Here is a 66,656-nt window from a genome sequence, read left to right on the forward strand (position 1 = left end):
ACAGTCTTAAATCCTCAGCTTAAGTCATTTAAACGACATTTCTGACTTGTAACGTGTGGGGGGGAATTCTTGGTTAATCACATAGAGAAAAGAAAGGAAAGTCCCCCCCCCATCCAGTCCCGTTGCCCAACATACCGAGCCTTGGTGTGTCTTCTCATGATTTATTCCTGTTCCTCCGGCCCGTCTTGTTTCTCGGAGATCTCTTCGGCTAGCAGTCTTTACTCCCCATTCTTCCTTGAAATATATGCATTAGCTTCCTCTTAATTGTTTCTTTTGAAGTTGCTGCAGCTAGAGGCGCGAATCAGAGACAGCGTCCAGGAGCGCCGAAGTCCGCACAAGGGCTTTCTGCCTAGTGCCCCCACCCCCTCATATTCGGGGGTGGTATAGGGCACAGCAGGCAAGGGCAGTCCCCCCACATGCTGGGGGGGGCGGGAGGCTGTTTACTCCCATCACAGCCTCTTAATTACCTCGTGTGGGTTGGAGAGATGTTATTGTCAGCCATCTTCCGATGCGCCCCTAGTAGCCCCCCCAGGCTGTCATATCTCCTCTCAGTCTCCTCGTTTCCAGGCTAAACATACCCAGCTCCTTCAAGCACTCCTCATAAGGCTTGCTTTCCAGACCCTTGATCATCTTGGTTGCCCTCCTCTGCACACCTTCTAGCTTGTCAATGTCCTTCTTAAATTGTGGCGCCCAGAACTGGACACACAATTCCAGGTGTGGTCTGACCAAGGCAGAGTAGAGTGGTACTTGATCTAGAGACTAGACTTCTTTTGCTGCAGCTTCACATTGTTGACTCATATTGTGGTCTACTAAGACTCCTAGATCTGTTAACGTATACTGCTGGTAAACCAAGTGATCCCCATCTTGGTGCAGCTGGTTATTCTTGCCTAAGTGTAGAACCTTTCAGGCTGAAAGGGACTAGTGGGACTTAGAAGAACAGAAAGGGAAATCCCTTCTGATGGGTTCCAGGGCCACTTGCTGCAATTTGGGGATTTCTTAAAACATGGAATTTTGTAAAGCACTTATCTAGATTAGGGAAGGTTTAAGAAGGCAGTCCTCATCTGACCACACCATCCATAGGCACCAACTCCCTATGGCTGAGGAGACCCCAGACCATCCCACCCCCTGCAAAACTGGGATGGGGCTAATGTTGGGAAACTGCCAGGGAGATATAGTCCATCATGGCCCAAGCCGGCTGCCGGACGTCCATCGATCTCCCGTAGACAGGCAGATCCAGCAGTTAGCGACACGAAGCCTCAGAGATAGATAGGCTCGTGTACACTCCTCTTTATCAGCAGAAACACAGGCAGAAAGCTTGCACCGTAGAAGAGCATATTTTACAGACTTTATTTAGCATTGAACAGAACAAAGAAAAACATGACCGTTCTGTGTCAGCGTCTCTGACCAACTGAAATCGAAAGGAATAGCAAACATAAACATCCTGTGACTAGGACATGCGCAGACTCTGTGACTTACAAAGCCTGCTCCCTTTTAAGGTGGAACGGAAATATCCTAACATCCTCCCCCTTTCCGTGTAACCTGTAGTACCTGTGGTTCACCCAATTGCAACCTTTGTACATAAACCTTATGTTGTTCTCTGTTAACAACCTTAGACAACAGATCAGCAGGAATTTCATTTCCTGCCATGTAGGACACCCGAATCAGTCCTTTCTGAATACACTCTCTTGCACGATGTAGCTTAATCTGCAAGTACTTGGTTCTCTGCTTGCAACTCTCTGAGTTCAGCAAAGCCAAACACGATCTATTGTCTTGATACACTTGTATAGGACATTTCACAGAAACCCCGATGTCCTTAAACAGTTGCATCAACCATTCACAATCCATGAGTGAAAATGACAGAGCATTGAGTTCTGCTTCACAGGAACTTAGGCTCACTGTTGTTTGCTTCCTGCACAACCAGTCAAACAGGCAGTGGTTGTACATGTAGCATACTCCAGAAGTGCTTGTACCATCCGTGGTGTCACTTCCAAAACTTGCATCTGCAAAGATTTCAAGACCTCCAGTCTTCTGACTGGTGAACCTCAGCCTGTAGTGCATAGTCCCTTTCAAATAGCAGGCTATGCGCTTCAGAGCTTTCCAATCCTGAACCGTAGGATTGTTGGCATGTCTGCTAAGCAGATTACAGCTTACAGCTATGTCAGGTCTTGAACATCTGGCAATGAAATTCAGCTTGCCTAGAACGCATCTGTATAGCGTTGTGTCAGAAAACGCTTCAGCAGTACTGTCTACCTGGTAACCTGTCACCATCGGTGTGTCTGCTGGGTTTGCATCAACCAAATTCAACCTGGTTAATACATCAGCAATTTTCTGTGTTTGGTGTACCAGAAAATTACCTGCTTGGTCCTTCTCCACCTGCAGAGAAAGATAGTTGGATACTTCACCAAGATCCTTCATGTCAAAGTGCTCCTTCAGTTGAGCTAGGGTGCTTTGGTAGAAAGCCTGATTCTTCCAAAACATCAGAAGATCATCAACAAAACATAAACAATACAGTTTGTTTTGCCCCTCCTCCTTGACAAACACACAAGGATCAGCTTTGCCCTGGTGAAAACCTAGAGAAAGCAATGTCTCAGTGAGTTTTGTGTTCCAACACCTGGCACTCTGCTTGAGACCATATAAGGATTTCCGCAGTTTACAGAGCATTCCCTTCTGTATCTCCATCCCATCAGGTGGAAGCATAAACAGCTGTTCATTCAAAATCCCGTACAAAAAAGCTGTATTAATGTCGTGGTGGGAAACATGCAGTTTCTCCTCTGCAGCGACCTTGAGCATCAGCCGAATGCTCTCATATTTGACTGTGGGTGAGTAGGTCTCGTGGTAATCCTGTCCTGGTACCTGTGAAAAACCTCTGGCAACCAATCTGGCTTTGTGTCTGACTACCTTGCCATTCTGGTCTGTCTTGGCCTTGAAGACCCATTTGCTGCCAACCAGTCTCATTCCTGGGACTACCGGTACCAGTTCCCAAGTTTGGTTCCTGTTCAAGGAATCAACTTCAGCCTTCATGGCATTTAGCCAAGGCTCAGCATCTTTAGAGGTTAACTCCTGAACCTCTTTGAAGCTTGAAGGTTCCCATACCTTCTCTGAGCTACTAAGAACAGCAGTTGCTGTCTTAGCAAACTCATCAGCATACCTCTTTGGAGGTCTGCCTTTGGTCGCCCTTTCAGACCTACGTACTAGACGAAAGTCTTCTGGACTCATCTCCTCTTTCTTAGGAGAAAAGTGACCAATGGTGAACAGTGGTTCTTCCAGTTCATTGTCAGACGCATCAGATGGTCTGACTGAGGCCTTTGCGCTCTTGTAGTCTGCTGTGTCATCACTGTCACTGACACCAGCAGCAGCACCACCCACTGAACTGGAATCCGAACTCTGATCATCATCATCATCATCCTCATCATCCTCATCATCCTCAGCAGCTTCCTCAGCTTTAGCTGCTTGCTTGACATCACCTTCATCCTCCTCTGGGTAACTGGAAAATTCCCACATTTTCCCCCCACTTGGGATTGTACTCAACACTCCTTGTGAACTTAATGGACTTAGAGTTAGTCATCCATACCCTGTATGCACCTTTTTCGTACCCCATGAACAAACCATGTGCCCCACGCTTCCCAAGCTTGTTGGTTTGTAGGGAGTGTACCCACATGTCAGAACCGAAGATTCTCATGTGTTTGGTGTTGGGTTTCTTGCCAAACATCTTCTCATAGGGGGTACAGCCAATGGGTGATGACAATCTGTGATTAAAGGAGTAAACCAAATTCCCCAAAGCTTCTCCCCAAAACTTATCAGGGAGATTGGCATCATGCAACAAGGTTTTGATCCCTTGCAGCAATGTCTGATTTGCTCTCTCCGCAAGACCATTCATCCATGGCGATCTGGGCGTTGACATGTCATGCTGGATTCCCTTCTCAGTCAGGAAAGCTTCAAACTGCTGAGAAGTAAACTCCCCGCCCCGATCAGTAAACAAAGAGGAAATACGTTTACCGTGCACATTCTCCAACCAAGCACAGAATGCCTTAAACTTCGGAAACGCTTGCGATTTCTGTTCGAGCAAAAACACATGAATGTACCTAGAAAAAGAATCAATTATAATCATGAAGTACCTTGCTCCTCCTAAAGAGGGTGCAAGTGGCCCAACCAGGTCTGCATGCACTAGCTGGTAGGGTTTGGAAGCCTGCCTGCTAGACTCCTTGCCTTTTGGAGCAACCTTCACCTTGTTCTCTGCACAAGATACACATTTCATGTGAAATTTACAGGGTTTGATGTTCAAACCCTCAACCACCTCTGGCATCTTGGCCAGTGCCTTCCAAGAGAGGTGACCAAACCTTCGATGCGCATCGTGAATGCAACCTGCATGAAGAACTTTGTTAGTTTGTGCAACACAACAAGAATCAGCATAGATACAACAGCAGTGTCCTCATAAGTTATATGGAACAAACCATCCATAAACTTTGCATGCAAATAGTCCTCTTTGCCTTTACTGATGACACAGACGCTCCTCTTGAAGGAAATCTGAAAACCACGCCCAGTAAGCTGCGGGACACTCAGCAAATTGCTTGCAGCGCCTGGAACATAAAGTACACCGCTGATAGTTGTGTGCAAACTTGCAAGTTTCACAGTCCCTTCTCCTGCGATTTGCAACGTCTTTCCGTCAGCCAGGTGGATCTCACCTTCCTGAGGCTTGAAGGAGATAAACAGGTGCCGATCCTTCGTGACGTGGCGGGTCGCACCTGAATCGACAATAAATCTGCCTTTGGCTGTTGGAGCAGTCTTTACAGCAAGCAAACCCTTGTTTTCCACTAGCGTGGGCTTTTGCAGCTTGCCCCCCTGCTGCTCCTGGCCAGCAGACGTGCCTTTAGCCTTTGGTGAAGCTGTGCCAGCAAACATAGCCTTGTTTTTCCCTGGCGCGGGCTTTCCACCCCCCTTCTGCTTCGGGCCACCTGCAGGCTTTTTCTTTTGTTTATTTCCAGTCTTTGGACAAAACTTCTGAGTATGACCTTGGTTCCCACAGTTCCAGCACTTCACAGCTGCCAACGCTTTGGCTCCCCCTGGAGGCTGGAATGCTGTCCCACATTGCTCCCCCTGAAGCGCACAAGCCAACTCAGCTGCATTCCTTCTATCGTATTCATTTTGCAAAGTTGCCAAGACCTTTGTAGCAGTGAGGTCTTGCGCAGGGAGGGTCGCCAGCTGACTTGCCACGGCATGATAGCTTTCATCCAGGGAGTCCAGGATGAGAATTGCAAACAGTGACTCAGGCATATTAAAACCTCTCTGAGTCAATTCCTGTCTGAGATGCTGCAAATGTAAAACGTGGGCTCTAAGGTCTTCCCCTGGCTCCAAACGCTTCCTGTGCAGTTTTCTGAAATAAAGCAACACAGACCCAGCCTCTTGTCGGAGATGACAGGCTTTAAGCCCGTCCCACATCTCACGGGCAGTTGCCTTGCCAGCCAAGGTGATTAACTCTTCAGGAGCTACTGAGAGCAAAATTATTCCCATGGCTCTCGAATCCTGCGCTTTCCACTCATCTGTCACAGTGGCTGGGGGGGTTCTCAGAAATGGTATTCCACACTCCAAGCCTTCTCATCTGGCCCTCACAGTACCTTGCCCAGGTCTAATAGTTGTGGCCATTTAGCTTCGGTGGACACGGAGCTGCTTCTGAGGATTGTAAAAGATCCATCTCAGGTCTTTACGTGAGCCCAAGTCTCTATGCCTTCAAAGACTTATTATCTCGGCAGCCCATTAATCATGAACTCTCTGGCTCGGCTCCCAGGCCAATTAAGCCTTCCGGAGTTCAAAGGCTCCTTGTTGAGGTAAACAGAAAAGCCAAAAGCCTCCCTCTTTTCTTCCGCTTTTCCCACGTACCTCAAACGCAGTCTGTTGCAGCATTTACTCTCCTGTAGGTGCTGTGAATCTGGGCCCGAAACCTTGTTGTTGGGAAACTGCCAGGGAGATATAGTCCATCATGGCCCAAGCCGGCTGCCGGACGTCCATCGATCTCCCGTAGACAGGCAGATCCAGCAGTTAGCGACACGAAGCCTCAGAGATAGATAGGCTCGTGTACACTCCTCTTTATCAGCAGAAACACAGGCAGAAAGCTTGCACCGCAGAAGAGCATATTTTACAGACTTTATTTAGCATTGAACAGAACAAAGAAAAACATGACCGTTCTGTGTCAGCGTCTCTGACCAACTGAAATCGAAAGGAATAGCAAACATAAACATCCTGTGACTAGGACATGCGCAGACTCTGTGACTTACAAAGCCTGCTCCCTTTTAAGGTGGAACGGAAATATCCTAACAGCTAAGCCCACCCACAGGGGCCAGACCTCGCTGTGGCGGGCCTCGCCGGTCCTTCCCAAGCCTGCGATGAGCCCCATTGGACTTTCCCATGCCTGCAGCAGGCTGCGAAAAGGCCCAATGGGGCTTGTTGCGGGCACAGAGGGGCACCTATGACACCACCTAAATCAACTGTACTTGAGCACTGTACTTATGGCTGTTCACAGAAGCAGCATGCAGGTATGAGAGATTACATCCTCCTTATTGCTCCTGCTTTGGGTGCTTTTGCTGGGCAGGAATAGGTGCTTGAGCTCTGTCTGTGGCTGAAGCAAGAGAAACAAAGAACATGATGAGGCATTAAGTAAAGCAAAGAAGAGGTGGCGTCTGAGGTGACAGGAACTGAGTTCTTTCCCACCCCTTAGGAGTGGGGGGAGAAGGGAAGGACAGTTGGAGGGGACAGTTGGGAAACTGCCAGGGAGATAACGTCCATCATGGCCCCCAAGCCGAAGTTCGGAGATTCCATCGGCCTCCCGTAGTCACGCAGATCCAACAGTTAGGGGCACAAAGCCTTAGAAATTCCTAGCCGCATTCCTAGGCTGGTGCACCCTCTTTATCAGCAGAAACACAGCCGAAAGCTTGCATCACAGAAGAGCAGAAGAGCATAATTTACAGACTTTATTAGCGTTTTACAGAACAAAAGAAAACACGTCCATTCTGTCAGCGTCTCTGAGCCGACTGGAAAAACGAAAGGAAACAACAAGCAGAACATAAACATCCTGTGAATCAGGACATGCGCAGACTCTGTGTCTCCCAAAGCCTGCTCCCTTTTAAGGTGGAACGGAAATATCCTAACATCCTCCCCCTTTCCGTGTAACCTGTAGTACCTGTGGTTCACTCAATTGCAACTTTTGTACATAAACCTTAAGTTGTTCTTTGTTAACAACCTTAGACAACAGATCAGCAGGAATTTCATTTCCTGCCATGTAGGACACCTGAATCAGTCCTTTCTGAATACACTCTCTTGCACGATGTAGCTTAATCTGCAAGTACTTGGTTCTCTGCTTGCAACTCTCGGAGTTCAGCAAAGCCAAACACGATCTATTGTCTTGATACACTTGTATAGGACATTTCACAGACACTCTGATGTCCTTAAACAGTTGCATCAACCATTCACAATCCATGAGTGAAAATGACAGAGCATTGAGTTCTGCTTCACAGGAACTTAGGCTCACTGTTGTCTGCTTCTTGCACAACCAGTCAAACAGGCAGTGGTTGTACATGACATGTAGCACACACCAGAAGTGCTTGTACCATCCGTGGTGTCACTTCCAAAACTTGCATCAGCAAAGATTTCAAGACCTCCAGTCTTTTGACTGGTGAACCTCAGCCTGTAGTGCATAGTCCCTTTCAAATAGCGAGCTATGCGCTTCAGAGCTTTCCAATCCTGAACTGTAGGATTGTTGGCATGTCTGCTAAGCAGATTACAGCTTACAGCTATGTCAGGTCTTGAACATCTGGCAACGAAATTCAGCTTGCCTAGAATGCATCTGTATAGCGTTGTGTCAGAAAACGCTTCAGCAGAACTGTCTACCTGGTAACCTGTTACCATCGGTGTGTCTGCTGGGTTTGCATCAACCAAATTCAACCTGGTTAACACATCAGCAATTTTCTGTGTTTGGTGTACCAGAAAATTACCTGCTTGGTCCTTCTCCACCTGCAGAGAAAGATAGTTGGATACCTCACCAAGATCCTTCATGTCAAAGTGCTCCTTCAGTTGAGCTAGGGTGCTTTGGTAAAAAGCCTGATTCTTCCAAAACATCAGAAGATCATCAACAAAACATAAACAATACAGTTTGTTTTGCCCCTCCTCCTTGATAAACACACATGGATCAGCTTTGCCCTGGTGAAAACCTAGAGAAAGCAATGTCTCAGTGAGTTTTGTGTTCCAACACCTGGCACTCTGCTTAAGACCATATAAGGATTTCCGCAGTTTACAGACCATTCCCTTCTGTATCTGCATCCCATCAGGTGGAAGCATGAACAGCTCCTCCCCCAAAATCCCGTACAAAAAAGCTGTATTAATGTCATGGTGGGAAACATGCAGTTTCTCCTCCGCAGCGACCTTGAGCATCAGCTGAATGCTCTCATATTTGACTGTGGGAGAGTAGGTCTCGTGGTAATCCTGCCCTGGTACCTGTGAAAAACCTCTGGCAACCAATCTGGCTTTGTGTCTGACTACCTTGCCATTCTGGTCTGTCTTGGCCTTGAAGACCCATTTGCTGCCAACCAGTCTCATTCCTGGGACTACCGGCACCAGTTCCCAAGTTTGGTTCCTGTTCAAGGAATCAACTTCAGCCTTCATGGCATTAAGCCAAGGCTCAGCATCTTTAGAGGTTAACTCCTGAACCTCTTTGAAGCTTGAAGGTTCCCATACCTTCTCTGAGCTACTAAGAACAGCAGTTGCTGTCTTAGCAAACTCATCAGCATACCTCTTTGGAGGTCTGCCTTTGGTCACCCTTTCAGATCTGCGTACTAGACGCAAGTCTTCTGGACTCATCTCCTCTTTCTTAGGAGAAAAGTGACCAATGGTGAACAGTGGTTCTTCCAGTTCATTGTCAGACGCATCAGATGGTCTGACTGAGGCCTTTGCGCTCTGGTAGTCTGCTGTGTCATCACTTTCACTGACATCAGCAGCAGCGCCGCCCACTGAACTGGAATCCGAACTCTGATCATCATCATCATCATCATCCTCATCATCAGCAGCTTTCTCATCTTTAGCTGCTTGCTTGACACCACCTTCATCCTCCTCTGGGTAACTCTGGAAAATTCCCACATTTTCCCCCCACTTGGGATTGTACTCAACACTCCTTGTGAACTTTATGGATTTAGAGTCAGTCATCCATACCCTGTATGCACCCTTTTCGTACCCCATGAACAAACCATGTGCCCCACGCTTCCCAAGCTTGTTGGTTTGTTGTGTGCGTATCCACATGTCAGAACCAAAAATTCTCATGTGTTTGGTGTTGGGTTTCTTACCAAACATCTTCTCATAGGGGGTACAACCAATGGGTGATGACAATCTGCGATTAACGGTGTAAACCAAATTCCCCAGAGCCTCCCCCCAAAACTTATCAGGGAGATTGGCATCATGCAACAAGGTTTTGATTCCTTGCAGCAATGTTTGATTTGCTCTCTCCGCAAGACCATTCATCCATGGCGATCTGGGCGTTGACATGTCATGCTGGATTCCCTTCTCAGTCAGGAAAGCTTCAAACTGCTGAGAAGTAAACTCCCCGCCCCGATCAGTAAATAAACAAGAAATACGTTTACTGTGCACATTCTCCAATCAAGCACAGAATTCCTTAAACTTCGGAAACGCTTGCGATTTCTGTTCGAGCAAATACACATGAATGTACCTGGAAAAAGAATCAATCAGAATCATGAAGTACCTTGCTCCTCCTAAAGAGGGCGCAAGTGGCCCAACCAGGTCCGCATGCACTAGCTGGTAGGGTTTGGAAGCCTGCCTGCTAGACTCCTTGCCCTTTGGAGCAACCTTCACCTTGTTCTCTGCACAAGATACACATTTCATGTGAAATTTACAGGGTTTGATGTTCAAACCCTCAACCACCTCTGGCATCTTGGCCAGTGCCTTCCAAGAGAGGTGACAAAATCTTCGATGCGCATCGTGAATGCAACCTGCATGAAGAACTTTGTTAGTTTGTGCAACACAACAAGAATCAGCCTTAGATACAACAGCAGTGTCATCATAAGTTATATGGAACAAACCATCCATAAACTTTGCATGCAAATAGTCCTCTTTGCCTTTACTGATGACACAGACGCTCCTCTTGAAGGAAATCTGAAAACCACGCCCAGTAAGCTGCGGAACGCTCAGCAAGTTGCTCGCAGCTCCTGGAACATACAGTACACCGCTGATGGTTGTGTGCAAACTTGCAAGTTTCACAGTCCCTTCTCCTGCAATTTGCAACGTCCTTCCATCAGCCAGGTGGATCTCACCTTCCTGAGGCTTGAAGGAGATAAAGCGATGCCGATCCTTTGAAATGTGGCGCGTACAGCCTGAATCCACAACAAAGCTCCCTTTGGCTGTTGGAGCAGTCCTTACAGCAAGCAAACCCTTGTTTTGCAGCTTGCCCCCCTGCTGCTCCTGGCCAGCAGACGTGCCTTTAGCCTTTGGTGAAGCTGTGCCAGCTAACAACGCTTTGCTTTTCCCTTGCGCGGGCTCTTCACCCTCCCTCTGCTCCTGGCCATCTGCAGATGTCTGCCTGTGGCTCTGTTTACCTTTGCCTTTCCGGCCTCTGCAAAGGCGATGGCCTTGGTTCCCATGAGAAACAGAGCTCTCAGCTGCCGACTCCTTGGCTCCCCCTGGAGGCTGGAATGCTGCCTGGGATGACGTGACGGTCAGCCCCCCCCTGCAGCTTGCAACCGGTGCCCTCAGCATCCCTGCACTCAATCACATTCTGGGAAACAGCTAGGACCTCCGATGCAGTCAAACTCTGGGCTGGGATTATTGGCTTGTGAGCTTTTTTTAAAGCAGACCACATTCCACGTGCAGTGGTGTTGCCAGCCAGCGTCTTAATTTCCTCAAGAGATACGGATAGGACTATTACGTCAATCGCTTTCGAATCATGCGATTTCCATCTCTCTGTCAGAGGAACTGGGGGAGGTTCAGAAACAACTTGCCACACCCCAAACTGACGCAACAAAGATTCACACCATTTTGCCCAGGTTTCATAATTCTGCCCATCCAACTTAGGGCACTGAGTGGCCTCTGAAGCTTCAAAAGCGTGGAAATACTCCATTCCAGCTTTTTATTTGAGCCGTGAGCCCTATGCCTTCAAAGACTCCTTATCTTGGCAGCTCATTAATCACGAAGCCTTTCTGGCTCGGCTCCCAGGCCAATTAATCTGCCGAAGATCAAAGACTCCTTGCGAGGTAAACAGAAAAGCGTCCCTTTGCTTTCGCTTTTCCCCCCTTCATACCTCTCAAACGCAGTCTGTTGCAGCTTTACTCTCCTGTAGGTGCCGTGAATCTGGGCCCGAAACCTTGTTGTTGGGAAACTGCCAGGGAGATAACGTCCATCATGGCCCCCAAGCCGAAGTTCGGAGATTCCATCGGCCTCCCGTAGTCACGCAGATCCAACAGTTAGGGGCACAAAGCCTTAGAAATTCCTAGCCGCATTCCTAGGCTGGTGCACCCTCTTTATCAGCAGAAACACAGCCGAAAGCTTGCATCACAGAAGAGCAGAAGAGCATAATTTACAGACTTTATTAGCGTTTTACAGAACAAAAGAAAACACGTCTATTCTGTCAGCGTCTCTGAGCCGACTGGAAAAACGAAAGGAAACAACAAGCAGAACATAAACATCCTGTGAATCAGGACATGCGCAGACTCTGTGTCTCCCAAAGCCTGCTCCCTTTTAAGGTGGAACGGAAATATCCTAACAAGATGAGGGGTGGACCGTGGCCTATCGACAGGACTCCCGCATGAGGACCAGCAAGAGGGGCAGCAAACTCAGTGACCGTGCCGGGCAGCAAAAACCTTATATACACCACTGATGTAAGTATCTAATTTTCCTTCTTTTAATAAATTCAATGGGGGGCGGGGTTGACAATAAATTTTCCGCACTGGTGAATTCACCTGACCTTCTTACGCCACTGGCTAATGGCAGGCCGAGGTTTGGGTGCCTGTAGCAGGTCACCATTGCATTGCAACCATCGTGTCCTAGCTGAAAGTAGCCCTAGGGAACTAATAATAATAATAATAAATTTTATTTATATCCCGCCCTCCCCAGCCGAAGCCGGGCTCAGGGCGGCTAACAACACTAAAATAGTGCAACATTATAAAAACATCATAAGAATTAATTAAAATCAAAATTGATGGAAACCATAAACTAAAGTACAGTATTGTAAAGATTGCCAAAGGAGGGAGTCAGGCTGCGCCCTGACCAAAGGCTACATTTACCAGGCTCCCTGCTACTGCAGATGTTGCTGTTCATGGGCAGTAGGTAGAGGCTCGAGAGAGAGCCGAAGCAAGACAAAGTCAGACATTGTTGCTGTTGCTGCATGCTGCTCCTGTCCCACCAGAAAAAAATGACGTAGAAGTGCCTCCTCCTGCTGCCTTTTCTCACTGGAAGACACCTCTGTTGTCATAGTTAATGCAGAATCATGTCTGGTGAACCTGCTTTATACTATTGTTATGTTGTTGTTTGCAAACCGAAACGCCCACAAAACGGATTAAAGTATTTTAATTTTTTTTTAAGAGAATTGCTAATGGAAGTGATTCATTTTTATGACTAAGAAGATGTTCAGCTAAGACAAGTTATTCAGAGACCTGAGTTTTTTCTTCCATTTGCTTCCATCTTTTATCAGCTTCCCTTCTGCCCTAGATGGAGCTCTAACTGGGTGGTTGAAGATATCCTTGTGGCATTCACTTTAGTCTCGCAACTGTGGGGTTTTTTATTTTTAATTTGAAAGACTCCCACTTCATATAGCTGCATCCTATGTGGTTCTAGCAACAGATGAGCTGAGGAAATTAACATGGAGGACAGGCCTCCTGTGTAGTTTTTGTATCGGAGCCACTGACCCTCATTTTTATGTGAGGACTACGGGAAGATTTCCACGTAGCCTGTTCCTGCCACATAATTTTAAATTCTGAAAATCTATCCCCACAAGCATTTCTGAAGCTGGATCAGTTTATGAGTCCTGTTGCTATTAGGAGTCACTGGGACGGAACTTGAACTCTTCCAACTGTCACCCTGTGGAACCCAAGATAAAAGCAAACAGTTGGCTGGCTCTCTTGGAAGTCGCAAAGATGGCTCGGCAAAACTGACACAGCCTCGGCAAAGAAGGCATGTGAGAACCTTCCCTGAAGCAAGGACAGTTGAAATTCTTTCCCTTTTAGAGTTAGAGCAGCCATTATCTAAACAAGGGTGGGGGGTGGAGTAGCAGGGATTGTAAAGCCTCATATATTTTGTTCTGTTTGCATGGAGAGCTTTCTGTGGATTTTTTTGAGAAAAACAGAGGGATTGGGCATCTTTAAATTTGTCATTTACTGGCCTTCTAATCAAATCATATAAAACTGGAAATGGGTGACCTCTCCAAAGTTTGTGCTGGTGATATGAACCCTACCATAAGCTTTGGGTCACCCCAAATCATACACTATCATCTTCAGGAGACTGCCTTCTACAAGACAGCATGCAGTTACAATTGGCCCAATGATTTTGTTTTGCTGGATTTTTCTTTTGCTGCATTCCATTGGGGAGTATTACTGTATTTGCATGTATCTGACTCTCATTTGTAATGTTTTACCTGGATTTTTAGTAATGCTCTATTTAAGACAGAAAAACTACTTAGAGATTACTTTTAAAATATGAAGTGGTATAGAAATGGTTTAAAGAAAGAAAGACATGTTTAATTTGGGCACAAGATAATGCCATGTATGGCACCCCCATGCCAATAATAGGCAATGTAGCAATTCATTATTCTGCTGAAGAAAGTATTCACACTTTCTGTTTAATGATAATAATTATATCATTATTTACTTATATTATATTATATTATATTATATTATATTATATTATATTATATTATATTATATTATATTATATTATATTAATGATATAATTATAATTACAAGTTGCCAATATGGTGTAGTGGTTAGAATGCTTTATAATATTATTAACATTGTAGGAAGGACAAAGAGACTCTTTTGCATATATTGGGAGTATTAAATAGATCTTTGGTATTACTTTGGTTTTATCATTATGCTTGAGGCTTTCAAATGAGTTTTTTTCTTAATGTGAATACCCACATTTAGCTTTCTGTTGTTCTACCATATATCTCTGTTGAAAAAACAGGAGTAATGGGGGTATCTATGATTGAGTATTATTGTTTCCTGCTCATAAGAAATAATTTGATCCTGCACATACCAGTTGCTTATAGTCTGCATCTGGGGTGGGAACTAAATCTTCTTTCTGCCATAGGTGAACCCAGTGTTTGGAACAGGGAGCAGGTTTCAGCTTGCAGTTTCCATAGCACCTAAGGGGACTCTTTGATGACCAAGCATGTTGCTCTTATCTGCATCCTTGTTGTCTTCCTTGGTCACTGTGCATATTATGTGACTACTGGGGGACCAGCTTTATATATAGCTTTGAATTAAATGCACATTTATATTATTTTTACAATTACAGATGGCGCTGTTGCAGCTTTATCTTGTGCTTGCAGCTGTTCTACAACTTTCATCAGGACTTAGCTACAATGTAAATGGTAGGTTGTGTTTTACTTTATTTCACTTTCCTATTCTTGCATATGGGTTGGTTGGTTGGTTGTGCACTGAACCATGCAGCCATGCATTTGCATGTGCTGTGATTTGCAAAGGACTCCATAAAGATCAGAACTTTATTTTCTCCGAGTGATGTATCACTATAGGGCCCACCTTTAAAAGGGAAATGTGTGCACACAGTTTGGGGAACTGAATCCAATATTTTTATATATATATATATATATATATATATATATATATATATATATATATATATATATCAGGTTCAAGAAGCTTCTTTAAAAAAACCCACCTTATTAGAGAGCAAGAGATATTTGCTAATGATGTTGAATGTGTGTTGTCTAGGAGTCAAATGAGCCACAGTGAGAGCTTGGGAAGATACTGACTGAAGCACAAAGGTTAATTTGGTTGTCCAAACCCATGCGGTCTTGCCTTGGTTTAAAGATTGCCATAAACATATTATTTATTTTCTTATTGCCCACCCTAAACCCCATGTCTCCCAGTAAAAGTTCCTTCCTGAGACTGCTAATAATATCAAATGTTGTTGATGTGATTATTACTACTGTATTTTTTTATTTATAACTCACAAAAGCCAATGCAATCTATTTCAGTCCCCAATTTCATTTTTGATTTGAGTTTCAGGATATTCTAGTTCTGTAATATCATCTTTGAATATATTAGTGTTCAATATATCTTTTTTCCTCACTCAGTGATGGCCAATTCGAGTTTTTCTTGCTACACAGGAGATGAGCGGAATATGTCATCTAAGGCAATTAAACTGTTTCTTTCAGATAAAAGTTTGGTAAGTCTCCAGCAATGTATTTCCAGTTGCAATAGAATGGGGAGTAGCTCAGCAAATAATGCATTTGTATTATGGCAGTGGGGAATAACCTGCCGATACACCATTCTTTGGCTCAGCAGAATTAGCTAATCAATTCTTTTAGCTATTTCCCTCCCCCCCCTCCAAATTTAGGGAAAGGGAAGGGAAGGAGAAAGTAATTAAAATAAGGGCATGGTACTATTTTATAAATGAATACCAACAACAGTAAGAAAGAACTCATCGTCAGTTCATATTATGGATACCGATAACCATTGGTGCATAAATCATAGAAGTTCATTTAAGTTCTCCTAAAGTCCAGATAGATATCCACACAAAGTTGATATCTAGATGACATACCATATTTTTTCGTCTATAAGACGCCCCTGTCTATTTTGGGGGCCTCAAAATTTAGAAGATAGGTGGGATTGAGCTTTTGGGGAGGATTATTTGGGGGGAATGCCAAAAATCGCTCACCTGCCAAAACGCAGCACACAACCGAGTGACGCAAACGGAAACCACCTATCAGCTCCCCGATTTCCGCCAGCGGTCACCAATCATGCTCCCGCTTGCTGCGACAAGAGCAGCTGTCTATTAGCTGCCGCAGCGGAAATCAGGAGGGCTAACGGTGGCGATCAGGCAGCTGTGATGCAAGCGGTTGTGTGCTGTGTTCCGGCGGGTGAGCGATTTTTGGGATCCCCCCCCCCCACAATCAAGCAGCCAATGCCGAAAATTGCTCAGCTGCCACAATAAAGTGCAAGCCCGAGTTTTTAAGTGGCGATTGGCCACTTGATTGTTGGGGGGGGGGAGGAGATGCCAAAAATGGCTCACCTGTCGGAACGAAGTGTGAGCCTGAGATTGTAAGTAGCAATTGTAAGTGACACGAGCGGTTGTGTGCTGCGTTCAGGCGGGTGAGCGATTTCCGGCATCCCGCCCCCCAACAATCAAGCAGCCAATCGCCTCTTGCAATCTTGGGCTTGCACCAGAAAACCTTTCGCCCGTCCCTTCTCAGCATTACCTGTGTATAAGACAAGCCTAAATTTTGAACCTCATTTTTGGGTCAGAAAAGCTCGTCTTGTACACAGAAAAATGTGGTTTGTTTAAATGGATTGTTAGCTCTCATCACTAACTTAATCGGAAGCGGTTAGACTCAGAAGCTTAGCTAAATGGAGTGAAATATTATTGGTTATTCAGACTCCCTTTGGATCTAACAACACCATATGCGATTTAAAGAACTTTTATTTATTTATTGGCATCATAACAAAACATGGTATTGCAGTTTGTTTAAATAAACAATAAAAGGGTGTTCTAGCTTCTGAACTTGCTGCAGCTATGAATATAGCCAGGTAATTTCTTTTACATGCTGCAGTGCTAATGAGTCTGGAATCAGGATTCTCCCTTTCTTCCCTCCTGCCATATGGACAGCATTGAACTTCATGGAGCTACATCAGGGGTTGCCAACCTTTTGGAGGGGGGGGTAGTGGGCACATTTTGAATTTGAAGGAAGTGCTGTGAGTGCCAGTCACAAAATGGCTGCCATGGGGAGTGTGGCATAACACATCCTGGCTGCTGTGCGGGGCATGGAAAAAACACAAAATTAGACACAGTACCGCCATTGCTGCTGCTCCCGCCCGCTTCCTGAACAGCCTCCCCATGGTTGGCAAGCAAATAGGATGGACCAACAGGCAAGAAGGGAAACCATCCCTGCCAGTTTTTGCCCTGTGCAAATCCTTCAAAACCAACCAGATTCTGAGGGGGCATTTTTTCTCTTTTGAGATAAAACTTAAAATAAAAAGCCAGGGACCACCAGACCCTTGAAGAAAGACCCCTGTAGATGCTGGGTTAGCAGTTCCTGAGGTAACTGCAAAGAAAGACACCTAGAACAGGCGCCGGCTCCGCATTTATAGATCTATGCCTATGAAATAGACACAGTGGCCAAAACTGCCTCAGGATACTGTAATTTTCGCAGGAAGGGGCCTTGGGGTGCAACAGAAGATAAACTTAAACATTTTAGGCCTTGCCTGAAATAGTCTCTCCCCTCACAGGTCTTCCTCAAGGCACAGCTCCCTTATGAGGAGTCCCAGGGCTGGAGGGTAGGGCAGGGCAGGTAGAAGAAGGCCTGGCCTGGTGAAGTCTCTCCTCTCACAGGTCTTCCTCCAGGCATTGCTCCCTTATGAGGACCCCCAGGGCAGGAGGGTGGGGCAAGGCAGGTGGAAGGAGGCCTGGCCTGATGAAGAAAGCCTTGCCAACACTGCCTCAGGATGTTGGAGAAAGGAAGAGGAAGGATGGCAGGAAGGGGCCTTGGGGTGCAACAGAAGGACAAACTTAAACATTTTAGGCGTTTTGGCTCATTAAACCATCTATGGCCTTTTAAATGTGTCGGGGGGGGGGTCTATTGTGAGATTTTTTGCTATTATATTACGGTACATATTTTGTGCTTCTATATTGTAAACTGCCCTGTGATATTCAGGTATATTAATTTGTTAGATAATGATCATTTTCTCTACTTTAACCCTAAACTGCCTAATTCTCAGTGGCACTTGCCCATGCCAGCCAAAAGCAGGCAAAATCACCTGAGAGAGGGGGAGGGCAAGTTGTCCCTCCACAAAATGAGGATTTCTACCTTCCTTTCCTTTCTGGCTCCTTAAAGCCTTATTTATTGCAGCTTCCGCTTTTGAAATCAACAGTCCAGTTTGTTAGGTTGCCATTTAAAGTTTTAATAATTCCAGATGCTGTGGATATGTGCTTCGTATGTTAATCCTGGGTTTTTTCCCCCTTGTTAAAGATAGTCCGCTGTCATTTGTATAATATCAATAAGCCTGACACCCTGGAGAACAGACGGAAGAATCTAGTTCTTTTTACTTCAGCTGGTCTTGCTCCCAGCATCCAGATCTTCAACAGTACCTACTCCAAAGTCTTCTACTTCAAAATGACTCTGGTAAAGCATTGCGGAAGGGCTCATAGCACATCATTTACATGCAGAAGGTCCCAGGTTCACTCCCTGGCTATTTCCAGTTAAAAGGGATCAGGTAGCAGGTGGTCACCTCTGCCTGAACTCAGGACAGCCACTGTCATCGGATACTTATTAAACAATGCCATAACATTCGGCTGGAAACTTACAGTGGTCCAATGTGTAGCCCAAGGACTGCATGCAGTCCTCAAGACCTTTTTTGTTGGCCCTCAGCAACATTTGACGCCCTCTCAGCCCTCACACTGCCTTCCCAAAGCCAGCTAAGTGAGGTGCTGGGTTTGGGAAAGGAGGCGCAAAGGCTCTGCCAAGGTCCTAGAACCCTATTACCTCCTTCCTGAAGCTAGGAAAGCACTAACCGCATCAAGGCAGTGTGTGGCCCACAGATTACATGGTCAGAGTACTCTTGCAGCCCAGTTGGTATAAAAGTTGGGCCGGCCTGAGCTAGATGGACAAGCAATCTGACTTGGTTTAAGGAAGGTTCCTGGGGTGGATCTATACTCATGGTTTTAAATGTTATTTGTAAGGGCTACCTGCAAAATTTCATGTTTGGATCTCAATGTTTTGTATATACATGTCTGCCATATTGGATTTTATTTAGGATAAATGGGTCTTTTGGGAGCAAAATGTAACGGGAACAAACAAGACTTCAAACTATAATATCAGTTAGTCCAAGCATTTCTTTAGAACATGGGTAGGCAAACTAAGGCCTGGGGGCCAGATCTGGCCCAATTACGTTCTAAATCCGGCCCGCAGACGGTCGAGGAATCAGCATCTTTTTACATGAGTAGAATGTGCCCTTTTATTTAAAATGCATCTCTGGGTTATTTGTGGGACCTGCCTGGTGTTTTTACATGAGTAGAATGTGTGCTTTTATTTAAAATGCATCTCTGAGTTATTTTTGGGGCATAGGAATTTGTTCATTTTTTTTCTTCAAAACATACCGTGTATTCTCAAATATAAGCCAACTTTTTCAGCACATTTTTTATGCTGAAAAAGCCTCCCTTGGCTTATACTCAAGTGAGGCGGGCGGTGGCAGAGAGATGAGCCTTTTCTCGCCACTTGTCCCTCTGCCACCGCCCGTAAGCTATGAGACTATCAGCTACGAAAATTCATAATTGGAAAATCAGTCCGCACTTAAATGTATGTGACTCTTCAAGCATTTAAGACTAAAAATCTTGGGTTACCATCCTTTTTTTAAACAAAAGGGAGAAGGTGTGGATTCGTGGAGTATTAAAATCAACCGAGAAGAGTTAACATATAATACAGGTGAGAGATTTATAATTTCCATTTATTTATCCTCACTGGCTATTGATGCTTCCTTGTGTTGTTGCTGCTGTTTTTCTCCTCACGTAAGGTGGTGCCATGTTTTTCATTTCAAAAGAAAATTTTTGCACAAAATCCTGCTAGCAGGGGAGAAATTTGACAACTTGGTAGTGAGCATTTGGCACAATCTCAAATGGTGCATAAGTAGTATACCAACTTCAGTGGAGAGAAAGCAAGTTTTGGGATAATGTATATTTGCACTTATTTTTGTAACTCACTCTATTTGGTGAAGGGTGTGTTCTAAGCCTGAATAGAAAAAAAGAGAAAAATAAATTGGCCAGAAAAAATATGCAGGAATGTTCATTACTAAGAATTCAGTTGAAGAGCAGTGCACCATCGTAGGCAACATTTGAGAAGAGCATGTAGTCATCATCAACTTTGGCGATCTCTCGTAGCCGAGTAATATTGACGTAAGCATACAGCAATATCCACTTGTGTCTATCTGCAAGTGGAATGGGTTTCCACTTGTGCAACAAGTCTTGCCCCCTGTGGACCCCTGAAATTTGCTCCAGAGGGTTTGGTCGTGGGGATTGCAAGAGGGAGGAGAAAAGGAAACCATGTTGTGTGAGCAAAGGCCTGTTTGCTTGACGTTGGATATCACCCATAATACTTGCGTACTTATATGACTAATCTGTCTCTGTCTTTCTTGTACATGCCGCTGAAACAGATGTTAATCCAATTGAGGAATGGTTTGTAAAATTTAATATGCATCATGGTTTAAATATGTTCACTACTACGGGAACCTTGTTGGATATCGTACGAGGTACGTCATAGCTCATAGGGAGTGTTTGCGGTTTTGTAAGTAATTCTGGTCTATTGGAAATTAGCATGGACACTAAGTATAAAGTTTTCTGAATTTATTCATATGATATGGAAAGTTATATTTATATTCCGCTTTTTTGGCCCAAAGTCTCCAAAGCAGTAAACAACATTGATACATATGAATACAAAAGAATTGAATGATAAAACTGCAATACATCATCATCACAATAATAATAATTTATTATTAAAACCCCACCCATCTGTCTGGATTTCCCCAGCCACTCTGGGTGGCTCCCAACAGAATATTAAGAATACAATAAAACATAATGTGTCACACATTAAAAACTTCCCTGAAACAGGGCTGCCTTCAGATGTTTTCTAAATGTCAGGTAGTTGTTTATCTCTTTGACATATGATGGGAGGGCCTTCCACAGGGAGGGCGCCACTACTGAAAGGCCCTCTGCCTGGTTCCATGTAACTTTGCTTCTCGCAGTGAGGGAACCACCAGAAGGCCCTCAGAGCTGGACCTTAGTGTCCAGGCTGAAAGATGGGGGTGGAGACACTACTTCAGGTATACTGGGCCGAGGCCATTTAGGGCTTTAAAGGTCAGCACCAACACTTTGAATTGTGCTTGGAAACATACTGGGAGCCAATGTAGGTCTTTCCGGACCGGCATTATATGGTCTCAGCGGCCACTCCGAGTTGCCAGTCTAGCTGCAACATTCTGGATTAGTTGTAGTTTCTGGGTCACCTTCAAAGGTAGCTCCATGTAGAGCGCATTGCAGTAGTCCAAGCGGGAGATAACCAGAGCATGCATTACTCTGGCAAATGAGTCCATGGGCAGATAGGGTCTCAGCCTAGGTACCAGATGGAGCAGGTAGAAAGCTGCCCTGGACACAGAATTAACCTGCACCTCCATGGACATCTGTGAGTCCAAAATGACTCCCAGGCTGTGCCCCTGGTCCTTCAAGGGCACAGTTACCCCATTCAAAACCAGGGAGCCCTCCACACCTGCCCGTCCCCCCGAAACAGTAATTCTGTCTTGTCAGTTGAAACAAAATATCATACTGGCAGGATTTCCAATGGCCACCATCATGAAAAAAGAGAGTATCCCGTGTGTGTGTGTGTGTGTGTGTATTTTACTAAGAACAGGTCTAAGGAAGGTATTCGTTACTTGAAGTGGTCTCCTAGTACTCTTCAATTCCAGCAGACTTAGACAACCTCGTCTCTTCTGTATGCCTTCACCCACTTCTGTATTTCCCCCTACCTTCCACCACAGTGATGGCAGTCCCATTCCCACTCCACCTCCCACCCCAACCCTGGACCAGACTGATAACATCCCTTACTCACCTCCAAGGGTGTTCCCACAAATTTCAGAGATAGTCACATATTTCCTTCACTCAACTGTATTTTCTTTTTAAGTAAAAAGCAGAAAGAATTTTTGCTTTCTTAAATATTAGTGCTCTTTTGCAGATCCTCTTCTTCAGTGGTTTTGGTCCCTTGGTGAAAACGTGGAAGTTAATGATACATTGTCTAAAGTAGCCAATATCAAAATAGCAAAAACTCCTTGTGCAAGTGATGTAGCAATAATTGGTCTGATTTATACAACAAGAAAAATAGGTAAGTGTCTTGCATTTTTACATAATTAGCTGATCCACCAGCTTCATTTTCCAACTGGGTACAGTGGGATGTAAAAGTTTAAATAAAATAAGTGTACTTGTTTACTCAGAAGTAAGTCCCACTGTGTTGGCTAGGGCTTAATCCTATACCTGCTTGGGAATAAGTCTCATCAAATGCAGTTGGTTTTGCTTGTGAATGCATTTGTTACACTTCTACTACACATGAGTGTTCTGCAACTAGCTGTTAACCTGTGAAATGCTGGCTCCGTGTGCATATGTGTCCCCTTGCTTCTAAAGAGGACTTGCCTGATTTAATCTGAATAGATCACCACCTGGATCAAATCATGAGTCCACTTTAGAATTCACATTCCAGCAAATTCCTTTATGAAATAGTCTGAGGGTTCAGCACTGCCTCTGTTCCTATTTACCTTTTTCCCCTTCTAAAATGTTCCATTCTCTAGTAGGGTTGCCATATGTCCATAATTTAACTGGTGAAAATAGTGTCCAGGAGGGGATTTCGGAAAATTGGCTAAATGTCCAGAATTTTGAGCTCAACAACTTTGAGTTTCATTCTTTTCTAAAATAATGTCTGCTCAATAGCTTTGAGTTTCCCCCAGAAAGCTCAGCCATTTTTACTTCTAGAAATATAGCAACCCTAGGCAGCAGGGAAAGGCCTTCTTGCTGCCATGTGCTTTGAAAAGAGTAGAGGAGCAAGTTCCCCTTGAAGCAACAGGACTGAGGACATTCTGTTGTTCTCAGAGGGCCTGGTGCAGCTTTCATGGACAATTGCCTCTCACAGCAATGGAAAAGACTTTGTTGTTGTTGTTTACAAAAAGATCATTTGCAGTTTTGCAAACCTTGTGCATCGCTGGCACTATTTTAGCTCGGCAAGCAATGACACTTGCATACTGATCATTCAAAATAGATGGAATAAATGGTAGGTATGCATTTTTTGAAATGGTATCCCCCCCAAAAAAAACCCAATTAATTTGAATTATTTGCTCACTGGTTTGTTTGTTTTTAGTCAAATATGCGTGTGATGGTGAAAAGCATGACTACTAGAGCATTTTCCTGAGAATCTCAGGTGGAAAGGAGAGGACAGGACACAACCACTACACCGCAGCGTATTCTACAATAACCACAGGAATACGCCAGGGATATGTTTGCAACTGTCCCCCACCCCACCCCATACCGAACCACCTGCTTGTGCTTATCAACTTAGATATGTGGTACTAGTAAAGCAGGCAGACATGCTTTCTTTCAGTGTGTGCAAGTAGGTTTGAGCTGAGTATTTAAGGTCTGTAACTACATCTGTGGATACAGGGGTGCTTATTTGTGGATTTTGCTGCTGTTGGGGTGATAAGTTGTGCTTCTACCCAGGCTCAGCATATATTTGTAAATAAACTCAAATATCACAGAGAAACCTCCAGTCATCTCTTCATCAAAAGCAAACCAAACCAGCTACACTGCTGAAATTTCTGGGAAATATGAAGCTGTATAACAGTGTCATAAATACTGGTAGCCTGGCTTTATACTGTGATTCACTTTCCATGTAATGCATTGTTTTCTTTTGTATTTGTAGGACTAATTGTAGGATTGACTGACACTGGATTTATGGATGGGGATACGGAATGGTTTAACTTAACTGCTACCATTTGTGCCATCTTGGAAAACGGTAATTCTTATTTTCAGTTGTTTAATTGACCCATATGCACTTCCTTTTTATTTGTAGCCTGTCTTACCCCCAGGCCTTAGGACATGTTGCACTTTCATAGAATGTACGGCATTGGTCCGAATACAGACTACACCTCTAAAATGAGATCTGTCAAAACATAGCTTCTCTATTTATAAGAGTGTCACTATAGACTGCACTCAGCTTTTATGTGAGCCAGATTTGGTGGGGGGGGGGGAGTGTGGCCTATATTCATTTTTTTTAAAATGATATTTATTGAAATTTTACAGACAATAAAAAGTTACAAAATTAAAAATAGGAAATAGAAAAAGAGTAACAATAATAAAAGGGAAAAAATACAAAAATACAAAGACAAAATACATAAAAAGCAAAAAAAGTTAAAAAGAAATCAATATTTTCATGTCTTATATTTCATTTACTTGTTTCCTGACCTCCTCACACCCCCCTTTTTGTATTCCAGTTCACATGGTTAATTCAGCAAATCCTTACCCTCTATCATTTATCTTTACTTAATATCTTAACCTATTATAACTATATATTTCCAACCATTGTCAATCCGTATTTACATATTCCTATTAATCTTTTTACCAAAACCGCTTATTTTCAATCCAACATCCCTTTAACATTCATTAATTTTACAGTATTTCTGCAAGTAGTCTTTAAATTTCTTCCAGTCTTCTTCCACCACCTCTTCTCCCTGATCTCGGATTCTGCCAGTCATTTCTGCCAGTTCCATGTAGTCCATCACCTTCATCTGCCATTCTTCCAGTGTGGGTAAATCTTGTGTCTTCCAATACTTTGCAATCAATATTCTTGCATACATTAAAAAAGTTATGTCCTTCTTTGGCACCAATTGGCCGACTATGCCCAAGAGGGAGGCCTCTGGTTTCTTCAGGAAGGTATATTTAAATACCTTTTTCATTTCATTATAAATCATCTCCCAGAAAGCCTTAATCTTTGGGCACGTCCACCAAAGGTGAAAGAATGTACCTTCAGTTTCTTTACATTTCCAACATTTATTATTGGGCAAATGATAGATTTTTGCAAGCTTGACTGGGGTCATGTACCACCTATAAATCATTTTCATAATATTCTCTCTTAGGGCATTACATGCCGTAAATTTTATACCTGTGGAAGTGTGGCCTATATTCAGACCAATACAGTAATTGTAGGTCTCAAAGTGAAGGTTGTAGTGTGATGTGGTGTGGTTCAAAACCCTAGGATCTGGAGAGCCCTCCCTCATCCCTTTTCTTTGGACAGTGATAAGAAAGAATCTCTGCCTCCTTGGGTCCCAAATTTCAGCTTCTTGGATATGGGAACCCTCATCCCTCAGCATTTAGGGTCTTCTCTCTCTTGGGTGGGATTGACAGGTCAGATTCTACAGCCTGTTTAGGGCTTTTGACTGACGCCAGCCTTGAATCTGGCATGTTGGGCTACTGAGTGCTTTCAGCTGTGGTTCCCAGGGTTGCCATTTTTTTTACTCTGGAGTGCAGAACCTCCAAGTGTCCCTATTTTCCAGAGACAGTCCCAGATTTAGAGGAGCTGTCCCGGTTTCTGATTTGATCCCAGAATGCCCCACTTTTTCTTAGGATAGCCCTATTTTCATCAGAGAACTACTGGAGGGTATGGAGTTATCTGATCCCCAAGGCATCTGAAGGCAGCCCAGTATAGGGAAGGTGATTTTTAAAATGTTTAATGTTTTATTGTTTTTTATATGTGTTGGAAGCCACCCAGAGTGGCTGGGGCAACAAAGTCAGATGGGCAAGGTCAGAAGAGTCAGCCTCTGTTCTTCCTGCCGCCTGAACTTGCCTTTGCTATATATATTTTTTAAAAAATGCAGCAAAGGAGCAGGGTTCGAAAGAGCAGATTTCATCACTCCACCCTCTCTAAAAACCACATAGATCTAGACCTTCTTCAAATGCATATCAGGTGCATGGATTGCCCAACAGATCTGGGTGTCTCAATCTGGGTGTAATTTGCCATGTCTATAACAAGTAATGATGGAAGTCTGAGAGATGCAACTCAGGTTACTCACAGTGCCTTTTCTCTCCTCAAGATTGTTACGGACTTGCGCTTGTGGATCTCACCGTAACAAATACTCGTCTTGTACTCCTCACCTCACTAGGATTATTTATCAGTGATGATCTGCGCATTAAAACTGGAGAGCTGTTGCAGGTACATATGTGCACTTCTAAATATTCCTGTGTCCCTTCCCCCCAATCATCTAATGTTTTAAAAACCACTGGTAAGCATACTGCAAAAAAACTAAGTTTGGAAGATCTCCAATGCCATACATGTCTGCTCAGAAGACAATCTCATTCAGCCTAAGACTATATTCCTACTATACACATTTCCTGCAAGTAAGTCCCATTGAACATGGTGAGAACTATGTCTGGGTAGGCACATCTAGGATTGCGTTGTTAATCTGTGTACTAATTGTTCTCTCCCCAGTTCACCTGATGAACTAAGTGTATGAAGAGGCTAAGCTGGTTGCTCCAGCTTAGCTGCATGGCATTCACAAGCCATTCTTGTGTTCCTATATCAATAATTTAGAAACTTTCACCACTTTGGAACTAAACCAAATATTACTGCCTGTGCAACGTTTCTGATTGATGTGTGGAAAAGCATATGAACCAGACCTTTGAAGAGAATTTGTATGTGAACCATTTTAACCTTACCAAACATGAGGTCTTTTTCTATGCTAGGGGAAGTGGGAAACTTTGGAAGGAACTTGAAAGGGCAAATTTTAAAGGTCTTAACAGCCTGGAGCAACCTAGCCAGATAGGCGGGGTATAAATAATAAAAATTATTATCATATTCCCATGCTTCACTTTTGCTGCATATTTTGTGATTTTAAATATCTGCTGGGGTCTCTCAATAAAGAGTACTTGCCCCACACTTGGATCTTGATATCCAGGACTTCTCCTTTGTGTACCTATTTTTTCTTTGCACCAACAGTAGCTTTGCTGCAATTAATAGATACCTCTTCTGCTTCAGGAGTGCTACCTTTAGAAGTGAAGGGCGTTGTGACAGGGCCTTTTCTGTTGTAGCCCCTTGTCTTTGGAAGCCTCTCCCCAGAGAGTTTTGCTGGCACCATTGTTGAATTCTTTTTAGTGATGGGTATGGTACTTGATTTCCTTAGGTGTTTTAGCTGTTGGTTTGTAGCTATTGGTTATTTCCTGTTATCTCACAGGAAAAGTACATGCCCTGGCTAGGTTGCCCCAGGCTGTTGGTGGAAGCAGGATTCTTATGTCACTCAAAACAACCAATGATCATGTTAATAATATTGAGTGTAAGTGGTAAATGAATATATAAAGTAATACACTTGTGAAATTGCTTGTGAAAAGTGTGGGAGAGAAAGTGATGATTCATACAATTTGGTCTTATTGTGTTTTATTTCAGTTCAACAAACCAACCTTATGTGGCTTTGAAATGGTGAGAAATTGCTAAATGTTGTGTTTGTTGTTCTCAGTGGTGTGTTTTTGTAACATCTCACAAATAATGTTTTCTGAAACTCTTTCTGGCATTCATTTTGTTAGCCATTTAGAAATAAGTGTCCCAAGGATCATAAATCATGTAGTATACGGATCCTAACAATGAAATCCAGAGACCCTGGTACACTGGGCAGAATGCTAACATTGGCTTAGTATTGACATCAAATGTGTTGTCAGAATACTATGCATTTCCAGCTGCAAGTTCAAATGTAAATGGCAGCACTCTAAAGGAGAGAAAACTTAGCAATATATTGTGATACACACCCCCCCAGCACTGACACAATGCAATCTCTGTATGCTAGGCAACTGACACCTGCAAGTCAGCCGTGTTGCTTCCATGCCCTCACCCACCTCGACGACACATAGAAGACAGAAGCTTGCAGGCACACACACAGAGCCCAATAAACATAGCTTTCTAGCGACAACACAATTGACAGGTGTCACGGGAATTGGGGTTGCTTGTGTGTAAACCTCTAGCGGTTCCAAACTGCTTAGGGGTGGGTTGTGTCTTTCCCTGACTGAGCAGCCTGGGTGCTGCTGCTGCTCAGTCGCTCGACGAATCCGTGAGTGGGCGTCTTCTAAATTTCCTCCAGCATAGAAGCTCCTTAACGGATAATCTCCGCCTCCCCTCTCTGCGCGAAACCCTTCTGCGCAGAGTGGGCGTGCCCAGGGGTGGCCCTCCACTCTCTTCACTGCCTTCAGTGCCAGAGTCTCGGAGCCTCTCCTCCAAGATGCTTTCCCCCTCTTCCTTCTTCCTGGTGTCACCTGGACATTCTTCCCCAGATGACGTTCTCTCTCTACCCTTACTCGTTCCTTCTTCTGCAGAATCGGGAAGTACCGCCTCTCCCCTCTGCTCCGATGTCAGTTCCCTGACATCCACCTCCCTCCCAGGGCCCTCCCCTCCCCCCGTCCTTCCCTCTGACGGTGACGCAGGGAACCCTCGGAAAGAACTCTCCTCTCCATCTGACGATTCAAACACCCCTCTCCATTTGCTGCTGTCTCTCCCATCTTCCCACTCGGATTCTTCTTCGGGCCAACCCCCTCCCTCCTCGTCGGAGGCGGGAAAACCCGCCAACTCTTCCTCCTCATCGGTGGTGCCAAATTGCTCCCTCCAGAATCTCTCTGGTGGTTTTGGCTTTCTCGGGTACCTGCTATGAAACTCCTCCTCCAGGTACTCATCCCTCATTTCTTCTGCTGGGACCCATGCGTTTTCCTCAGCTGGCTCCCCCTCCCATGCCACCAAATACTCCCCCCTCCCCCCCTTTCCACCTGGAATCGAGAATCTCAGCTGCATGTCCACTGAGTTCCCTTTCCTCCATCTGTGGATGCAAGGGTGTTCCATTTTGCTGACCCAGACACTCCCTCCCTTCCCTGAACGGTGAAAGTAAGGACCTGTGAAACACAGGGTGCAGTTTCATGTGAGATGGCAATTTGAGCCTAAAGGTCACCGGATTAACTTGCTGAGCTACTTCGAACGGTCCCAGCCTCTTTGGCCGTAGCTTCTTGCACCCTCCTTTGAACGGTAACCCTTTGGTGGACAACCACACCTGGTCCCCCACTCTTATGCTTTCTCCCTCCCTGCGGTGCCGGTCTGCCTGCCTCTTATACACTTCTTTGGCTCTCTCCAGGTTTAACTTAAGCTGTTGGTGTAAAGCCTGCATTTCTTCCACAAACTTCTCCGCTGCGGGAACACTCCAACTTCCCTCCCCTTCCCCTGGAAAAGCCCTGGGGTGACACCCGTAATTTGCCATAAACGGGCTCATCCCTGTGGACACATGTTCTGCGTTATTGTATGCAAACTCAGCCAACGCTAATTTGTCCACCCAATCCTTCTCCCTCTCGTTGATGTAGCAGCGTAGATATTGTTGCAGCACGCTGTTCGCTCTCTCTGCCTGTCCATTAGTCTCCGGATGCCTGGCCGTTGAGAACGCCACCTCCACGTCCAGCAGACTCATCAGCTTTCTCCAGAAACGTGACGTGAATTGCCGGCCTCTGTCGGATAAAATCCTCAAGGGTGCGCCATGCAACCTGAAAACATGCTCTACAAACAACTTGGCCGTTTCTTCTGCAGTCACCGCATGCGAACACGCAATAAAATGGCACATTTTTGTCATCAAATCAACTACCACCATTACTGCCGTTTTCCCCCTGGCCTTGGGTAAATCAGTCATAAAGTCAATTGATACCACCTCCCATGGTCTCTCTGGTGTGGGTAATGGTTCCAGTAACCCCGCAGGTGCCGACCTCTCCCCCTTCGCTCTCTGGCAAACCTGGCACCCTCGTACATACTGCTTCACATCCTCTCTCACCCGTGGCCACCAAAACTGCCTGGTGACCCGTAACATAGTTTTATGTTGTCCAAAATGTCCCGCCGTGGGATTGTCATGCATCTGTTTGAGTATTCTGCTTCTTAATTCCCCCTCAGGTATGTACAAGGCCCCCCGAAGGTCCAGCTTAGTAAAAATCTTCCCCTTCCTCACCCTGGCCAAAATGTCATCAATCCTGGGCATAGGGAAGGTCACAGGTTCCGACACCCTGTTGACGGACCTGAAATCTACGACCAAGCGTAGTTCTTTGGAGTCTCTTTTGTCCACAAAGAACACTGGACTGCCCCCCACCGCCCTTGATTCACGTATAAAGCCCCTCTTCAGATTCTTGTCAATGAACTTTCGCAACTCTTGCATCTCCCTGTCTGACATGGCATACAGCTTACCCACTGGTAACTGAGCCCCTGGGAGTAGGTTGATCTGACAGTCAAAGGGCCGGTGAGGGGGTAGTCTATCCGCCTCTCTCTCGCTGAAGACTTCTTCCAGGTCTGCATACTGAGGTGGTACCCTCCCTTTTTCTCCCACCACCATCCCTGCCACCCTGGCTACTGCCATCCTCGAGGTTTCTCCTCCGTAGCAATGCTCTACGCAGTGAGCTGACCCAAAAGTGACTGTCCTCTGGTGCCACCCTACTACTGGGTCGTGTAGTGCCAGCCAACTCATTCCCAGTATGATGAGTGGTCCTGCTAGGGTGGCTACATGGAAGGCAATGGTTTCAGTATGTCTGGAAACTGTCATTTTCATGGGAGGGGTCTGGTGGGTTACCTCCCCTCCCAAAAGTTCTCTCCCATCTATCGTGGTCACTTTCAGGGGATGTTCCAAAGGCACCACCTGGAGCTGATGTTCTAGCGCAAAATCCTTGCTAAAGAAGTTGCAAGAGCTGCCTGAATCCAGCAGCGCCTTCACTTTGATGGGGTGTCCGTTTGGGAGTTCTAGCACCACCTCTATTGCAATGGCTGCTCGGGGGGGGTCTGGTTTGGGCACTTCTACTGGTTGCTCGCCTGGCTGCTGTGCCCTCCTTCCTGCAGCCAAGCCTTGCCGTTTCCCGGCTCCTCCTTCTTCTCCTCCTCACTCCCCACTGCCCCCACCATTCCTTACCACGCCTTCTTTTGAGGGCATGCTCTGGCAAAATGTCCCGGCTGCTGGCATAGGAAACACCTCTTACTGTTTTTCCCCTCCTTCTTACGCCCCTCGCTGGAGTTTGAAAACCCCCGCGCGCTCACTCCTCCGATCTCCATTGGCTCCTCGGGCGGCACTGCCGACGCTGGCATGTCTGGAATCCGGTTGTCATGCCAACGCTCTGCTCTCCCTTCCCACCTTTCCAAAGCGCGCGTCTCTTGTCGAACTCCCACAGCGAGCGCCAACTTGGTCAGCTGGTCCATCGATTGCAGGCGGGGTGAGCGGGAAAGTTCGTCTCTCACCCAAGGAGATAACCCCTCCTCAAGCAACATTTGAACGGGTTCCGAACTCAGATCCCACCCAAGTTTATGGATCAACATAGCAAATCTCGACCAGTACTCTCTCACTGACTGGTTTCCTTGTTTGCACCCCATCAGTTCTTTGCGCGTCACACTCAGTTCCACATCGCTCGAGAATATGTGGTCCATCGTGGAAAAGAAATTTCTCAGGTCCTTCAAGGCAGCGTTCTCCGCTGCCATTAAGGGTCGAACCCAATCTCTGGCTTGCCCCTCCAGGTGCCCCACCACGAAAGCAACTCTCCCCCCATCGTCGGTAAAGTCATCGTACTGCAGGTCCAATGCATACTGCACTTAAAAGCGTTGTAATCTCTGGGGTTGCCCCCAAATTTCTGCACAAGTCCCGGTACCTTTCTTGCGATGGGGGTAATCTTCCCCTGGGCGTCATGTGTCCTCCTTTCATCCAGCCGCGCCGCTAGTAGAGCCAGTTGCTGCTCCAGGTCTCGGTTTCTCTCCTCAAGACTCTGCCCGCCTCTGGCTCCCTCTCCTGCGCCTGCTCTTTCTGTTTGACTCATGACTGTTCCCCAGTGCTCTTGTACACAAGCAACGTAAGGGACGCACGGATTGCTGTCACGGGAATTGGGGTTGCTTGTGTGTAAACCTCTAGCGGTTCCAAACTGCTTAGGGGTGGGTTGTGTCTTTCCCTGACTGAGCAGCCTGGGTGCTGCTGCTGCTCAGTCGCTCGACGAATCCGTGAGTGGGCGTCTTCTAAATTTCCTCCAGCATAGAAGCTCCTTAACGGATAATCTCCGCCTCCCCTCTCTGCGCGAAACCCTTCTGCGCAGAATGGGCGTGCCCAGGGGTGGCCCTCCACTCTCTTCACTGCCTTCAGTGCCAGAGTCTCGGAGCCTCTCCTCCAAGATGCTTTCCCCCTCTTCCTTCTTCCTGGTGTCACCTGGACATTCTTCCCCAGATGACGTTCTCTCTCTACCCTTACTCGTTCCTTCTTCTGCAGAATCGGGAAGTACCACCTCTCCCCTCTGCTCCGATGTCAGTTCCCTGACAACAGGAAAACTCACAGGGAAGAAAGGTTGGCTAGCTCACCAGAACCCTTGGGTGGCTTTATGGCTCCCCTTGGGAGATGACGTTAGACAGAGGATCCACAAATGTCGGGGTCTGAGCAAACAGCGCCTCAGGAAAGAACTTTTTGACAACGTGAGGGAAGGACCACAATGGGACAAGTTATTCCTTCACCGGGAACCAGGCTGAGGTAGCAAACAGAAGGAGGACTTAAGGCCTGCCAGGCAGAAATATGGAATTAAGGCAGCTCTCGCAACTGTCATGCCAAAGGCACAAAATGGGAGGTTGCACCTTACACTCCAGCTCTCTTAGCCACACAGCTATACAAGCATCAGAATGTTATTTTTCATTCCGTAGCTTCCCACAGCATCAGGAATCAGTTGCTTGATAGCCAACGCCTTGCTTTTTATTTTCTCATAAGACACTGAACTTCATTTCTCCACCCCCACCCCCCATGCTGACCAACTGTGTGGTTTGTAGACAGGAGAATTATTGGGCCGTCTTTGTTTTCATTTTTATTATGTACTCTGTGTTATTTTATTGAAACTTTATGTTGTGAACTGCCCTGAGTTATAGGTTATAGGGTGGTATACTACTACTACTACTACTACTACTACTACTAATGGTTTATCACAGTCGCAGTTCACAGAGGAACTGTGAACTTTGAAGTGCTGAGGGGTGTGTGTAGATGAACTCCTTTTACTCTTGTCCCAGTCACAGACTCATCCTGGAGATTGCTGGAGTAACAAGCTGAATGAGGGTTGGGGGAAGGGATCCCTCTTGGCCCATTCCCATTAATACAGAGAATAGAGGTATAACTCACAAAAACGTTTGTAAATTGCTTAGAGGCTATTGCAATTAAGCAGTATATAAATTACTGTGATAAAGCAGTGAGTTTTGAAAGCAAGACATAGGATAGTGCATTGTATAGTTCCAGTTGCTAGTTTCCACTTGTGTGCTATAATTTCAGAGGACAAGAGGAATTGGGTCCCATTGAGGCCATATAGCTATCCTTTGATCTGTGAATTCTCTGACAAGGTTATATAAACAGCTGTCAATGTGTTAAATCAGAATTCTGTGCTGCATGAGAAGAACAGAAAGAGGCAGTGGGGTAGTAGTTTTGGGGAGGCATTTTGTTTCATTTGGCAGGAGCATTTTCACTTAAACCCTTTCTTTTCTCCCGACTATCATTGGGAGCTGGAATGAGATCTTAGGGAAGTTGGTATCTCAACTACAACTTGCTCTGCTTCTGACATCTCTGTAATTCTGACTACTTTTGGCCATCAATTCTCTTGAGTTGTTCCACCACCAGCACCACTACTAATATCACTGGCATTGCCACTAGAAACTAGAAAGCTAGTGCTGTTTTCTGACATTTGACAGTATTGTCCACTGTCTTCCTTGGTTCCATAGAGGTTTTTAGGCAATGTGTGATAGTTAGAAAGGACGACTTGTGCCTCAGCAGACCCTTTCAGAATCTTAACAGCTATACTATGCAAATTCACTTGGCATGCTAAGTATTTCCTTGTCTTTTTCCGCCCACAGGATGATTATCTTAAAGCTGAAATATGGTACAGCCTCCAGTGTCTAGCTAACAAGGAATTATACGAAAGTAAGAAAACCAGGGACTCAGCTAGATTTGTAAAGAAAAAGTGATTTATATGTGTTGAATGTGTAACTTGAATCCATGGGTTCTCCAACGTTATGGAGAAATACAGCTGTGTCATCTAATGTCCTAATGTCTGCTTCCAATGTCTTCATGTAGCTGTTGAATAGCATGGGGGACAAAATAGCACCCTGCAAAACTCCTTAGTGTAAGTGGAGGCAAAGAGTGCTCCCGCAATGCTTTCCTGCAATAAACCAGCTCAAGGCAGAGAACATGCCTCTCCGCTCATACACACTTATATATTTTAAGGCATGTAACAAAAATAATTTCAAAATTTCACCCTGAGTTCTTTTTAACTGTTCACATGAAACTGGGTTGATGCCTTTTGTAAACTATATTTTAGAAGTGCAAGCACTGAGTTGTAGCTAATATATTTCTGCTTTTCTTGCAGCGGACTATGTTAGTCTGTCATTCAACAAAGATAAGTCATTGAGCCAGGTAAGGCAAATGACGATAAAACCTTATGAAAATTTGCCGACGTATAGTTGAGGTTTGGTGCATTCTGTTCAGTACATAATTTGACTTCCTGGCCACCTTGGCAAATTAATGTTCAGAAATCAAAAAGACAGTTGAGCTAATTTATTACTGGAAGCTTTTGTGGTCGCTATCGGAGCTTTTAGGGAACTGGCTGTCATATGCTATTAGGATAAGTTCAAAGTTCTTGTATTTATTTACAAAGCCCTAACTTGTAGCATAAGGAGCTTATGATAGCATAAGGAGCATCTCAACCTTTAGATCACTACCTGATCACAGGGCTTTGGAGGAGTCACTGTTTGGGGTCCCCACACGTCCTTGTATTCACCAAGGGCCTTTGGTTCAGTACTGTGGGTCCAAAAAAGCAGGTTCAGAGCTCCAATCCAAAAGAGGCTTCTGATCTAGGCTTCTGAGTCCCACAACAGTTTCTGGCAGAAAATTCTATCAACCTCACTTCAGTTTGCCTCTGCGGATGCTGTGCAGGAAAACTGAAGTCACAGGTGAGTGATTTTCAGCAAAAGAAAACTGGTGCCAGGCAAGATGAAGATGAAGGCATTTTGCAACAGTCTTTTCTTCAAAATAAAAGTGGCCAGTTTAAACATATACACAGGCCCTGCTTTCTGCCTGCTAGCCATGCAAAAATTCACAAAATGTCCAAATTAAAGAATTATTCTATGCCTCGCTATACACTCCAGATTCAGATATCTGAACATCCGGAGTTTACCCACTTTCTTACTCCTTGCATGTTTTTGCTTTGCTAGTCAGTGGCAGCTATTTGGGGGAAGAAACCATGCAGGGAGGGAAGGAGCGAGAGAGATTGGAGAAATCAGAGCAGGAGACATTTGAAAATTTATTTTCCCCCTTTGTCTTTCTTTTGCTGTTAAGCTGAAGCCATCTCAGGAAGAAACCATGGAGAGATGGGACTGGGGTGGGGAAAGATCGTACAAAAACCACGGTTAGAAACGTTTGCACAGGAATTGATGGAAATGATGTGAATGCTTGCCCATAGAATGATTTCCAAGGAATTCATAGTGTTTGGTTAGCAGGACCTGTGTGTACTTTTTAAAAAGCATCAATAATGAGCAATTTGGCCCTTGCTCTTGTAAAATCTTCTTGCTTTGCTTCTTGTTTGCATTTATACAGCAGAGGCCTGCTGAGTGGAGCACTGACACGGCGAGTTGCTGCCACTTACCAGGAAGGAGGGCAGGAGGGGCAAGGTAATGGGGAAACCACTGCTGCATAAGTGCATCATCATCAACATCAAGCACCGTACAGCTCTGACCTTTCTGTTGCCTTGGCCCTCCACTTCTCCCTCCTGGTCAGTGGCAGTGGCTGTCCTGCTAGGAGGCCAGGTACACACCATTGCCCCTCCCCACTAGCCACTCCTGTATATTCAGTGCTCAGTGGATTCTTTAGCAAAGCTTTTAAGTTGAAACAACGATGTATTTCTAAATTGATTACTTTGCATCCTTTTGTTGTTGTTGTTTTTTTTTTAAAAAAACAGGAATCCACTTGTTTCTATAGCAATGAGACATTTCAAAAATGGCACAGCTGCTTGCCTCACAAAATGAAAGGTGAAGGGCACTTTTCTAGACGGGTGGTTTCTTTTCTCGTTGATTATGAACAGAACACTGGCATCGCTTTGTTATCTCAACAGGTACAATGCATCAAAGGACTCCTTTTTAATAGATAACTCTGAACAGATGGCAATTTGCTGCTCTTGTTTAGAATGGATTCTCATTTTTTGTGATGTGAATTATGGTTTGGTGAAAGCATTTTAACTGAATTAGAAAGGGGGCAATTAGCAATGGATGGGACAACTGATTGAAAGCCCCCTCTCCCCATTTTCCCTGGTTGACCCACCAATATCAAAACTGTGTCCTGCAATAGCCTCAACTCCCTTCCCACCCCACTGCCAAACTGGGTTCCTTCAGGAGGAGTGGTGGGATATTAATTAACTAATTAACACATAAACTTCCACAATTCACCTAAGTTGACAGGGATTCTATGAATGCCTTTCTGAAGAATATAGATCCTTCTGTTCCCTTTCAGTTCCATGATTCCAATATATATGTTGGATATTTTCTTCAAAACAATGGCTATGGTGATGTTTTAAAAAGGAAACATTTTAAAATGAGGCATTGTATCTTCTGGTGCTCTGAACAATAATTAGGCAATATATTTTTGATTGCCCCTTAGAAGGCAGAGGAAGTGCCCAGATAGATTGCATCTGGGCACCTCTTCTACTGCATTCTTAAGGTCAGTAAAAGTGTGTTGTTGTTGTTGTTTAATTGCTCTTGGCCAGTCTTGCCTTCCCTCTGAGGCAGGAGGGCATTCAGCTAACTAAAGGTTCCGATTCTGGGAATCATAGGTGCCAATTCCCTGGGGCCCTGGGTGCCCAAACACCCACAAAATTCCACATGAAGGGGCCGCGCACCCACAAATTTTGGTGTCAGAGCCAAGCATGCGGCATGGCACCCATGACCCTGGGCAACCACGACCGCGGGTCTAAGCTTTCACTCCTGCTGGGACTTTGAGGCCTGTCTAACAAGCACTTCCTGAAGAGGCAGAAGCAGCAGTGTGGCAGAGAAGAAAATGAAATCCGTACTTGGATTACTTGATCTTCTTGCAGCAGAAGGGCATTCTGCCCATCTGAGTGCAGTTCTGGCTCCATATGGCAGTTCTTTAAGCCAGCACTTCGTGTATGTTCCCTTTTCTCAGCTTCTTTTCTGAACTTAGAGGTCCCAGCCTCTCAGAAAGTGCTTAATAGCTATGCCTAAGGGATGAACCAGGGCCTTCCCTTCAATGAACGCCTTCCTGGCAATGAGAAGCTCTAAATTGGCTCTTGTTAGGACAACTATACCTGCCGAGTTCTAACACTCTGCTTGGACACTGTGTTTCTGCTGTATCATTTCTTTCTTTTATAATGCATATGTTTAACTGTGTTTCCTTCTTTTTCTTCCTAGAATCGGGCATTGGTATCAGTGCATAAGTTAACAGACGGCAGCATGAATAAAAAAAGAAAATTCCCAGCCTTCTGGTTTCCAGATCCGCGATTTATACCAAAAGGATTGTATTTTCACACAAACAGCCATTTTCTGTATGCATATGGCAATCAGGTGTGTAAGAAGGAAGGTGTATTAACAACTGGCACATAGTGTTGCAAAGGTGGCATGCCAACCCTCAACCTCTGTCAAGCGGTAACAGGATTCTGGGGGTTCCAGACCCTCACCCTGCGGCCGTGTTTCCCTTGAGAATCAAGACACAGACACTTCTGGGTTAGCGCCATCGGCTAATGGCGGATTCCCTTCGAGTTCCGGAGGGAATCGGCTCCGCAGGAGTTGGGTCTAGCCACTGCGGCGACGCGGGGACCCTTAAAAATCACAGGCGGTGAAGCCTGTGAGCCTGGTGACTCGGCGGGCACCATTTGCGCCCCCCCGACCCACGAAGGAGCCTTTTTAAAGGCTTCGGAACGGGGGACGGGGTGAGTGGCACGGTGCTGAGAGTCGACTGCTTCTCCTGCAGAGTGAAGCCGCATGCCATGGTCGGAGAGCGCTGACTTCTTCTTATGAACAATTGGATTCTAAAGCAGCAACCCGTGAGTAGTACGGAAATTGGACTTGTAAAGACATTTTTATTTTTTTTTAAATTAGGCACGATCGGGGAAGGCGCAAATAGGAAGTCCGTCTCCCCGTCTTATACATAATCTAAAGCAAGGACCAGCTAACTAAGGTCGAGAGGATTTTATCTTTTTTATTGGCTAAAGATATTAATTTCACTATTTGGCAGTTTAAGTAATTTTACTGGAGGATAAGAGCTAATTTTTGGAGCTGAAGTGCCACCCCCCCGGACCCGGGAGTGATCCGCGAGAGAGCCTGCTGAAGAGATATTGAAGAGCTTGACAGCTGTCAAATTAGTTGTCAAGACGGGAAAAGAGAACTTTGTTTTATACTGTCTCTGCTGGTTATATTTGTTACAATTTGGCTATATTTTGTTGAAAATAAGGAAAAACTGGTACAAACTAACTTGATTTTTGGATTTGAACTGGAAGGAATACTAAGTAACCAAAATCCCTCTAGAGGGGGTTTTGGGACATTACAAGAATGGCTGAAGGAGGGAAAATTCAAGCTAAATTGGACAGAGTGTTCTTTCTCTTGGGAAAGTTACAAGGCCAAATTGATGTTTTGGCTACCAACGTTGCAACTCTGGACTTAACAGTAAACAAATTCACTGAATTTGATAAGGACTTGATCCAGGAAGTTTATGCAGCTGGACAAGAGGAGAAATTGAACCTTGAGAGTATGGAGAAAGAGACACATGTTGTTTCTGAGGAAAAGGAAGGAGATGTAATGTTGCAGATGACAAAGGAGAGCTAGAGGCCTGACATGATGGTTACAAAAGAAAATAAGAACTTGATGATGAAAATCTGGTCTGAGCTCGAGATTGAAGAATGGAGAGATCTCCTTATGTGGAGATCTGAAGACCCAAGGATTACAAATCTGATTAAGGTGAAAGTTGGAGCTTCGGGGACATTTGGACTTGAAAGGAATAAGAAACAAGATTTGGGCTCCACTTTTAAGTATGGAGGTCTGGCTGGAAGAAACATTGTTCCTATCGGGCCAGAGCGTCTCCAAGATCTGGTGTTTAATACTAAGGACTATCAAAAAAACCGGTAGAGAGGAACTGAGAGAGAATTGAGAGCCTCGGACGTGAGATCTCCAGGCTGATAGCAGATTAAGACTGATGGACATTTGTTGGGGATTGAAACCGGGAAAGGGGACGGGGTGGGGTTTGGGGATCCAAAGGGTGCATAATTATAATCCATCTTTTTTTCTTTTTATTCTGTTTTGTTACTAGTATGAAAAGTGGGGAATTCGTGGAAGGGGATTTGGGTCGACTTTAGAAAAAGGATTTAAGATTTAAGAATGAACATTGATGCATAAATTTTGATGTTGTAAAAATGGTATTTTAAATTGAACTAAATATAAAAAGGTTAAAAATTGGGGATAAGAACTTGTTGAATTAACAATTTGAATTGGAATATAAGAAGGGGAGGTGTGGGGAAGTCAGAGAAATACGTTATAGAAAAAGAAGGGTTCTAAACTGTATATGTTTTCTTTTTTCTTTTTTCTTTTTGTTTTTTTTTGAAATGGAAAATTCTTAATAAATATCTATTTTTTAAAAAAGAGAATCAAGACACAGAAGTCACACATCCTCCAACATTTCTTCGATGAAAATAGGAACACCCCATTCCATAACAATAATTCTACTATTTATACCCCACACATCTTACTTGGTTGCCCCAGCACTCTGGGCAGCTTCCAACGTATGTAAAAACATAATAAAACATTAAACATTAAAAAACCCCAGTATACCTGAAAGAGCGTCTCCACCCCCATCATTCTGCCTGGACACTGAGGTCCAGCGCAGAGGGCCTTCTGGCAGTTCCCTCACTGGGAGAAGCAAAGCTACAGGGAACCAGGCAGAGGGCCTTCTCGATAGTAGTGCCCGCCCTGTGGAACGCCCTCCCATCAAATGTCAAAGAGATAAACCTGACATTTAGAAGACATCTGAAGGCAACCCTGTTCAGGGAAGTTTTTAATGTGTGACATTTTAATGTATTTTTAATCTTTTTTGGAAGCTGCCCAGAGTGGCTGTGGAAACCCAGCCAGATGGGTGGGGTACAAATAATAAATTATTATTATTATTATTATTATTATTATTATTATTATTATGTCACTTCAGTGCTGCTAACACAGTGGTTTGACTTCACCCCTAGAGGCGCAATCCATTGTCTCTCAAGACAGATGGATGCCAACAAAGATCTCTTATACAATATTCATTATTGTCTATCCCCCTCCCTTTTAGGTGTGGATTTCTTATGATGGAGGCGCCACTTTTATACCATTTTTCACCTTAACTTCTGAGACGATTATAGAGGTAGATTCATGTGTTTACACCCAAGCGATTATATTTGTGACTGACTCGGCAAACCTTTTCTACACTAAGGCAGGTAGGAAAACATTAAAAAGTGGAGTCTCCTGCAGTCTTTGAAGACTCAATTATGAGATTAGGCTAAGTAACCAGGTCCCCCAACCTATGTGTTCTCATAGCTAGGTAGGGAGAAACAAGTGGAAGCACCTGATGCACCTAAGGAATTCACTCTCTGCTGGGCAGAACCAGGGAGCCCTAAGGGTGCCCAAACCAAGAACCATGTAGACTAGAGACATAGATTCACTGCATCTTCTATGACTTCTACCTTAAGTGAGATTGCAGGAACTTGGGTGACCAACAGCAAAGGCTATTATCTTGTCTCCTGATGCCCCTATTTTCACATTATTCTCCAGGGAATAAATGCCCTATGCATTCTGCTTGCTGATATCTCATAGTGTAGTATGGTTGGCTGGGATCCAAAGAGCTGTTGCAATCTTCTAGTGGGTCTTAGAAGCTTTTAATCCACTCATTTGTTGCTGCAGCACCCTGCATCTACCTTCCAAAACCCTCCACTGCAGATCAATCCATTCAGACCATGAGGCACAAGGAGCTTCTTCCAAAAAGGAACAACACCTCCTTGCATGCTTCAAAGTATTTGACCACATATGACCTTGTTAGATCCTGGCCCTTAGGAACTATTGTCTGAAGTTGCATAATTGAGATATACTTTTTCCTGGTCAAAACGATCTATTTCCTTATTGCATTGATTAAATATGGGTTGGAAGAGCTATTGATCTCTCCAAATATTCACAGGAACCTATTATATTCCCCCTTTTCTGTAGGTTCACCGAGATATGCCAAGCTTATCCCTCCAGCAAAGGGTATCTTCAACATGTACTTTGACCACCTAGGAATATTAAATCATATTTCTCTGAATGATTCAGTTGCCACATTTGTAAAAGAGACGAGTGTGGATGTGGACACTTTATTGAAGGTTAAGGATGCTTTTGATGTGTGAATGAAAAATGTCTATGAAATTGTAATAATTGTTGTTCTTGTTAAGGACAAACCGTCACTCTTCCAACATGTCAAAGTAGTAAGCTAGTGCTAGAATTGACAGTGGAGTCATTAATCCAGCATTTTTTCACCACTATCTAGATATCCTTATAATAGATTTAATTCTTTTTTTAAAAAAAACCATTAAAAGTTGATTTCAGAAAAGCCACCATTATAATAGGTTAAATCAAGAAAGACAATTCTTTTGTTCCTGAAAAAAATAGCTGCTCACTACTTTCTGAGGGGGGAGTGGGGGCGACGTTTGCGGTCCCTCGAGCTCAGGCCTCACGTGCTCCAGTCGTTGCAGGAAATTTCTCCCCAGTCCCAGGAACCTGGTTGATTCCCTGCCAAGAAGGACCATTAAAGCTGGCAGTCTGGGCATTGGCTATTGCTCCTGCCTGGCCAGGCAGCAACACCTTGAAAGGCGGTGGGCCTCAGCGGCACAATCGAGTCCCAATAGCTCAATCCGAACCATATTTCCTGTATATGTGCCCTATATGCCGAGGGAGTGCATTAACAGCCAGTGTGGTGTAGTGGTTAAGAGCAGTAGACTTGTAATCTGCTGAACCGGGTTCGCGTCTCCGCTCCTCCACATGCAGCTGCTGGGTGACCTTGGGCTAGTCACACTTCTTTGAAGTCTCTCAGCCCCACTCACCTCACAGAGTGTTTGTTGTGGGGGAGGAAGGGAAAGGAGAATGTTAGCTGCTTTGAGACTCCTTTGGGTAGTGATAAAGCGGGATATCAAATCCAAACTCTTCTTCTTCTTATTATTTTTAATTCCCATTTATTCCTAAACTACTTTAGCAAGTTTTTTATCTATAAACGCATGAAAAAAAATTATATAATTAATTTTCTCACTTTGTTCCAGGATATTGACTTAGGTTTTGAATTTCCTTTGGCTGTACAGTATATCACTGAAGAGCAAATGTTACTTTTAAACCATGAGCCACGGATGATAACAAAACATGAGAGATTCAGTAGGCTGCAAAGCGGCAAAAGATTAGATTATGGGTAAGTATCAATAACAGCATATGTTTTGTTAACAAGCAATGTCTTGGTCTGTCAGGTTTTTCTTTTTAATATACCCTGCTATTTTACAGAATATAGCAAAATAGCATCTCTCTAATTTGGTTAAATTGTTCAGAGGGTTGCCACTTTCTTGTTCTGCCTGCTCTTAGAACCACTTTGTACTAACATTTGCAACGTATACCGTGTAATACAAGTTTCAAACAAAACTTGTAGGCTTCAAAAATATATCAGTAGGTGATGTGTGTGTTGTCGGAAGTTGGAAATGGTTTCTGCAGTGTGTATGATGATGACATGGTTTTCCCATGACTTCATCATCTGGGGGGGACGGGGACCCACCACCACATTTGGGAGCAAAGACTGCTGGAGTCTGCTGTCTTCCAGGGATGTGATATTGCTGGAGCCAGAAGGAACAGGTTCAGGTAATATGGCCCATGAAGTATTGCACCTACTAGGTGTACCAAACATGGAGATTAAGGGGTATTTTTGTGTAATAAGAAATACATTTGATTTTTATTTGATTTAATACTTGTATTCTGCTTTCCCCACAACAACTGTTGAGCTCAAAGTGGCTCACAGTAACAATAATACCATTACAAGTTAACAGACATTGTGATCATGGTAGTAAATTCAAAGCACAGGAGAATATAAAGCTAAAGACAAATTCATCAAACAGTTACTACAACTCAATACAAAATCATAATGATTCAAAAGATCAGAAATAGCTGCTGAACAGTAGCCCTGTGCCAGCTGACATGCTTGAAATCACAATTTTCTCTTAGCACTATTTTCCAGCAAGGGAATGTTAGGAACTAGTCGAAATTCGTTAAAATTCATTAGATGTGTGATCTGACATCATCAAGGTGGTATTAAATGTATGCTTCTTTTTAATTTAGGCCAGGAGGATCGTGTATAATCAAAGATGTTTTTAGGACGCCAGCTCCTCCGGGCTTTATATCATCTGCACTGGCAGATGTTCTAGATCGGTTTCCCGTTGAATCTAAAACTGCTAGCCCTTGTACAGCAAATACTTTAAGAGTTTTGCCCCCTACAGGGACCAGTATATCATACAGGCTTCAGCTGACTTCTCCAGGTTTGTGCATCACATGATAATGAAAAGTTTTTGGAAGGAGGGTCTTTGGCTTATGCTAATCACACTTCAGGGGGGAAATATATAGGAAAAGAATTGTAGGGAATACTATTGTTGTTTATGCTGTACTTTTGTACTGTTTTATTGTTGTTAGCCGCCCTGAGCCCGGCTTCGGCTGGGGAGGGCGGGATATAAATAAATATTCTTATTATTCTTATTATTCTTATTATTATTCATCTAATGAATATGCCCAGCATTTCCTAATTTCCTATGTAGCCTCTTTTATATGTTCCTCGCCATCCAGTCATTTTTATTTCTACTAGATCCCCTTCCTAAATCAACAGCCAGCCAATCAGTCTCCAACTATGTGTAAATTCATACTTTTCTTATGGAGACAAAATGGCAAAATGAAGGAAGGATATGGACGGTGTATCCCAGAAAAGTAAGGTAAAGAGTTAATCTGGTAGCCCCATAAAAAGAAGAGAAAGAGCCCCCAATTTCCAGCCTGTGAACGAAGCATGGGATTTCAGCCTTCACTTGACACTGCCTGCATTTCTGAGGTTTCTGGCAAAATAGAAAGTTTCATGAGTTACAGGGCTGCTGTTGACTAGGAGAGCCACACAGGTAGTGGCAGTCTGTCAAAAATTAGGAATCTAAACTTTATATCAAAGAAGCCATAGCTTCAGGTCAGTTTATCTTTTGTGTAAATTAAGCATATTCCTAGCAGCAACAACAACAACAACAACAAAGGGAAATGCAGCTTCTGCACATTGAATGATGTTTTCTTTATTTTCTTGTTTTCCAGGTGTGAATATATTTAAACCAACCGATCTTGAGAAAACAGTGGTGATTCCAGGCAGTAGCAGTTTCTTCATTATTCAAGTTGTGGATGACCAAAATGCTTTAGGAGATGCTACTATGCCTAATAGGGTGCCTTTAAATACAGACATTCCACCTGGGAGGTGGTTCTTGTATGACTTTGGCACTGCAAATACCAGAAAATGGAAAATTGTTGTTGACATATGTAGATATACAATACAACAGTTTGATGACCTACCACGCCATGCCATTAAATACTTGGATATTGGGTCAAAGCTGGAATTTAAATTCAGAGTGACTCCAGTTAATGTAGGTAAGACTGCATATATTTCTTGTCTCTCCGCTCTTCAGTATTCTCTATAAAATGTCTGAAAGTGTTTGAAATCATATGAAAGCAAACTCTTTATAAATTATAATCCTCTAATAATTTAGCTGACATTCAGCAAAATGTATTTTACATATATTTTTATATGCATGATTGCTTTTAAAAATGTAATAATAAAAATAATTATAACCAAGATTTATCAAATAAACTATCAAAGCTTATCTGACTTCCATAACTTTTGCAGATGTTACATGCTGTGTGTGTGTGAGAGAGAGAGAAGGATTTGGTCATTTGTATCCAAAACTATATTCCATTAAAAATCCTTCAAAAATAAATTAAAAGGCAGATATATTCACAAATATCTAAAAAAAGCACCACACAGAATTCTGTGTGCAATAATAAATCTTAATATTTCCATCTTTCAAAACATAGCAAGTCCTAGATTTGCATTTGATAACATTTTATATTTCTTTGTATACCCAATTGTTGTTGTTTAGTCGTTTAGTTGTGTCCGACTCTTCGTGACCCCATGGACCAGAGAACGCCAGGCACTGTCTTCTGTATACCCAAAGAGAAGTCCAATTTGTTATATGTATTAATTCAGCCATTGAAATAGCAAATGCCTTCAATTTGCTTATTCGATCCTTAATTGATGGTATATTGGAAAATATGTTTTTTTTTGCAAGGAATTCATCTTGATTGCTAATAGTGCTGTTGCTAGAACAAACAAAAATGACAACAGGATGAGCCCTGCCAAGCACCTTTAGTTAAATTAAATGCCGATGAAGTAATCCCATTTGTATAAACTCTTCAGAACAGATCTGTTTATTCATTATGTTTGTCAGATGCTTTCTACAAAACCTCAGAATTCGAACGTAATCTGTTCCAGAAGACCATTCAACTTCCGAAACGTTCAAATTCCAAAGTACAGCTTCCGATTGGTTGCAAGAGCTTCTTGCACTCAAGTGGAAGCCGGACAGATGTTCGAGTTCCGAGGAATATTCGAAAACCGGAACACTTCCTTCTGGGTTTTTGGTGTTCAGGAACTGAAACTTTCGGCAACGTTCAAGTTCCAAGGTTTGACTGTACCATGATGAATGGTACTGAAAAGCCACTGAGAACTCCAAGAGAACCGAGAAGGTCACACCTCCCCTCCATATCTGTCTTGGTAAAGGTCACTCCACATGGCATCCAAGGCAGTTTCTGTGCCAGAACCAGGCATGAGACCCAACTGGAATGGGCCTAGAAAATCAGGGCTTGGAGGTAGCCACCTACCAACCACTTGAACACCTTCCCCTTCATTTTGAAGAAAGGTTTGTTTCAAAATGTATATGTCATATGGATTTTGAAACTAGCGGGATATCCTATTGACTCCCATCCTGCCTACAGATCTTTATACAACTCTTTCTAAGTTATAATCCTCACTCTAATAATTTAACTGAAATTCAACAAAATGTATTTTACATATATTTTTATCCTATTGACTCCCATCCTGCCTGTAGATCTTTCATATGGATTTCTCATTTTGATGTGTATATGCACACAGATGTATATGAAGTAAGGGTACACTGGAATCAGCCAAAATCCTCAAGTATTTTTCAACCCAACTGCAGTCTCAGAGTGGAGCTAAGTTTTTCCTTTTGTGTGAGGTTGTTCTACAGGAAAGAAATATTGGAAATAAACATCATTCTCATTGTTGTTTCCTTCCACAGCGTATAATGTGTTTCATAATAGGCTAATGTACATTGCAATTGGAAGGCCTTCTCTACTGGATGTGAGCACAAACATTTATTTTGACGACAACAATAGCAATTTAATCGATATCACTGTTCATAGTAGATTTTTTGAAAAGGTAACATGCTGCCAGCTCTTTTCAGAGTACAAACAGCTTTAATGTGCATTCATACTCCAAAAATCTTCTCCCCATGTTTTTGTACAAAACAAACTTATGTTGGTTTTAGACCAGTTTACGCTATGGCTTTCCTCACAGAACCCTAGAAATTGTAGAGTAATGAGACTTGGTTGCTAGATGTGATGGGAATTGGTTGCAGATGTTAGTAGGTGTGGCGGTGAGCTGGCAGGGAGGGGCCAGCTTGTGTGCTGGGAAAAGGCATTGGGTTGGATACTTAGTGTAACCTGGGGGTGAGAGGGAGCCTCTCCTGTTGGACATGTAAAAATCTCAGGGTACCCTGGTAAAGGCGTCTGGGTTGAAATCCGAAGGTCCAGATGACGTGAGGTGGGGGTGATGGGCCAAAGGACTTCCGTTCAGTGGCCAGGGGCTGTCAGCTTAGTTTACCAGCATCTTGAGGGGACCCTTAACCCAGGACTGACCCTTGTGAATAATCATCCAGCAGTCAGGTAGGATGATTTGGGATACACACCCAATGCCTATTCCAAAACCTCATGGCCAATTTATTTCCAAGTTCTTCTCATGTCGTTTTTGTTGCTTACTTCCCAGTTCCCAAGGCACACTGCGCATGGGCCTGCAGTCCCCCTCCCACAAGCACAAGCACATTTTAAAAGCTATAAAATGTTAATCAGCCAAACGCCTGAGAAACGTTTTCACCTGGCAACTAAAGATATGCAATGAAGGCACCAGGGAAGCCTCCCTAGGGGGAGCGTTCCACAAATGGGGAGCTACCACAGAAAAGGCCCGCTTTTGTGATGGCACCCTCCAGACCTCTTGTAGAGAAGGCACATGCAGAAGGGCCTAAGGTTAAAACTGTAGGGTCCTGGTTGGTTTTTATAGGGCGAGGCGGTCCTTGAGGTATTATAGTCCTGAGCCGTTTAATTGGCAACACCTAGAACAGGCTGGATCCTGGACATAAAAACTAGCCACTCATAGTGTTACACTCAAATCATTGGAACTGAACCCCTTCATGAGCATCCTGGGCTCCAGAAGCCCTGAAGTGCTCTTGTGAGATCTCACAGGTCCATCCAAGTTCTCTCAAAATCACCCAGGAGCATCCAAGGCCCGTCACACACAGAGGCAAAGCAAGGCAGAGATAGCTACTGTAGTTCTATTGTTATGAATGGGGCCCAGTCCCAGCTAACTTTACCTGATGTGTGACCCTTGTCTTGGTATGAATATATTGTTTGTCATAGGCTTGTTTTGGAGTATTAGATTAATAATATTTAAAATGTTCCTGTGGGAGAGGCATTTGTCATACGAGAATTCTTAAAACTATTCCAATGGACGACAGAATTTGGAATTCTTCTGGTACGTACAATGCACACATGCTGTGCTGGTGAAATGAATGCAAATGCCTTACATCAACAGCCATGCTTGCATGGATAAGGCTCTATGGCAGGGGTCAGCAAACTTTTCTACCAGTGGGCCGTCTCACTGTCCCTTAAATCTTCTGGAGGGTTGGACCACACACGCATGTGCACACGGACGCACACACAATGGTGGAGGTGGGCTTCTCTCTCTCCCCCAGGCCCTCCCCTCCTCCTGCTTTCCTACCTCCTCCGGCGGTGGTTGAGAGCCGGTAGCGGTGGTGGCACCTCTCGTTTCTGGAAGAGCTTCCCAGGTCTGGGCCAGTAGGCATGCCAAGCTCCGGCCGAAGCCCCACAACATGCCCACAGGCCTCTCTCTCCATGGCCTCGCTCGCCAATCTGAAGCCTCGCCGCCTGTGTGCTGAGGAAACCAGGGATGGCTCTCAATTGCCCAGTGTTGCTGCCCGCCCAAAGGCGTCCGTGGCTTCGAATTGGCTGCGGGAGCTTCCTGAAGCCAATCCAAAGCCACCTGCATGCCAATCGCGGAAGTCAATCGCCGCGCTGTGCCTGTTTAGCATGGGAACTGACCGGGCAGGGTCCTCAGGCTGGATTAAAGAGCCCCTCTGGCCTTATCCGGCCCACAGGCCTTAGTTTGCTGACCCCTGCTCTATGGAGTCAGCTACATTAGTCGAAAAACAGCGCTTTAAATGCATTATAAACATGCAACACCAAATAGTGTTGGAGAAAAAACAAACAAACAAAATTCTTTGCGATTTTCCATAGTGTTTGTTTTCTTTTGTTATAATGATTTAATTTCTGACTTATTTATGGTGGGTTTCCCCCCTGTGTGTAGATCCATCCTATGATGAGAAGCTAATTATATTCATCTATGTTGGAGACCAAGTAATGTTATGCTTTTTCATAAACATCCCTAGGGTAAAAGCACCATAGCTGTGATTATCGCAAGGGGATCTCTCCGATGTGAAGTGTTAACTCTTATCTTAACGCTGAAGAATTCCTGCTCCTATCTTAAAGCAATGCACTATGTTCTATCTGCTAAAACCTCTCCTTCGGACTGGCTAGTTGAGGATGTCAGCGCTGAACCAAATGGCTCAGCGATTGCCAGACTTTTAAAGCAGCTACCGGTAAGGATCCTAAATCCTACATTTTAGTTTAGAATTCTTTCGTACCCTTTCTTAAATGTTCTGAACAGGGGAAGGGCACAGATGTACCCATTGTTCTATGAAGCCCTGGGATACATTGTTCCAAAGCCATACCCAGGCACAAGACTCCTGAGTTGGATGGATTTAAGTGTGGCCCGTGAAACAGAGAGCGATGCTGAGGACATCACTACACTCTCTGGCATCTGTGTCAGTGAAGCAGAAAGGTAAAAGCTAACTTATCTTCTGATAGAAGGCAGGGTCAACATTTCCAACTGTCTTTTTTAAAAAATCAATTTTTTTAATGTTTCATTAATAACAGTCCTATGGAGGCCACATTAATTCGATGGCAAATCACGCCAAATCACAATACAATCAAAAGAGCCAACTAAACAGTTCCGAATTAAACATCCTGTGTTCTAGATATCAGGTGTTGATGTTATTCCTTGATCCTGCGCCAATTCTCTTAATTAGTCCAAGTTCCACAATTCCGATCTTAATCCTTTGTTCTAGCAGCCACTGATGTGATGACTTTCAATCGTGTTTAATAAATCCAAATCCATTAACTTGCAGAGGGAATTTATATTCTGTAGCTGTGTGAAGTATCTGTTTACCTTCTTCTTTTCCTTAATGTTGTAATCAGTCAATTTTCTTCAACATTGCCCCTCCATTGAAAACTCATGCGTAGGTAAGCTCCATTTTGCCTCTCTGAAACCAAAAGCAATCCAGGGTCCGGCCGTGACTTCTGATTAACTTCCAGTGTTTATCTCCTTGTTTTTTCTAACAAGTTGGCGTCTCACCAAAACCGTAATAAATCAGAATTAGAGCTCTCTTTAGTTGGCAATGTTACCAATCATCACAGTATTCCACATAGTCTATTCTTTCAAGCACTCCGTAAAAAAAATTATAAGTTCTTCTTGAATCCCTCTTGCATTCCCTATATAGTTGTAATCCATTAGTAATTTCATTCCATAAATATTTGTCTTTTTCAGTGAAGGCTTGCCGATCCATAGCACAGCAAAAATAATGTAAAAAAAAAGAGCAAAGGCTCCCCTTTAATCACGTAGCATTCCAGTTATGATAATGAGAGTTCTCCTCATATCAAACCTTGGCACTCAGTGCCTGATTCATTTCACAGGTTACCATTCTCTTTCTTCCAAAACACGTCTGTTTCTTAAGTCCAAATTCAGATACATCTTGAAAGACAGAGATGCCTCCACCCATGGCGACTGCATCAGGGAGTTTCCAATATGTGCAGTGCTATGCCCTCTGCGTCCCTTCATTACATCTGGGCTGCAGAGGTCTTCTCAGGATATTTGAATCAGAAGCCCTTTTATTTCCTTTCCCCCCCTCTCTCTCCCCCCCACTCTTTTATTATTTTCATCTTCATGTTTCTTTTCCCTGCCTTCCCTTGGTCCTGCTTTTGGTGGTGTTGTTTTTATGTCCTCTGCTCTGGGTCAATGAGGGGGTGTATGCACATGAAGGTGAGGGCTGGCTCGTGAAGGACCCTGTGTGAGAGGCAGGGAAGAGAAGCTCTCCCAGGGTGGGAGGCTGGAAGAAGGGAAGCTCCCAGGTGAGATCTGGGAAGAACCACCCCCTTATGTGTGAGACACGGCTTGAGATCTACCTTTGAGAGAGGACTGCATCTCTCTCTCTTTCTCTTTTTGTTTTCATTTAGATTGGTTTGCTTTTTAAATTTGTTCTTTCATCTGTATTAATAAAGCCTTAATAATTAAAAAAAAATAAAAACGAAATCTGTGCTGCTGGTAATAAGTGTATGGTAATAAGTGTTTTTTCATTTACAAAGATTATCATACAAATAAATTTATATAACCAATTAGAAAATATCAAATCATTGACCCCCCTTTCTGTGCTTACTTATGTTTTATCTTTTATCACTGCATATCCAATTCATATCTATTTACTATTTATCCTTTGTATTTTATTTAAATTATTTTCACTGCACATTTTTATGTCAGTCCCACTAACGATTTAAGTTGTTTGCAAAAATTCTTCAAATAATCAATAAATTTTCCCCATTAAATTGTGTTGTTTTTCATATAGGTGAACTACAGGCCACCATCTGTTTTGGGAATTGCTGTTCCACTCACAGAAAACTTTTATAATGCTGACCCCAGCAAACCTAAACTGAGGGATTATTTTACAAATTCAAAAGTAAGTCTTCATAGCTACTCCTGTAAGAATTTGAGAATGCGCATTTTTCAAAATTGCTATCCATTTTGTTTTGTTTTGTTTTGTTTTGAATGTTTTAATAGATATTTATTGAAGATTTTCCATTTTAGTAGATTAAAAAGCCAAAAAGAAAAAAGAAAAAAGAAAAATTAAAAACATATACAGTTTACAATCCTTATTTTCCAATAACATATTTCCCTGACTTCCCCACACCTCCCCTTCTTATATTCCAATTCAAATTGTTAATTCAACAAGTTCTTATCCCCAATTTTTTAACCTTTTTATGTTTGATTCATTATAAAAAAACGATTTTACCTTATAAACAGCAAAATTTATACATCACTACTCATTCTTAAATCCTTTTTCTAAAGTCGACCCAAATTCCCTTCCACGAATTCCCCATTTTTCATACATATAACAAAACAGAATAAAGATTTAAAAAAGAATTATAATTATACACCCTTTGGATCCCCAAACCCCACCCCGTCCCCTTTCCCGGTTTCAATCCCCAACGAAATGTCCTTCAGTCTTAATCTACTATCAGCCTGGGGATCTCACGTCCGAGGCTCTTAATTGTCTCTCAGTTCCTCTCTGCCGGTTTTTTTGATAGTCCTTGATATTAAATACCAGATCTCGGAGATGCTCTAGCCCGATGAGGACAATGTTTCTTCCAGCCAGACCTCCATGCTTAAAAGTGGAGCCCAAATCTTGTTTCTTACTCCTTTCAAATCCAATGTCCCCAAAGCTCCAACTTTCACCTTAATCAAATTTGTAATCCTTGGGTCTTCAGATCTCCACAGAGAGAGATCTCTCCATTCTTCAATTTCCGATTCAGACCAGATTTTCATCATCAAGTTCTTATTTTCCTTTATAACCATCATGTCAGGCCTCTGGCTCTCCTTTGCCATCTGCAACATTATATCTCCTCCTTCCTTTTCCTCAGAAACAACATGTGTCTCTTTCTCCACACTCTCAAAGTTCTCAAATTTCTCCTCTTGTCCAGCTGCTTGGGCTTCCTGGATCAAATCCTTATCAAATTCAATGAACTTATTTATTGTTAAGTCCAGAGTTGCAATGTTGGTAGCAAAAACATCAATTTGGCCTTGTAACTTTCCCAAGAGAAAGAAAACTCTGTCCAATTTAGCTTGAGTTTTGCCTCCTTCAACCATTGTTGTAATGTCCCAAAACCCCCTCTAGAGGGATTTTGGTTACTTAGTATTCATTCCAGTTCAAATCCAACAATCAAGTTAGTTTGTGTCAGTTCTTCCTTGTTTTCGACAAAGTATACCCCAATTGTAACAAATATAACCAGCAGAGACAATAGAAAACAAAGTTCGCTTTTTCCGTCTTGACAGCTAATTTGACAGCTGTCAAACTCTTCAATATCTCTCCAACAGGCTCTCTCACAGATCACTCCCGGGTCCGGGGTGGGGGGGTGGGTGGCGCCTCAGCTCCAAAAATTAGCTCTTATCCTCCAGTAAAATTGCTTAAATTGCCAAATCGTGCAATTAATATCTTTTACCCAATAAAAGGGAAAAAATCCTCTTGACTTTAGTTAGCTAGTCCTTGCTTTAGATTATTTACAAGACGGGGAGACGGACTTCCTGTTTGCATCTTCCCCGATCGTGCCTGATTCAAAAAAATTTTTTTTTTTCTTTAAAAATCCAATTTCCATACTACTCATGGGTTGCTACTTTGAAGTCCAATTGTTCACAAGAAGAAGTCAGCGCTCTCTGACCATGGCATGCGGCTTCACTCCGCAGGAGAAGCAGTAGACTCTCAGCACCGCGCCACTCACCCCGTCCCCTGTTCCGAAGCCTTTAAAAAGGCTCCTTCACGGGTCGGGGGGCGCAAATGGTGCCCGCCGAGTCACCAGGTTCACAGGCTTCCCTGCCTGTGATCTTTAAGTGTCCCCGTGTCGCCGCAGCGGCAACACCCGAATCCTGCGGAGCCGATTCCCTCCAAAGCTCGGAGGGAATCCGCCATTAGCCGTTGGCGCTAACCCAGAAGTCCAAAATTGCTATCCATTTTGCACTCTGTGCTATTGCATGTTCTTTACATACACATACACACATTAAGAAAAGAGATTTCTAATTAAGAGGAGAATCTTGAAATTCAACTTCCAGATGAGCATTTCTATAGAATTTGCCCCAGAACTTAGGCATCCTGCTTGCACATACTATAGACTCAACACCTGTCTTCTTCCCACTATAAATAGCTGGTTTTCACATACTATTCTGAGAAAAATAACCTGAAAACTTGGGCTCAAATCCTTATGTTTTAACTTTATGGCCACCTCATTGCCACCTCATATCACTTGCCAAACCTTTGCAGTAATAGGACAGATCAGGATCAGAACATATGTTGACACAATTGCCCAACTACTTTCCACACACTCAAGGTAAATATACTTTATGAGCTATGGAAACAATTTGAAGCACCCAGAGCAGTCAATATGAGCATTTCCTTTTTTTGCCCTAGGTGAACTCTACTGCCTCACCCCATTTTACAATCCTCCATGTTTTCCTGTTCTATCAACAAGAGGCAGTAGAGGATTGTATGCATAGCTCCTTTTGCACTATTCCATATATTCAAGATAATGATATTTTACAACTGATTAAAGACTCTCAAAGTCCACAGTATCAAGGCTGCTTAAGAATATGGAGAGTGTAGAGAAGAAAAAGGGAAAGGCTGAAAAGCAGGCAGAGAACTTCATCTGCAAAATCATTTGCTGTCACCAATGTCCATTCAACTCATTTGTCTCTTGCTCAAGAGAATGCTTCTCTTCAACCCAACTGCATATCACACTTCCTGTTCACTAAGGAACAAGAGTTATTGCATAGTTCTCTTTGCCCTGACTCTCCCTTTCTTTCTGACAACCTTTTCCACCAAATTTGAACGCACTGGGTTCTCCAGTCCACTGATAGTTGTAAAACTATAGACTGATTCAGAGGCCAAATGATTTCCATTGCATATGTTGGTCTGCTTTGTAAGCACAGTTAAGAATTACCTTGATTATACCTTCTTTGGGACACGGGTGGCACTGTGGTCTAAACCACAGAGCCCAGGGCTTGCCGGTCAGAAGGTCGGCGGTTCAAATCCCCACAACAGGGTGAGCTCCCATTGTTTGGTCCCAGCTCCTGCCCACGTAGCAGTTCGAAAGCACATCAAGTGCAAGCAGCGGGAAGGTAAACGGCGTTTCTGTGTGCTGCTCTGGTTCGCCAGAAGTGGCTTTGTCATGCTGGACACATGATCCTGAAGCTGTCTGCGGACAAACCCTGGCTCCCTCAGCCAGTAAAGCGAGATGAGCGCCACAACTCCAGAGTCGTTCGCGACTGGACCTAACAGTCAGGGGTCCCTTTACTTTTCCAACAGAATTCTGGACGGTACAAGCAATGTGCTGGCAAATCAAACCGCTCCGAATGTGGATGTACAGAAAATATGAAGCTGTCCTTTTCTGTTGCCTTTTCTGATTGCAAGGAGAAGGTAAGGGCTATGCCTACATGTGCAGCTTTTTGTTTGTTATTCGGAGGAGTTATATAGTATCCTGGAACCATTACATCCAGTATGTAAAGTATATAAAAATAACAGTACATTAAGAAACCTAAGAAGATAAAAATACCCTTAGCTAGTGCTGAGAAGATGACAATGTTGTGGCAGGCAAACATCTCTGGGGAGGGAATTCTGCAAATGGGGCGTCATAACCAATGAATCCTTTCTCTGGCTGCTTTCTGCCATGCCAAGGAGAATTTCTAAAGACTCCCATGGTTCTTCAAGGTACTGGGTTCCCAAGCCTTATAGAGCTTTAAAGGTCTATTCCAACTCTATGATTCTATTCTATTCTATTCTATTCTATTCTATTCTATTCTATTCTACTCTATTCAGCTCATTACCAATTTGTAAGTCAGACTTCCTATTTAGCAGAACTAAACCAGCTTATGTAAATAAAGTGGTACCTTGGGTTACATATGCTTCAGGTTTCAGACTCCGCTAACCCAGAAATATTACCTCGGGTTAAGAAATTTGCTTCAGGATGAGAACAGAAATCATGCAGCGGCGGCACAGCGGCAGCAGGAGGCCCCATTAGCTAAAGTGGTACCTCAGGTTAAGAACAGTTTCAGGTTAAGAACAGACCTCCGGAACGAATTAAGTTCTTAACCCGAGGTACCACTGTACTTACATTTGTGTCATTCCACATCGATCCATGCAGGCATCATTTTAATGTCAGTGATTTCTATATATGTTTCATTGCCAGGCCCTGCGAATGAAATTCCCAGTATCAAGGCTTCCTCTCTATTTCACCATTGAGGATGAGGGTCGCTCTGTAAATCTGACATCTCCTTATTTTATCACAATCGTAGAAGTCAACAACAGAACCAACTGGAAAGTTTCAGGTAGGGAGCGGAAGAATCTTGGGATTCATCATTATCTTTCGTATCGGAGAGGTTCTGTTGGAAATACTTGTCGTCAATGTATTTTCAGGCTCTCGTTCTTGCCCTATAGTAGGTGTGAGGAACCTTTGGTCCCCTGTATGTTGCTGAATTCCCATCATCCCTATCCATTGGCCATGCCTGCTGGGGCTGCTGCAAGTTCTAGTTCAGGGAAGACTTGATGTGGAAAGATTTGAATCTAGTCCAATTCTTTCTGCATGCAAAACCTATTACACCCACAGACCCTTAAGGCCTGAAACAAGCATAACACAACCCATTGGTTTACCATGGGTACACCCTTCCCCCTAGCTGTTCTTCCTCCTCTAGTTCTCCTGCTAGCTTTTACCATGACTAATAGTTATGGTGGCAACAAAGAGGAGTTCGGGTTAACCAACATTTCATATGAATGTTTGCCCACACCCCTCCTTTTTCACCCACTTGTGATAATTACCGGTAATCACTGTTAGTGCTTTTTTCTGGGGGGATGCAGGGGTACGCATAACCCTAAACATTTTGTGAATCTAAGTTTGGCCTCATTGAGGGGCAGTATTTCAATATGAGTAGAAAAATGAGAGTACCCCTAAACTTTTTTAAGAAAAACAACAACTGCTGTTTGTTAACCTCTGGAAAGCCGCTGTAGAAGACCCTGTGCAGCTCTAATACATCATGCTGTGCCTCTGATACCTTTCTTACTTTTACATTTCATGAGAAATAGATCTGGCTATTCATCTGTATTCAGGCCCTACTGAAATGTAAAAAAGAAGGAAGAAACTCAAACCTACCACTCTGCGACTGTTTTAACTGTTTTTTCAGGTTCCAATCAAACATCAAGTATGTTAAAAATGAAAAAATATTTGGAGCACAGACTCAAAACTGAACTATATAATCCAGATGGCCTATCTATAACGATAACTGTAAGTGCCAGAGAAAATACATACAGTGCTACCTCAGGTTACAAACACCTTGGGTTACAAACACTTCCGGTTACAGACTCCACTAACCAGGAAGAAGTGCCTCGGGTTAAGAACTTTACCTCAGGATGAGAACAGAAATCGCGAGCTGGCGACATGGCGGCAGTGGGAGGCCCCATTAGCTAAAGTGGTACCTCAGGTTGAGAACAGTTTCAGGTTAAGAACAGACCTCCGGAATGAATTAAGTTTGTAACCAGAGGTACCACTGTACTTTGAACAAAAAGACCAAACCTTAAACCCAAACTCTTCTTACCTTAAAATCTTTGTACCAGGGTGGTCCAACTTTTCAAACAAAGTGGGTCACAAGAGTACTCATACCCTTTCAAGGTGCCCCAATTTTCCTGCATCATCCCGGAATTTGAAGAAACTACCCCAGCTTCTGATTTGATCCTAGAATGTCCCATTTACCTACTCCAGCGCCACTGCTGACCCTGGGGAGAGGATGCGCCAGTGCTTGCAGTGATGCTGCGCTCTCGCATGAGTCAGCATGGCACCAAAAGACACACGTCCTGATTTTCATCAGAGGAATGTTGGAGGGTATGGAGTACTTTTACACGGAACCTGTGGGTCACACAAAGCCTTTTCATGCGGGCAGGTGGGATGGGGTGGTGGAACGAGGCCAGAATTGATGCACGCCCCCCCCAACTCTCGTGCTGCCTTCCCAAAGCTGGGTAATAAAGGCATCGGGCTTTGGGAAGGAGATGGGAGGGCTCTGGAAGGGTCCTAGAGCCCTCTTACCTCCTTCCCAAAGCTGGGAAATCACTAAGTAGTCTTTGGGAAGGAAACAGGAGGGCTCTAGGATCCTGTCAGCCCTCACAGCTCCTTCTCAGCACTTACCCAAATTAGAGAAGGCAGCATGAGGGCTGGGGAGGGGGCATCAGATGTTGCTGAGGGGTGGGGGGAAAAGCCTTGAGGGCCACATGTGGCCCTTGGACCACATGTTGGGCCACCTGCAATATACATTTGACATTAAGTAATTTGCATATTAAATCAAAATATCAGAAATTCACTGTTCCAAGGATATAACACAACTGCTAGCAACACTGATTTTAAGGCTGTAGTTATACCGACATGGTACTGCACATTATTTCTGTGAAACGTTTTAACTGAATTACAATTTTAATTAAAAAATGAAAACAAATGTTACTGCATATTAGTAACAACTCCCCCTCCCCCCTTTCCAACAGGGATCTGAGCTTTTCCATTTCAGGGTATCAACTATTCCTGGAGTCTCCTTTTGTAACTTATTTGACGAATTTCAGGTATTGTCATTAGCTCTTTTTAAAAAACAACAACACAAAAATTACACACAGAATGAATTAACAAACATAAAATAGGATACAAGATTGTACAAAATGTCCCCACATATTTAGCCCTTACTTCAGCACATTCCCAGAGAACAGCAGGAATTAGCGGGTGCAAGGGGGACTGGACTGGAGAAGGACACTTTAGGGAAACGCACAGAAGTGGAAGCTAAAGCAGGCTGGAGCTTTTACATATATATATAGCCTCATACAGGGTGTGTCTTTTAAAAGAGGCCCCGTGGAACATGTGTACTCTGTATCCACGGGGCCTCTTTTAAAGGACTCACCCTGTATATATGAATGTCTTTCTGGATGCCAAGGCCCAGAACTGAGGCAAGTACTCTTTAGTGAGAGAAGCCCAGCAGATATTTAAATAGCACAACTGTGACTTCGGTCATTGACTAAAAACACTGCAAGGCAGGAGTAGCCTCTAAGCTCACAAAGCAATAGCTTTGAATGGTGCCTGAAGGTTTTGCTTTGTCACTTCTGCTGTACAAGCTCTAGAAACTTGATTGTGTGTGGCTTTTTTTAATTAAAGTTCAGAGTTTGGGCCATGTGCTGGCTCTGGCACAGCAATATGCCCCCTGCCCTCTTGGTAGGCCTGCCAGTGCCAAACATATGACCATGGAAAGGCTGCCATCTCAAACAAGAGCTGATAGAGTCACTTGGATAATCTGGGCCAGGTTAACTTTCTGCTCCAGCCTTTCCAATTTAATGCCTTCTAGGTGATTTGGGACTGCAAAGGTCTAATGGGGATGGGAGTCCCAAATGTCTGGGAAGGCTAGTCTGCTCTGACTGGCAGCACCTCTCCAATATTTCAGGGAGAGTTCCAGCATGGTTGCTGCCGGCTCCGCTTCCTATTTAAGCAGTTGGCCCCGCCTCCCTGCAGGGCTGATTAGCTAACTGAGCTTTGGTGGGAACCTCCAATGGCTATCACAGGGAGTCAGGCCAGCCCAGCCAGCTGGTGGGTCCCAAGGGGCCAGGGTACTGCACGTGGTCCCGCAAAAGGCTCCCACAAGGAAGGTGTGAGCGCTCATTCTTAGCCCATACTTTTCTGGGTATTTTATTTTACGAGGTACAATATACCGTATTTTTTGCACCATAACACTCACTTTTTTCTTCCTAGAAAGTAAGGGGAAATGTCTGTGCGTGTTATGGAGCGAATGCCTACGGATGGCGGGGGGGGGGGATCTGCTGCAGTCGTGAGCAGAGGATCCATGGTTCCCCTTCCTTCCCTCCTCCATGGCTCACTTTGAAACAACAAAGCGGGAGAAGAGCCACTGAGTGGGGAGGAGAGAGAGACAGAGAGCCTGCTTCTTTAAAGGAGCAAAGCAGGAGGGGAGAGGAGCCTTCTCCTCTTATACCCCTCTTCTGCATTATTAGCAGCATCCTTCTTCACCCACCCCACGCGTGTCCTTTGTCCCTTGAGTGCTTTTCCTTCCCTCTCCGCTTTAAACGTGGTTACAAAGCACAGATCCACATGGATCCTCAGGATTTTTGCACTGGGTCACCCCAAATTCACCATCAGATCACATAGCATGTCCATGGCTACAGCTTGCACCAAAAAAACCACGCACCCACTGTTGCCTGGGGCCGCAGTGGTGCAAAAACGTGGTTACAAAGCATGGATCCACATGGATCCTCAGGATTTTTGCATTGGGCTACTCCAAACTCACTGTCAGATCACATGTCTGTGGCCACAGCATGAACCACAAAAATCATACATCCGCTGTTTTGTTTAGAATATTTTTTTCTTGTTTTCCTCCTCTAAAAACTATGTGCGTGTTATGGTTGGGTGCGTGTTATAGAGCGAAATATATGGTAATGCAGTATCTTGCAACAAACTGCATGCAACGCTTACCAAATTGGTTTCCCTATAAACTCAGATGACTGCTTCCGTTCCCCCACCACTAGGATTTGCATATGCCAGCTTTCACTATCACTTAGACCAGTTACACTATCTTGTAGTCAACATTATGAACAATAGTTAATTTAAAGGGAAGTGACTGTTGGAATTACAATATTTTCTGTTGCAGATTTATATTGACGATTCTCCAATGGCATTCCCAGGAAACTATCTTATCAGTTCAATGACGACTATTTTAATGGGAGGCATTATTTTTGTGGCATTTATTCTGTATGCATTTGAAATTGAGATAAGGAACTTCTTAAAAAGGAAACTAAGAAGAAATAAAGTGGCATCAAAACCCCCAACCAAGACAGATTCAGTAAATTCTGGTGATTCTGAAAAAAATTGACTGGCAATAGTAATAACGTTATAATAATGTGTTGATTTTTAAAGTTGCTATAAGACCCACCTGTTGCTTTTATCAGTAACTATGTTCCACAAATGTTAATGGTATTTTTTTGAATGAACATATGTACAACTATTTCATCTTTAGCTGTAGTCTTTCTGTTTAGGAAAAATATTTTTGAAAAGATGTGAGGAATTTTCACTTGTTGTTCCTTAGGATGAAACGCATTTAGTCGCTGCTTGTCATGAATTTTACTGAAGTTTGTTGGGCAAGATCCCCCCCCTCTCCAAAAATGTCACTGAAGCAGTATACAATAAAATAGTTCATATATTTAAAATACAGTGCATTGCTAAATGTGTCTACTTGCGCTTCTGCTTATTTTATGTACTGGTTATTTCTTGATTAAAGAGGTGCTTCTTCCTCCTATTAATGTACATATGTGTGCAAACTTTGGTATTTCTCCAACCTAATAATAATAATAACAATTTATTTATATGCCACCCATCCGGCTGAGTTTCCCCAGCCGCTCTGGGTAGCTTCCAACAAAAAATTAAAAATACATTAAAACATCAGTCATTAAAACCTTCCCTAAGATAAAGCTTTTCTTCTGCATTATGTCATGGAACTTTGAAGTGTCAGGCATAGCCCTATTGGCTTTAGCCCAAACGTAGCAGAGTTTTCCTGCACAGCGAGGAAGCTAGTTGCGGCGGTAATGACTAGTCAGCTAGACTCAGAATAACTATTTACAGGATTTATTAAAAGGAAAAATAAAACCAGCAGAGTTTCTGCATACAAATCAAAGCAAAATAAATCCTTTCTTTCTTTCTCTCTCTTAACCATACACAGCACTTTACTCCTAACACACCTCACACCAAACTGAGCTAGCAATCCTAGATAACAGAGTTGAGTGCTGGTCGTTAACCAATCAGAGTGAGTAGTTTCTAGGTCAAGCAGACCTGGGCTTTCTGCCAAGAGTAAATTGACACCAGCTTGAGTTAATTGGAGAAGCTAGAATCTGCAAGTTTCCCACGAGAACCAATTAACAGAAACTGAACATTATGACTATTAATAGTATGATATTTCTGCAATGCAATTTTATCCACCGGATCATGGACATCAAAAGTTACAAATCCCAAGCCCCTCTTTTTACCAGATTGTCTGTCTGTAATTATTTCAATTATGTCAATTTTTCCATATTCTGAGAAGTAGTCTTTAAGGTGATGTTCCTCAGTATCTTCTTTAATTCTACCAACAAACAATTTTCCCACAGTAACAAGAGCTCCAGGTTTTCCAAATTCCTCCCTGGCTGCGGCTCTTTTCAGCTCAACCACTCTTCCCTCAATGGAATGAGGTCTGGCAGCCATTGCTGCATCAACTTCAGCCATGGAAGAGAATGTGGCAGAACCAAATTCTTGCAGGGTCTCTCATAACTAGTGATGTTAAATTCTCAAGAATTCTCGATTAATGAGAATATTAGAGAATTTTCATTTAAAATAGGAGAATGTTCATTTTAATGCATTGAAAATTATGTTAGTTAATATACATGTTTATTCATGGGTAAACTTGTTCAGATGGCAACCAAAAACTGTAGAGATACTTATATTCAATGGGGCAATGCAGTGAATTCCCATTCTTTCATTTTTTGCACCAAACCTGCTATTGAAAATTCAACGTGAATGATTCACGTTAATCACTAAGCCTGCCACAAACTGTATATTTACCATCAACTTTGAATTCTAATTATGTTGTGTATGTATAAAATGTAGCCTTTAAAGTAAAAGAAATATAAAAATAACTCAGGTCCGCTACATGAGTCCGTTCACTGTTGACATATAGGGAAACCTGTTGTTTAGTAAAGGAACTACAGTGAAAATATATAAGCACAAGCCTACTTGTCACTTGCAAGTGTCAAATTAAAAAGTAAAACATGTTTCATAGTTAAAGTTAAACCATTCTAAGGTGATGGCACCAGTAATTGTCATGTTAAGGTTTAGTATAAGGAAACTCAATAGTTATATCTTATTTTATTTCCATTAGAACATGTACATGATATAGGACAAGTCAAAAAAATACAATTGGCATGTTAAGTTTTGATACAAGCAAATTCAGTAATAGGCTCTCTTGTGCCTCTAATAGCTTAATAACTGTTTTGGTGACTAAAACACAGCTTGATAAAGAAAACTATATGCATAAACATATAAAAAAGAAGCCATTAACATTAAATATATTATCATTATATGATAATATATTTCAGTATGTCAGTCTCTGGTAAATGGCACCTTGAACCATTGAATGGCACTGCAAAAACTACCGTATTTTTCGTCCTATAGGGCGCACCGGCCCATAGGACGCACCTCGTTTTTTGGGGGGGGTGAATAAAAAAAAATTATTCCCCGCCGCAGCTGCCGCCCCAAGCCTTGCGCACACCTGCCCGAAGCACGGGGCACCCTCCGGAGGGCTCCGCGTGCTTCGGGCGACAGGCTGCCGCCCCAAGCCTCGCGCGCTCGGCGGGACCTCCTGCCGGGCGCGCAAGGCTTGTGGACACTCGCCGGGGCTTGCAAGGCTTGCGGATAGCTTCCTGAAGCCTGGAGAGCGAGAGGGGTCAGTGCGCACCGATGCCTCTCACTCTCCAGGCTTCAGCGAAAGCCTGCATTCGCCCCATAGGACGCACACACATTTCCCCTTCATTTTTGGAGGGGAAAAAGTGTGTCCTATGGGGCGAAAAATACGGTAGTTACTGGCACTAAATAAAAATATAGAAATGTCAACTGTTTCTATCAAGGCCACATCACACACTGTTACACATAATTGTATAGTGTATAATTAAGTGTTTAAAGCATTAAAGCTACTTTCTGTAAATAATAATAATAATAATAATACTGTATGGCCAAGGATATAGAATTGCTAAGAATAAGGTCACACCAAAATAGAAAAAAGGCTATTACATATAGTAGAAATACAAACGAATTCAAATGTTCATCAAATTAAATGAATAACATATCTGAGGGGTTTTTAAAGCGACGGCTCAGCTTGAGGCGAGTCCCCCTCTGCAGCTGCGGCGGCAGCAGTAGCAATGGAAGTGTGTGAAGCGGCTAACGACTCTTGCTATTACTTCCCTTTGCTTTCTCAGTGGGCATATTCTGACTCCATTCCCACTGGCACTTGGTTATGCTATTAGAGGGAGATATTCTATTAAAGGATAATCGAAGTGGAAGATTCTGCGAGGCCAAATAGGTTACTTACAAAACCATGCTCCGTACATTGTTTAGGGTGGAACACAAAGCCAAACACGACCATCTAGTGGCATATATAAAAACAGCAGCCTTCAAGAATGGTGTTAGATATAATATTATTATAATAATGATTATTCTTTATTGCACATTAGTTGCTCTGTACCTTAAAAAAAATTTTCAGTGAGATTTACAAAATAAAATACTGCAGAAAGAAACAATTAAAATGAGAACGTTTAAAGTAGTGTATAATGCAAAATATGTATGGTGGTTTTTCAACTATTTTTTTCCCTCAGAGTAGGCCTGGTGAAATGAATGAGCATGGCTGAGTTAGGTTCATTAACTTAAATAGCTCTACTCCAAGTAAAACTGAATTGAATACCACCCCTAAAATGTTCACTCAATAACACTGAAAATAAAATTGTCAGTATCATCGGGCCATTATACAAACGTGTGGTACAATCACACTCGGAATACTGTTTACAATTCCAGCACCGCACTACAAAAAGGATAATGTGGAGTTAGAGAAGATTGAGAGAAGGGCAACCAACATGACAAAAAGCATTTTAGTTTACAGAATAAGGCAACTAAAAGGGGACATGATAAAAGGATGGATGGATTGAGGAATGTGTTTTGCTTCCTCTCTCATAGTGTTAGGATTCATAGACATACAATGGAGGTCAACATTGGAAGATTCAAGTCAGACAAAAGGGAGTATTTCTTCACACAATGCATAATGAAACTATGGAATACCTTCCCACAAGGCATTGCAACAGCTACCAGCTTGGATGGCTCTAAAATATTAAAGGTAAAGGGACCCCTGACCATTAGGTCCAGTTGTGGCTGACTCTGGGGTTGCGGCGCTCATCTCGATTTACTGGCCAAGGGATCTGGCGGATGGCTTCTGGGTCACGTGGCCAGCATGACTAAGCCGCTTCTGGCGAACCAGAGCAGCGCATGGAAACACCGTTTACCTTCCCGCTGGAGTGGTACCTATTTATCTACTTGCACTTTGACGTGCTTTCGAACTGCTAGGTTGGCAGGAGCAGGGACCAAGCAACAGGAGCTCACCCCGTTGCGGGGATTCGAACCGCCGACCTTCTGATCGGCAAGTCCTAGGCTCTGTGGTTTAACCCACAGCGCCACCCGCATCCTCCCAAAAAAGATTAAAGGTAAAGGTACCCCTGCCCGTAGGGCCAGTCGTGTCCGATTCTAGGGTTGTGCGCCCATCTCACTTAAGAGGCCGGGGGCCAGCACTGTCCGCAGACACTTCCGGGTCACGTGGCCAGCGTGACAAGCTGCATCTGGCGAGCCAGCGCAGCACACGGAACGCCGTTTACCTTCCCGCTAGTAAGCGGTCCCTATTTATCTACTTGCACCCGGGGGTGCTTTCGAACTGCTAGGTTGGCAGGCGCTGAGACCGAGCAACAGGAGCGCACCCTGCCACGGGGATTCGAACCGCCGACCTGACGATCGGCAAGTCCTAGGCGCTGAGGTTTTACCCACAGCGCCACCCGCGTCCCTTCATAAAGATTAGGATTAGGCAAATTCATGGAGGGTACGGCTGTCAATAGCTACTAGTCATGATGGCGGGAATCAGAGTCATAGTGGGAAGCTCAATGAAAATACCAACCCAGTGCGGCATCTTTAAAAAAGGCAAATTTCATGCTAGGAGCCATTAGGAAAGGAATTGGGAATAAAAACTACTGATAGCATAATGCTGTCATAGAAATCCATGATGCGACTGCATTTGGAGTACTGTGTTACAGAATGAGCTCTTCCCTCCCCCAGCTGAGTTCTCAGGTTTTTCTGAGGAGAGGAAATATCTGCTAATCCAGTGTATAGATACAGCCAGAGAGTGCTTTTTTGGCAGTATGAATGCTGCCCTCTAGTGTCCCTCACGTAAGTCATTTCTGCACAGCCAGTTTTAATATATTGTTTTGTTGTTTATCAAAACAAGTTGAGTGAGCTTCCAGGGCTCAAAGTGTGCTCTCAAATAAGTGAATTTGTGTTCCTATTAATTTTGGCCTGAATTAGGCTTAGGTTCTCTTCCAAACTCAAACTCCGAGCATCTCTTGAACATGTTACCATTAGCACAACAGAGTCTGGAGGCTTCTACACCTCTGCACATCTCCTGTGGAATGCAAAGCAGCATTTTGGGCATCAGACTCCTTGGGAAATGTACTTCCTGTAGATCCTGCCAACTCAGTTAAGGGGTCAGGAGCCATAGCAGCTTCATCCTCTATAGTTCTCTGCGGATACTTGTGGCAGCGCTTGCAGGGAAAACCTTCCTTATAATCCCTTGGTAAAATTGGGTGAAAAGGGGAAGGGGGTGACAACTGCATTCTGGAGGGCTGAAACTGAGCCAAGCCCATTATGAGCTGAGTCTGAATTCTGGTGGAGGTTTGCGCTCAGCTCGTAATGGGCTTGGAGGATTTCTCAACTGTGAAAATCATATAATCATACCATGAATTATTTCATTTGTATCCATAGATCTCAGGGCAGTTCACAGCATAAAAATACAAGATCAAAATATATAATTAAAACACACACAAAAAATAGTGTGCAATTCTAGAACTGGAAAGGCCCACAAAGGGCATCTAGTCCAAATCCCTGCTGCACAGGAATCTTTTACCCAATGTGGTGCTTAAATCCACAACCCTGAGATTAAGTATCTACCGACTAAATGTCAGCACAATTGCTAGTTAGCACTCAAAGAACACCCACTAGACATTTGTCGTGTGCCATCTTCCTAAGGTAGCATTTCTGTTATGAGACTATAATATTTTCACAGGATTTTGATATAGTTATGTTGTATATCTGAGATCATTCAGATTGGAATAAACCTGTCATCCGGGCAAAAAATGGAATTCTTTGGCTGCTATTATTTATGTATTACGTTAATATACCACTTTTTTTCCTCCAAGGAGTTCGAGATGGGGTATGGTACATGGTTTACCCACATGGCGAGCTTCATACAGTTGTGTGGAATATGGTTCATGAGTGAATGCTCTTCAGCATATCCTATGACCACAAGTAGTGATGAACTGAAACTATATAGCCAATTCCTGTGTAATTTGTGGAATGTGTGTGAATGTGTTGAGGAGAGTAATACCTTCTGTGCTAGGTTTTCCCTTGCTGTTCTACTTTAGGCAGAATAACACCTAGTTTGTTGACTTTCTCTCAATCAGTAAAGGTCCCTTATAGCTTTTATTAGAAACTTCCACCTTGCCCCATTGTTTCCTGTTACTATGCAAATAAGTCTCATTGAACTTAATAAATGTTGATTGCCCCCCTTATCAGTTCCTGTTCCCCACTCTGGGAGGAGTCTTTGATTGATTTTCTTTATTTACATTTTAAATTGTACAATTTCACATAAAGCAGAAACAACATCCAACACAATATAAACTAACAA

The 66,656-nt window shown here is 43.6% G+C and overlaps 1 protein-coding gene across 8 annotated transcripts; it reads left to right on the plus strand.

The window, feature by feature from the left end:
- Positions 1-11,751: 11,751 nt before the first annotated feature.
- On the plus strand, positions 11,752-60,348 carry LOC310706046 (cation channel sperm-associated auxiliary subunit beta-like). 8 transcript variants are annotated; one of them, XM_083501394.1, is made up of 27 exons: positions 11,752-11,864; positions 14,497-14,572; positions 15,299-15,390; positions 18,191-18,343; positions 19,582-19,642; positions 20,367-20,462; positions 21,935-22,081; positions 23,663-23,755; positions 25,830-25,948; positions 27,176-27,208; positions 33,635-33,701; positions 34,147-34,193; positions 35,734-35,886; positions 37,196-37,348; positions 40,098-40,242; positions 41,006-41,157; positions 42,088-42,230; positions 43,142-43,338; positions 44,141-44,467; positions 46,192-46,331; positions 48,634-48,843; positions 50,923-51,033; positions 54,427-54,537; positions 55,307-55,445; positions 56,295-56,395; positions 57,640-57,714; positions 59,793-60,348. In XM_083501394.1, the coding sequence occupies exons 2-27, from the start codon at positions 14,497-14,499 to the stop codon at positions 60,012-60,014; spliced, it is 3,363 nt and encodes a 1,120-aa protein (XP_083357520.1). In that variant the 5' UTR covers positions 11,752-11,864; the 3' UTR covers positions 60,015-60,348. The 8 variants fall into 8 exon arrangements, with proteins under 8 accessions (XP_083357520.1, XP_083357519.1, XP_083357521.1 ...); XM_083501393.1 differs by lacking the exon at positions 11,752-11,864 and adding an exon at positions 12,642-13,155; XM_083501395.1 differs by lacking the exons at positions 11,752-11,864; positions 27,176-27,208 and adding an exon at positions 13,082-13,155.
- Positions 60,349-66,656: the final 6,308 nt, after the last annotated feature.

The sequence above is a fragment of the Podarcis liolepis genome (genome assembly GCF_965112155.1).
Source record: "Podarcis liolepis genome assembly, chromosome: 1".
Lineage (NCBI taxonomy): Eukaryota > Metazoa > Chordata > Lepidosauria > Squamata > Lacertidae > Podarcis > Podarcis liolepis.

Excerpts from the sequence above, each read along its gene's own strand:
- LOC310706046 (XM_083501394.1), top strand. The coding sequence starts at position 14,497 with ATGGCGCTGTTGCAGCTTTATCTTGTGCTTGCAGCTGTTCTACAACTT. Across the intron at positions 23,756-25,829 it reads TTGTGCCATCTTGGAAAACG|ATTGTTACGGACTTGCGCTT; the intron begins GTAATTCTTATT and ends TCTCTCCTCAAG. Across the intron at positions 43,339-44,140 it reads GCTTCAGCTGACTTCTCCAG|GTGTGAATATATTTAAACCA; the intron begins GTTTGTGCATCA and ends CTTGTTTTCCAG.